Here is a 72,089-nt window from a genome sequence, read left to right as displayed (position 1 = left end):
AGATTTTATATTCTTGGGCTCAAAGATCACTGCAGATGACGATGACAGCCATGAAATTAAAAGACACTTGCTCCTTGGAAGGAAAGCTATAGAAATCTGGACAGCATACTAAAAAGCAGAGGCATCACCTTGCCAACAAAAGTCCATAGAGGCAAAACTATGGTTTTTCCAGTAGCAATATATGGCTGTGAAAGTTGGACTATAAGGAAAGCTGAGTGCTGCAGAGTCAATGCTTTCACATTGTGGTGCTGGAGAAGACTTTTGAAAGTCCCTCAGACAGCAAGGAGATAAAATCAGTCAATACTTTAAAAATTAATTCAGGTTATTCTCTAGAAGGTCAAATACTGAAGCTGAAGCTGAAGCTTAAATACATTGGCTGCATAATGAGAAAATAAGACACATTGGAAAAGACCCTGATATTGGGAAAGATTGAAGGCAAAAAGAAAAGGGGACAATGGAGGATGAGATGGATAGATAGTACCAAGGAAACAATGAACATGAACTGGGACAGACTTTGAGAGATAATGAAAGATAGAAGGGCCTAGTGCTATGGTCCATAGGTCACAAAGAGTTAGACATGATGAATGAGCAACAAGCTGCTGACTGATTGCTGAAAGGAATCTGATTTCTCGTATGGCCCTTCCAAACTCACAAGGTTGTAACTTGGCTGATTCCATTTTCAGATACTCCACCTCTTATCAGGAAAGAATAAGCACCAAATTGATAAGAGAAATGATGGTGCCATGTGTTCATGGACACATGGAAGCAAGCAGTCCTCCTCATTTGAAAGCTTCTGGAAACACAAAAGGTTCAAGAAGGCAATTGCTCTCTCTCTCTCTCTTTCTCTCCCTCTCCCTCCCTCCCTCTCTTCTGTTAGAGACATTCATTTCATCAGCTTTTTTTTCGGTTGTCATATCACACTGCTTTCTTTTATTGAATCTAGAGATTCCTAAAACTCCAAGATGTCTTTTGTGTGGAATTTTGTCCTCCTTTATTTGTACTTGTGAAATCGAATTTTTGGACCCAAGTATAGACTTCACACTGATGTCTATTAAATTTGAACCTGTAAGCTGTAGCTTACTTCTAGCCTGTCAGCAAGTTTTTTGATCTTGGCTCTATCATCCAACAAGTTAGCTATGTCTCTCAACTTCATGTCATCTGGTGGCTTCTATAAAGTTCCTCATAAAAATGTTGAAAAACACAGGGCAAAGGGCAGCTACCTGGATCGTGCCATTAGCAATCTCCCTCTAAGTTGCTGTAAACTCAGTAATGACTGCTTTTTGTGTCTGGTCATTGAACAAGTCCTGAATCCACCGAAATGTGCTATCTCCTAGCCTACAGCTCTCCATATTCTCTGCAAGGATAACATGAGAAAATTTTCCAGATGATTTGCTAAGATCTAGATTAATTATAACATATATGTATATACATATGTATATATATATATACACACACCACATACATATACATATATATGTATATATGTATATATACATATATACATGTATATATGTATGTATATATACATACACATATAAATACATACATATATATATATATATATATATATAATTTTTTTTTTTTTGGTAAGGCAATTGGGGTTAAGTGACTTGCCCAGAGTCACAGAGCTAGTGTTATGTGTCCAAGGTGGGACCTGAACTCAGGTCCTCCTGACTCCAGGGCTGGTACTCTCTCCACTGCACCACCTAGCTGCCCCCTATAACTTATAATTATATAAACTTATAATAAATATAAATTACAAGCATTCTTTTGATCCACCAGACTGTCAAAAAAGGGTATTAACCGAGTCTGGAATCACCTGTTTTTCATGAAACCATGCTGACCTTTGGCCAACTTCCTCTTCTAGTTCACAAACTAGTCTCTTAACAATAAGTTCTAGATTTTTCTGGGAGTCACAAACTCATTTTTCCACAGGCTACAAACTCTACTCTTTTCATTATTATTTCTTTAATTGAGAGGATATTTGACTTTTTATAATCCTATGACACTTCTCTCTTTCCCTAATCTTTCAAAGGTCATTGAGTTACAGTAAAGTCAAGTAAAAAGTAAAGTAAAAGTGAAACATTCAAATATACCATTTTCCTTACCCAGGGAAATCATTTATCCAGGCCTTAGAAAAGAAGATCTTTATGCTCCACTTCATCTCTAAAGTTCTTTGTTTCTATGAATAAGAATTCTGGAAAATAAACTAAACCTGATAAGAAAAACTCTTTAATTCTGTACCACAAGTCGTTTCATTCAATTCAGTGAAAAGGGCAAAGTTAGAATGATTTGGGAAGTGCCTGACTTCACTTTACTTAATTTCACTAAATGGAGCTTTTAATGTAATGCAAATGAAATTGAGCACCTTTTGGACTCCCTGACCTCACTTTTATGCTAATCATTAAATAAATGATTTGACAATTATGTATTCAGGGTTTCCAAAATAAATGATTTTTATTCCTACCACTTGGCACATATAATCCTTCTCTCCAACTCCAGAATCACCTAGGAAGGGCTGGCAAGGAAGGGGACACCTCCAGATGAATGGAGGAATTCTTCTACACATTCTTTGGGACTGATTGGTGCTAAAGAGGGCAAAGGGAAAATGTGATCATGTCTTTGAAGGAGCTTAAAAGTGAAAATGCTAAGTCAGACAAAGAAAGCAAAAAGGCAGAAATATGCCACACATCATTACATTGGTTTCCATTCTCAGTGTAAATTCCCAGAATCAGAGAAGGATGAGAACTTGTGTTTGACATATAAAAGAGGACTTTACTCAGGGGTTCTTAGACTTCTACCCTTTTTCTCATTTTAAGCTACAATGTTTGCTTCCACCAAGGCCCTGCTCTGGTGCCTCATTGTGGCATAAGTGGAGTGACTCTGGTTTATTGAAATCTTTAATTTCTGCTTTCTGGCAGCCTTAGGGGGAGCTGTTGGTACAGTGGATAAAGCACTGGAAGACCTGGGTTCAAATCTGCCCTCAGAAGCTTGCTAGCTATGTGTCCTTGGGCAAGCGTAACCTCTGTTTGCCTCAGTTTCCTCATCTGTAAAATGGGGATAAATAATAGCATCCACCTCTGAGGGTTGTTGTGAGGATCAAATGAGATAATACTTTGTAAAAGTGCTTAGCATAGTGCCTGGGACATAGTAGGCACTAGATAAATACTTATTCCCTTCTACCATGCCAGACTGGTTTTGAATTTGGACCCACATTGATTGTATCTTGTCTCCATTTAAGGAGAAAGCTCAGCTCGGACATCTCCTCATTTCTCACCTGGCTTATTTACTTTGATACTTCTCAGATTGACTTCTCTGCCATGTCCCAGGAAGGTCATTATTGGGATAACCTCCTCATCCTGTAAGATCTCATGAGCCTTGGTACTCTACCTCCTCACATGACCAAGTTGGTACCTCCTCTGTCCTTTCCAGCTTTATTTACTATTTTTTCCTCTCCGATTAGACTGTAAGCTCCCTAAGGGCAAAAACTGTTTCCTTTTTTTCCCTTTTTTAATTTGTATCCCTAGTGCTTAGCACAATGCCTGGCACATAGTAGGCACTTAATAAGTGTTTACTGATTATTGATTATTATCTGGGGACCAACCAGCTGATTGATTGCTAAGTGAAGGATCTTTGACTACTATGAACTAAGGAACAACAACAACAGAAATGAAACTGTTCTCAGTCTTGAGCAGCTTCCTGGTTCTGAAGAAAAAAGGACAGTGGTTGCTCAGAATCACTCAGTTCTTCTATCACATGCCAACATTAATTTAACTGCTGATAACTTACAAATCTTTGTCTAATGGCCCATTTTAGTCAGAAAAATGAGTTGATATTCTGCTGCTGGAGATAGTAAACCAGATCAATATCGATATTCTCATTATAAATTAAACCAGAAGACATAATGAAACTATACTCAGTGGAAAGACAGCTCTCAGGTTCTTGGAACAGACAGTGAATGGGTACAGAGGGAAGGAGTGGGTAGAGTAAGTTTCATTATGTACTTTACAGCAACAAGAAGTACCCCTTGCTCACTTAACCTTTTAGTGCTCAAAATGAGTCAGCAAAAGAATTACCATGAAAAGATGTCAAAATTTATGAACTAGCATCTATTACAGAGAATGAAGTAGATAAATTAGTCAAAGAATTTAATAAGTTTCTCCAAATTAGAGTCAACATATGGCTTGATAATCAGTGATACCAATGCAAAGGTGGATGCAGAGGAAGATGTCAAAAATGATATCGAAAAAGTGATTTAGGATTAAATTATAAAGGCTTTTAAAGGCTTGTAGATTCCCCAGAAGGCTCACACCTATGGATTGTGAATTCTTCAAGAGAAGAGTTGGAAGGTATTGTATTTGTTAAGTATTAAATAACATCATAAAAATGAAATCGGCTATATATTAATAGGCAGGAAGTGACTGATTTCCATTGTGTCATTTCAGAATCACCTGTGTCTGCTCAATCAAACCAGGAACTGGTTATAGCCAACATAAAAAAAAATTAATATAATTTTTTTTAGAAAAGGGATAAAGACAAGAAGACTCTTCATGCAATTACAGTAGTTCTGAACTAAACAATTCAAACAGGCTGCTAGCTTGGAAAAAATGGGAAATGAATAAAATAAAAGACATGATTATTGCCATTTCTTATAGTTTTTACCCATGCAAAACAGTTAGTTAAAAGGAGGTCAATCAAGCCCTTAAACTAACACAACTAGAATAATACTTAATCTCTTTGTCAGGTGGAGAGGGATGATAGCCAAGGGCAGCAACCAAGATTATTTGCAAAATATTATGGAAGAGGAGAATAGAAGTTTTCAAGTACCAGTATTGCCTCATCAAACTGAGAAGCAATAGTGTGAGATACTGATAGTAATAGCTGCTTTTATAATGGGCTTTTAAAAGTTTGCAAAGCATTTCACATTTGAATCTCACAGCAATGACCCTAGTGGGTAGGTATTATAGATACTATTGGCCCCATTGCACAAATGAGGAAACTAAGTTTCAGAGAAATTAAGAGAAATTTAACCACTTACCTGTGGTTAAAAACAACTAATTAAGTGTTTCAGAAACAGGATATGAACCAAGCTATTCCTGACTCAGTCCAATTCTATACATTCTACTACTCTGCCCCTCTACCTAAAACATTCTCTAACTCAACTAAGATCAAATCAAGGAAATTTATACATGAATCTGGAAGGAAGAACACAAATAGATGGATGCCAAATGGAACAAATTTGTCAGGATTTCTGTAGAGACTCAGCATTGATTATATTGGAACATTTACATTGTAACAGTTTAGTACCTGATGTGCTTGCTATATGAAGAAGTGACAAAAATGGGGAGAACATCTAGAACTGAATTAATTGAGATTGTTGTTGTTCAGTCGTGTCTGGCTCTTTGTGACCCCATTTGGGGCTTTCTTGGCAAAGATAGAGTGGTTTACTATTTCCTTCTCCAGCTCATTTTATAGATGAGGAACTGAGACAAACAGGGTTAAGTAACTTGCCCAGGGTCACATAGCTAATAATTGTCTGAAGCCAGATTTGAACTCATGAAAATGAGTCTTCTTGAGTTCAAGCCCAGTGTTCTATCCACTGCACCATCTAGCTGATCGAGCTAATTAACCTAGGGGAAATCTGTTCCAGAGACAATGTGATTTCAAACATAGCCAGGGATCAATTTTCAAAATACTTGTGAGGGAAAGATTACAAAAGAAGGGAAAAGATCAAAGATGTTATAATCTCTGCCCTCTAAAAAAAAGTAAACAAGGAGACATGAGCAACTATTGACCTATAAATTTACTTTCTCATCTCTATAAAATATTTATGAGAATTATCTATCAGGGTATAAAGTTCTGGGTCTGGAGTCAGGAACAGCTGAGTTCAAATTTGGACTCAGATACTTACTAGCTGTGTAATGTAAGCAAGTCACTTAACCTCTGTCTTCGTCAAGTTCCTCAGCTGCAAAATGAGGATAACAACAGCACCTAACTTCTAGGTTTGTTGTGAGAATCAAATGATATGACATTTGCAAAAAGCACTTAGTACAATGGTTGGCCCATAGTAGATTTTTTATATATATATATATATATATATATATATGTATATATATATGTATATATATATGTGTGTAATATATATGTACATATATGTATGTATGTATGTATGCTAGCTATTATTATTATCTATAATATATGTGTATTGACCTTGTTGAATATTTTAGAACTATTCGTGTTGAAATACGAGAAAGGCGTAGATAGGTTTGGGAAGATTTTTTTTTTGTAGCAGACCACATCTTCAGTCACATTATTAAGTGAAAGGTGGTAAAGAAGGAAATAAGCACTAATTAAGCACCTCCTATGTGTCAGGAACTCTAACAAATATTTTCTCATTTAATCTTCACAAGAACTTTGGGAGGTAGGTACTATTATTACTCCTATTTTTATAATTAAGGAAACTGAGGCAGAGGTTAAGTGACTTGCCCAGGTCACACAGCTAGTAAATGTCTGGGGCTGGATTTGAATTCATCTCTTCCCTGACTCAAGATCCAGAGCTCTATCTACTATGCTACCTCATTCTAACTGTGCTACATCCTACTAAGTTTACTATTTATTAGTGTTTTTAAAAATAATTTGTTTTAGAAAAGAAAAAAATGCAACTATAAAAGCTTTCCACCAATAAAATGTTAGCATTAAGGGAAGCAACATGGTCACATCAGAAGACATATTGGATTTGGAATTAGAGGCATTTGACTAGAGGTATCCTAATTCTGCCACATACAGATTATTTGACTTCAGGCAAGTATCTTAACTTCTCTGAGACTAAGAGAGGTCTTTATCAATAAAATGACTGACTCCATGGTGCTTTCTGAGTCTAAACGTATACTTCGACATCATCCAGTGATTCTTTAAATGAAACATTAAAATAGGGGACATATTCTTGTCAAACAGATTTGCCAGTCATGAGGGATAACCTACACAGAGTCTAAATGGAAGGGAGATTTCTTATGGCTAATGAGGTCTTTCTGATGCAACTGTCTGTGGACAATATTGTGCTGATTTCATTAAGCCACAGGATACTATCAGATCTTATCAGTGGGAACCATTGCTACTCAAAGGAGAGGGATTTAGCAGTTCACATAGAAAAAAACAAGTGGATGATGATTGTATATTGCCCAAATTATGATGCTTAATTGGTTAAACAACCTATTGAATTAGTCTATCAGCACATACATCTTAGACAACTTCTAAAGATGGATGATGAACTGGGTCAAGTTGAATAGGAAAAAGAGCACTCTCGGTCACATCTGGAAAATTGTGCAGTATTTTTGGTTATCTTGAGCTGCTTCCTGAAACAAAAACTTCATCTTTAAAAACTAATATCTTTCCAGCAATGTTATATGGCTGTGAGTCATGGAATACAATAATCTCTGAATATGCAAAATTGCTAGTGTCCCAAAAAGTAGATGGAGAGGGGGATGGAAGTAAGCTATAGCATGCGACCAATGATTACTTATATAAAAGAACTGTCATAAATGACATCATCAATAAAATGTGTGATAAGAATAATTATATTTCAAGAGGAAGAGGAAGAGATGACAAAATATAACAAGTCCCAGTAGAAGGTCTATCCCACACTAGGTAGAGGATCCTCTTTGGTAGATTTATGAGAGTATGAGGATAAGAAGAAGCACGTAGGATGAAGCCACCTGTCTTCTCACGTTTTGCCATCTGTACCGCTGGAGAAAGTATACACATCATAGACGTCAAGGAGCCATATGAACATAGATCATATTTTGGTTAATCACTTTTTAAGAGCACAAAAGTAAATTAATTAATATAATATTTAGGAAGTGTGCTATTTGGTTTGCTTGCTGCAAAAAAAAACAGGTCTTCAGATTTCATGCACATTTGGGAAATGGGTAGTCTTACCTGAGTAGACATGCAGGCATCAGATGCTCCTCTGCCTTCGGAGTCATGTACAACTCCTTTTGCTCTTAGTTACTCATCAACTCTCTGTCTCCTGCTGTTTTAGTCTCTCTCTCTCTCTCTCTCTCTCTCTCTCTCTCTCTCTCTCTCTCTCTCTCTCTCTTTTTCTTCCTGTTTCCTATCTTTTGAAGTCAAGGCTGTGTCTGCAAATTATGTCAAGTGCATAATTTGCTGGACAACCCTGGTGGAAAAAAATTCTCAATTCATCTGGACCTTCATGGCAAAAATAAACTTTGAGCTGAAATTATCCTAATAATTTTCTTCCTTTTTTGTGGGGGCACAAATGACATCACTACAGGGCAGTTCCTTGCTTTGTGTGTCATTGTGTGTCTTTTGGCATGAAGACAATAAAAATTAGTGGTTGTAAATAATATGAATTGTGACCAAAAAGTCTGTGTCTGCACCTATATCTAGTCCAGGGTTTTGCACACAATAGGTGCTTAATAAATGGTGATGGTTCTTATATTCTTATTTCCCTTTCTATCATAAAATAATCCTGAAGTTTATTTTAAAGAGTCCAGTAGGAAACATATTAATTGTAATCTACATTTTTCTTTAATACGAAATTATCCCTTTGCAGAGTGCATGTAGTATATCATTTATGGCCCTATATACATTTGATGATCCCTGAAAATCAATAAAAAAGTAAATATAGTTAATGTTTGACCAAAGGTCTATAGGGAGAGGCTAATGAATCAGAAACCGTTCAGGAGAAACTAGTGAATCAGAAACAATTCAGAGGGAGGTGTACAGGAAGATACTGCTGGTCTCAAGTAAGCAATCTTAAGACCCTAATAGAAGAAAATACATTTTAAGGAACCTTCTGTTCTTTCCTCAATGAAAGGTAAGGCTTGACCTTTCTGGAGCTTATAGATACAATTTTAATGACTGAAAAATAAGGGTGAAATTTGCAGCGGGGTGAGGTACAGGGCCACTCACCAACCTATTGGAATTGGCCTGTGGAGAGCAAGGATAGCACTGTTGGGAAGGGTGGCTTACTTTTGTTTTACTCAATTTTACTTACTAGACAATTTTTTTCCTTCATTATGTCTTGCTGTCTAGTTCACTTTTTTATAAAGCATTTGAAGATCTAAATTCTGCTAGGTGGCAAAGTCAAGGCAGTGTTTGTGTTCTATTGGAAGTTCGGGACAAGAGTTCAGCTGATTTTTACTGTGTATCTGAAAGTTTAAAAGAATCTGGTTTTAGAGTGTGAAGGAACTCTTGCCATTTCTAAAATTTGGATACAAATCTCCTTTTCAGCATCAAGTAATTGGCACTGAGCCAGAAACCTCTGCAAAAACTGAGAACCCCAGGGCTTACCAGATAGGTGAGAGCTAGGAATGATCAGGAATTAAAATCACTGGAGGCTGAAAGGAGGACTAGAAGAGCTTCCCAATGTGAAAAAGCTTTGTATAGGAGAATGAAAATGCAAGGAGAAAAGACATATATGCATTGGAGGGAAAAAAGGACACCAAGAAATCAATGATAATCTAGTACTTCAAATATCTACTCTTTGGTTTGGGGTCTAGGCTATAGTTAGAGGAAATGCAGTTTGCCAGTGGTTTCCTGAGGTTTGAAATTAGGTATGATTCCATAGGTTCTCAAATCCCCAGAACAACTTCCTCCTCTTCGTCCTTCCCCTTCTTCTCCTCCCCCTCCTCTTCCTCCTTTCTTCTTCCTCTCTACTTTCTCTTCTTCCTCTTTCTCTTCCTCCTGAACTGCCACCTCCTCCTCCTCCTCCTCTTCCTTTTCCCTTTCTTTATTCTCTTTGTTTTTATCAGAAGATCTGGACTCTGATCCTGGCTCTTCTTCTACCTGGCTTCATAACCTTGGGAAGGTCACTTCACTGGTCTGGGTCTTGGTAGTCTTATCTGTAAAATAAAGGTTAGATTGGATTACCTCTAAGCTCCCTTCCAGTCCTAACAGTCTATAATTTTACAAAAAAAGTTCTTTCTCATGCCAGGAAACACAAAATATCCTTCATTAAATAGAGACGTCCCATTAAAAAATTTAAGCAGATAGCTCAGGTTTTGAGCCCTTTTCCTGACAGTTAAGTCATGTGACATCAGCTACATCCTCCTCCATCAGGAAACACAATCTCTCAAAAATATATTTATTAAAGCATTCATTATATTTATATCATAATGCATATACACAGTGGAAGTACACACCCAGAGCCAGGGCACATAGCTCAAAAGTTTCTAACACATGAGTGGAAAGGAATGTTCATGGCATCACTCCACCCCAGCTAGGCCACTTTTCTTCCCAAAGGAGAATTAAATAAATGTTTGATGCCCTTTCTTTCTGATTTCAATGCCAAAGTCAATTTCCAGAAAGCACAGTAGTAATTCACTTTTCTATTACGGTGAGAGAGAATATATTAGGAAGGAGCCAAGAAGTGATCCCACTCGTTTCTTCAGAGATTCACCTATTCATTCACTTATTCAACACATATTTATTTAGCACCTGTTGTTTTCAGAACACTGTGCAAGTTACTGGGGGAAATAAAAAATTTAGGTAAAACATAGTTCCTATGCTCATAGAGTCTTCGCTTTAGTCAGGGAATAAGACACAAGCACAATTAATGATGATAAACAATATTATAAGTTCTGTGGAAAGTTAAAAACAAATTTTTATTATCTGCATGATACAAGGGGGAAAGTTGTCCCTACCTCATGATAAGAATCATTCATTCATGGATTAGGAGCCTTTAAGGTAAGGTAAGGAATTTAATAGGAGAAAAAAGGGAAGCAAGGTGTTACAGGAATTAGGGAACAGCATGACCAATGTCATGGAGGTGGAGATGGCAGAGCTTATTTGGGAGCAGAAAGTAGTCTATTTTAACTGGAACACAGACTACTTGGGTTTTTTGGATCAGATCTGGGATATCATTCACATGCACTCCTCTGTCAGTCAAAAAATTCTCACAATTTAAGAGATCAGTTTTAACCCAATTGCTACCTATTGACTTGAGTTTCTGTGAAGCAAGAAGAAACCTGGCTGTTACCCAGCCACAATGAATGAAACCTTGCTGTGTTCAGAGTTCAAGTCACAATGACACTTTGTAGATTAAAAAAGCTTTTTTTTTATATAAACTATTCCACCCTGCCCCCAACACACCCCTAGATGGGATGTAAGTTGGACATCCTTTATTTTGAATTTTATTTTCAGCAAATGTGTCATAATGAAATACAATGCATTATTGAGAGTTTATGACCTTGACAAAATCCTCTTAAGCACATTCGAGAGGGAATAAAGAAAGATCTGTAAGAATTTGTGTACAATGAACACAATGAATAACAAACTATAAATGAATATTTAAATCAATCAAAAAATTATAAACTTCATTTTACACAAGGAAACAGTGATTCTAAACTGCTTCTTTGGTCACTGGTATTATTGGGCTTCCGAGGCTGGAATAGAGAAAATCCCGTTTCCCCTCGGGAATTTCTCAGGCCTTCTTAGAGATTGCTTAAATCTTTATTCTGAGATCATCATCATCATCATCATCAGTCCATAGGCTTTACCAGACTACCAAAGTTGGGGGGAGGTGTCCATGACACAAAGAAGGTTAAGTACCCTGGTACAGAAAATACAAAGCTGTGTTGTGAGTCCTGAACACCTGGGTTCAAATCCCATTTACCCAACACTTACCTGTGACCATAGGCAAATTACTTACCCTCTCTGAGTCTCAGGGCCCTCATCTGAGAAATCAGTACAATAATTCCTGTAGCACTATCCCCATAGAGCTACTTGAGGACCAAATAAGAAAATACAGAGTGGCCCAAAAGTCTTAGTGCCATTTTAAGACATTAAATCTAAAGCAATTTAATCTATTAAATTTAAAGACACTAAGAATTTGGGGCCTTAGAAATTGCCTGTATGGCAGTTCAGTTAACCAAAGTTTGAATCTTCTAAAAATTTTCCCCAGCAGAACTGCTATTTAGAGGAAACTTGTGAATTCTTCTGCAAATTGTATAACCACACCCCATTTTATTTTTTATGTAATTCCAAATTTTTAAACATTGAGATTACTTTCATATCTTATTTTATGAAATTTAGCACACACTCCCAAAGTGTATGTATCTCCCTCTTCCCCTTTTCTTTCCCTCACTCATCCCCCTTTCTTCCTCTTCTTCTCCTCTTTCCCCCCTCTATTTCTCTGTCTCTCTTCCTCTCCCTTTTACTTCCTCTTCTTCTCCCTCTCTCTCTTTTTATCCTACCACTTAATAAATAGCCCATAGTATATAAACTACTCAGTTCCATTCCCTTCTCTTCACTTGAGATAATTTGCCTGCTGTAAGGCAGTAGTGTTGGTCTTCCTTCCTTCCTTCCTTCCTTCTTTCCTTCCTTCCTTCCTTCCTTCCTTCCTTCCTTCCTTCCTTCCTTCCTTCCTTCCTTCCTTCCTTCTTTCCTTCCTCTCTCTTTCTCTCCCTCTTTTTCTCTCTCTCTTTCTTTCTTTGATTAGGTCTCTCAGTCAAGAGGCCTTCTCTGTCTTAATAATCTTTAAATAATGTAATTGGTACTGAAAGCTTCTAGCCAAACTAAAAAAGAAAAAATGTGCATGTTTTATCTGAAAACCATTTAACAAGAAATGCTACAAGCAGGGTTTTAATTTGATCTTCATTCATATCTGACCATGATTCCTAACTTATGCTTGCTGTGCCAAATTAGTGTTATCCAAAATGGTGCTAGGATAATTAATGCACAGGACACCTGGAGCTGTTTCATCCTGGTGAGGTTATGCATTCAAGGTTATGTCCTGCCTGGGTGTGCTCCCCAGCTCCCCAGCTCCCATAGTGTTTTAAAATAGCCACTCAGTCATTCACTTCTGGGATTTATCAGCTCCTTGGCCATGGAAGGATCTTTAGCAGAGCTGACTCTGCCACAGTAGTAGGCACTAAGTTCAAAGCACTCAGAAATTTCTAGAGAAGGGGTTTAAAAGATGTGATGGGGGATTCTCAGCTTCTTATAATTCACCCATGTGTCAGCTTCTTGTTGCAGGAGAAAAGTACTTGTCTGTTGAGTGATTCACAGACTTGGAGATCTGGAGCCTAGAGATTTTATTGAGATAAAGGAGGATATGACAAAAACTCGCTTAAAGAGAACTTGTAAAGAGTTCCCATTGTTAAGATGTTTGCTCTACTCTGAACATTTTTTAAATCCTTTTAAAGTGCATTGAAGCCCATGTAGAGAATGAATTATCCTCCGTGAGTGGTTTCTCTGGGATGGTTTCTGTCTTGCATAATTACACTACAAAGAGTCCAATAGAAAGAGACTCCGAACTCGGAGTGTACTGGCTTGGCGAACTGATAACTTTTCATTGTGAGCATTTAATCAGGGCTTGATTTCTTGTTCTGTTGATTCTCTAGACTTAAGAAAGTAAGAAAGAAAATGTTAAGAATACACTTAAGAGTGTGTCCTGTCTATACTTCCCACCGCCCCAGGCTGGTTGTTAGGTATTTACTAGCATACATTGCCCCAATCTCTAGGTTGCTAGCCTCTCCTGTAGCTTAATTTAAATATTAGAAGACAGATGTAAAGAATAGAAGATGAGGAGAGGAAAATGGGCTCTCTTTTCCTGAAATACATCCTGTTTGGAAAACTCAAAATGGCTACTGAAGGAAGAAGGATTATTTCAGTGCCAGAAGTTGACTTTGAGAAAGTGAAGTGTAATATTACTTCCTTGAATAGAGACAGTAGATATTAAGTGAAGTGCACTTTTTTGAACAAAAGAAAAACCATAGAATGGACTAAACTTAAAATGTGATGAAGTATAGTGGTTCATGATGTCTCTGCTATATGGAAAAACCTCATATGAACCCAGAACTTTAAGAAAAAAAAGTCTCAGTATGAGGATGGATGTCAGTGTTGTCACTAGTTACATAGCTTTCTTCCTGATGATGTCTGAGTTATTCTCAGGAAAAACACTATTTGTGAATGACTGTTTGAAACAAGATTGCCAGTAGGAAAAGTTTCTGGAGCTAAAGAGGTCTTGTTTTCATTCAAACAACATGGAGCACTGAAGACTTACCACTGGTGAATATTGGCTTTAGAACCTATGCCCTGTGTCGTCAGGGTTTCCCAGACAGTTGCCATGGAGAATATTTGGTGTTTATAAGTGTGTATATATATAAAATATACATAATGACTACATTTAAAAAAGATATACGAGAGACTTAAAATTTCACTTCATAAAAAAGAGAAAATAGTAGCTTAACAAAAATTGACAGTTTCACTCTTCATTGTACTAATGTCCAGAGGGAACCTGGCAAAAGGTGGAAAACACAAGCATTTGGTTTGGATAATTTAGACAAAAAGATCACTGAAATTACCTAGAAGTCTGCTTCAATCCTCTTCTAAATATTGACTGGGGGAAACTCAAACTATATACCCTGGTCAGCCTTTATAGAAAGCAATTTAAAACATGGCATACTCTAAGTATCATTAAAGACTTTATGACTCAGATTCAGAGACCTGTTTATGACAATGTTCAATGTAACTGATTACCATGCAGGGAAAAAGTATGACAAAGCCCTGCTGAAGAGGTCGAAGTTCATTTTTTTAAAAAAATTTAATCCTGGTACAAGTGGGTTTTTTCCCCCCTTCAATGAACTATGTAACTCTGTGCTTCATTTGACTATATGAGATGCCTCTGTGGAGACAAGAACCCTGTTCATGAAGGGGTTTTAAAAATTGTAAATTATGAAAGGCAGAGTGGTATTGTTCTCTTTGAAGAGGTCTCAGCTGAGCATAATAGAGTGGCAAGACAAATTAGGATCATAGGAACACAGATTTAGTACTTCAAGAGGCTTTTTTCATTTAACAGTTGAGGAAAGTGAGGCACAGAGAAGGTTATATGACTTGCCCAAGTTACTCAGATTGCAAGTATCATAGATGGGATTTAAACTCAGTTCCACCTTGATTTCAGGAGCAGAACTCTATCCACTAAATCATACTGCTCCCCCACTTCTCCCCAAAAGAAGGCCCACAGAGTGCCTGAATTCAGAGCTCAGATATATTGATGTTAGCAATGAAAGATCAATGGATAGATTGAAAGGAACATTGAGCTAAAGCCAGAGCCCAAGTTAGTCTGTTCTTAAAGTAAATGATAGAAGGCTGGTAGTGACAATGGAAAAATATTCATTCCCACCCCTTCCTGGCAAGTCTTCTATAATGGAAGAGAACAAGTGTGACAGAAAACATGCATCATGAACTCATCTCTGTCTTTACTTTCTAGCTTACAAAAATAGGCGATGACTTCCCTGAACATCAATCTAAAATAAAAATACTTTTTTTGGTTGCCTATTTAGCATTTTGCTTTGTCTCTTGCCCTTTTGAGTTCCATTTCTGTGGGAGATCAGAAATGCCACTGATGCCACTTAAAGTGAGGTGGTTAGCATCTTCCTGTCCAACACTACCCTGTCTACTGAGAAGTGGAACTGTTTGTTGGTTTGAAATAACACCCTTTGCCAACAATACAAGTTTAATTATATCTAAATTTAATTCAAAAGGGTTGTTTTTAGATTATTTGTACATTCTAATGCTTTGAGGATTAAAACATGTCAACCTATTTATAGCATGTCAATTTTAAACACTTGTGAATGTCTGGCAATAATCAAGTTCTATTCATGAAATGGAAATATTTAAATCTCAGAAACTCAATTTATGTGTTTCATTCTATAGTATGACGCAACTAATATGTATTTCTCAAAGTAACACTCCTAAAGCACAAGTCTAGTTATGTCATTTCCCTTCTCACCAGTGGCTTCTTGGCACTACTAAGTCAATGGTGTACTTGTTTGTTGTTTAGTTTTTTTTTTTAGCCATGGTCAACTCTTCATGACCCAATCTGGAGTTTTCTTGGCAAAGATACTGGAGTGGTTTGCCATTTTCTTCTCCAGCTCAGCTCCAGCTCCAGGGGAAACTCAGGCAAACAGGATTAAGTGACTTGCCCAGGACTGCACAGTTAGTAAATGTCTGAGGCAGGATTTCAACTCAGGTGTTCCTGACTCCAGAACTGGTGCTCTACTCACTGTGTCATCTAGCTGCCCCAATGGTGTGCTGGTAAATGTTTAATAACCAGCTCTCCAAACTGTATGCAAGGCATATTTTAAAGTTTAATCTGCATTATTAATGTTTGCTCCATCATTTTCTTAGGTCTAGACAACCAACAAAGCAATAAATTCATCTGTGATTTGTAGGGTTTGCTGATTTCCTCACACAACTAATTTGAGTTAGCTTATCTAATTGAAACCAAAAAAAGCCCATTCAAAGCCTGCCTCCTACCTCTCTTTTCAACTTCATTATATTAGTCCCTCTTATCTATGGTCCAGGCAGCTGGCCTTCTTCCTCCCTAATTGCTTTGTATTTATGCTGTATATATCTTATACATCTATATAAATATGTCATATCTATGTCTCTTTCTCTTTATAGATATCTATCATATCTATATCTATACTTCTATTTTTCTGCCTTCTATCGTTCTACTTTCTCTATTTTCTCTCTATTCTTTCTCTCTTTCTACTCTGTCTGTCTGTCTGTCTATCTATCTATTTATCTATCTGTCTATCATCTCTCACTTAATAGTATATAAGCTTCTTGAGGGCAGGGACTGTTTCATTTTGTTGGTCCATCTCCATCATCTAATGTAATACCTGACACATAGTAGGTATTTAATAAATACTTGTGGATTGATCAGTTAATACGGATATTGAATTTTGTAGGTACTAGTGTGCACTGGGTATTTATACTTAGCTTGAAAGGCATAGAGACATGGTACGGTAGATAGAATGCTGGACTGTAGAGTCAGGAAACCTTGATTTTAATCCCATCTCTGACATTTGCAGACTCTGGCACCCTGGCCAAATCATCTAACCTCCCAGAGCCTCCATTTTCTCATTTATAGAATGTACCTAAGAATATTTGCCCTACTTGCCCCATAATTTTTTTTTGTGACCAAAGTGCTTTGTAAACCTTGAAAGACTGCAGAAATGTGAATTGTTAACTAATGTTATTAAAAACACCAAACAAAAATAGGATGATTCACAGAAAAAGTTCTCAGTTTTGTTTAACACAAAAATAAACCAATCTCTACTAATGTATTTTTCCATTGTCTCAGTGAGCTATGGCTTCTTGATGGCTAAGCCAACAGGTTATAAGCTCTGTCAGTTTTCTGCTAGGCTGAAAGGGAGTCTTGCAGTATCATCTTAGTGATGGATGGTATCTATCGTCTGGGGACCTGCTTAATTAACAGTATGTAAAGGATGCTCACCAAAAGAGTGGCTATAAGGTAGTTTCATTTTTTTTTTTTAAATTAAAGCAGCTGGAAAAGCCATCTGCTAAAGCAAGAAGAGATTTTGGTTTGCATTGATGGTGGAGGTACTCAAACTAATGAAGTAATTGATCTTTCAAAAGGAGAAAATAAACTGGTTTAAATGTGATGTCTCGATGCATTAGTCAAACTGATTCCAATGGGAATTTTTAACATTTGAATGTTGGTAATGGCAGGCAGGAGACTTGGATTTGTTGGCCCCAGGTGGCATTAAAAAATCTCTTTATCATTCTAGACCCTTTGTGTCTAGATCTGCAAAACAATGTACTGTATGGCACAGTAGATAGTTCAAATCCAGCCTCAGACACCTATTAAGTGTGTGACCTTGGTAATTCACTTAATCTCTGCCTGCCTCCCTTTCCTCACCTGTAAAATGGGGATATAATAGCACCTGACTCCTAGAGATGTTGTGATATGATGTAATATAAGATAACGTAATGTAAAGTAACGTAACATAACGTAATATAATGTAATGTAATGTATTGTAATATAACATAATACTCTTAAATAATATATTATATTAAATCATATAGTTCAATTATATAATATTCCTAAAGCATTGTTGTTATTGTTGTATTATTGTTGTTGTTGTCTGACATGCCTTCTGAAATGCCTTCCAGCTCTTAATTTCTATGATTCTCTGATTTTCCATGCATAAGAATTCTCAATACAGAGGCTAGGGCTAGGGCTAGGGCTAGGGCTGGGGTGAGCCAACCTAGATTCTGATCCTGGGTTTGCCACTTAGCTAAGTTCTGTGCTTCATTTCCTTTGTCTGACAAATGGGTATTAATAATCCTTGCCTCAGCAGCCGTACAAGGCTGTGTAAAGATAATGTGATTGCATCATGAAATCTTTGGCTTTTGCAGTGGAATGGACCTGAGAGGGTCATAGAGGTGAAGATATTTTGAGTGGCTGATAGCATTATACGCTCTTATCATAAAAATGATTTAGGGGACTTGACTCTAAATAGTGTTGCATCTAAGCAATAATCTCCCTTTTCAGATAACATGGAACATTTTTCTCAGACCTTAAGAGCAATTATGAATTGCCCAGAATTTCACTAAAGAATCCAAGCTCTCAAGCTGGAAGGGATTTCAGAGGCCATCTAGTCCAACCCCTTTCTTTGACAGACAAAAAAACCGAGGACCATGAAGGTTAATTAATGGACCAAAAGTCACATGGGTAGTAAGCGTCAGAGGCAGGATTTGGTGCAGTAAGGAATAAGAGACAAAGCAAAGACTGGGCTTAATTTCCCATTTGTACACTTATAGCATTAATTAAGACTAATTTCTTTTTCTCCTGTAGGCTTTAATGTTTGCAAAGCACTTTATATACACATCCTCAGCTCAACAGGGGAGAAGGAAAGGGCAAGTAGAAGGACTGGGCATAGATTCAGCTAATCAGACAGTAGAGAATCCATCTCTGTAAAAGACTGTCCTGGAAAGGAAGAAAGAATGAAAGAAAGAAAGAAAGAAAGAAAGAAAGAAAGAAAGAAAGAAAGAAAGAAAGAAAGAAAGAAAGAAAGGAAGGAAGGAAGGAAGGAAGGAAGGAAGGAAGGAAGGAAGGAAGGAAGGAAGGAAGGAAAGAAAGAAGGAAAGAAAGAAGGGAGAAAGAGAAAAAGAGAGGGAGGAAGAAAGGAAGGGGGAGAAAGAGAAAGAAGAAAGGGAAGGAAGGAGGGAAGAAGGGAGGGAAGGAAAAAAGAAAAGGACAGAAGGAAAAAGGAAAGGAGAAAGGAGGAGGAGGAGGAGGAGAAGGAGGAGAGAGAGAGAGAGAGAGACAGAGAGAGACAGAGAGAGAATTCTTTAGGAAAATCTCATTTGAGTCTCACAACAACCTTGTGAGGTAGGTTATTTTCCCCATTTTACAGATGAGGATTTTGAAGCTGAGAGAGGTTAATTAACTTGCCTGTAGTCACTATGCAAGTAAATGTTGAAGACAGGATTCAAACCTATGTCTGCCTGACTCCAAATCAAGTCCTCTATCCTTTTATCCTGGCCTTAGAACATGAAATAAAACATTGATCTTTCATAAGTGGAAAGACTGATGGTTTGAACAGTCATTAATTATTCTTATCTCTGTTTTGTCCACAGGAGTTTGAATCAAAGAAAACATGCTGACCCGAGCCTCCTTTCAGTCACTGTTACTCCTTTTACTTTATTTGGTAAGATCAGAGTTTTCCTTTCTGTTTTTCACTAGACAATGTGCTGACAACTTAGGTATTTTGCATCCCTTTGCTGCTCCTCCGTTGCCCTTATTTTTCCTCCCCTCTCCCTCAGGGGATTTCCCAAATTTCCTTTCCCTCTTCTCTGGGCCTTCAGCAGGGGGATGTTGTCACAGAGAGCCCTCCTTCTCCGCCCCAGCTTAGTAGGAGGCTGGGGCAGGATAAAGGATGGGGTGTGGGCTCAGCAAATCAGAGTGGAACATCCATCCTTGTTAACAACCTTCCTACAAAACGAATGCAAACCCAAAATCCAGGTCAATAGATGGAGAGGATGTATAGTTTATATTGGTTTCATTCCCAGAATTAGGTAGTTGTGAATCGCATGCTCTTCTGCCTTAATTAAAATGTCCAGAATGAATGTTCTTCAGCTAGGAGATGGAAATGCCTCCCTATCCCACCTTCAACCCCTAAAAACCACCACCACCACCACCTGGGTTAGGTTTAAAAATGAAAAGAAGAAAAAAAAATTCAGCTTTTCAAATTTCTTATGTGATCCAATGAGCTTGATCAAAGAACCATGAGTGATAGTTGGACTTTCCCCATGTCTTTTGCTGAATTCTTTATTTTTTTTAAAAATCATTTTGACTAAGGAATGTTGTCCCTGTATCACTAAGAAATGAAGTTGTTTCTTTTGTTTCTAGTTCCTGCTTTAGGTTTAATTTAGGCCTATTTTTGTCTGTTTTGTTGGGGAGGGAGGAGGAGGAGAATCAGTAACATTCCTTTTCTCTATTAAATTCACTTTCAGTAATTCTCTGGATTTAATTTTGTGAAAGCATGAGGCAGGGTTTTTGTGTCTTTTTTTTTTTTTGGAATGCAAAATGAAGGCAAGAAGAGATTGAAGACATGAAAATCTCAGAATGCTAACAGGTCCCTGGTTTCTTAGTGCCTTTACTCTGGAGGAGACACTGGAGATTGCCGGCTCCTGCTAGCCCACCAGAGTCAATACAATTGTGAAGTTTTTATGGCTAACTTCTCTGAGTTTAAAGTTCCTCATTTGCAAAATGGGAATAATGTACTACCTAGCCTTCAGGGTTGCTTTAAGAAAAATACTTTGTAAACTCTAAAGTATAATACAAAATGGGAGCTATCCTCAAATGAGGAAGTGGAGAATTTTAGTTGGCTGTGCATGTACTCACCCATCTGGAGTCCATAGTATCCAGAGGAGGGCAATTCTCTGCCTTGGATCCAGGAGGTTGCATTTGAATTCTTTTTCCAGGGTTTAGAGTGAGGGTGAATTTCCATCTACTCTACTCTTATTTACACCTTTTGGTGCTACCGTAGGGTAGATGAGAACATGCCCAGACCACCATCTACTGCAATTGGCCTGAGTTCAGGAAGCTAGTAGACTTTCAAAGGCAGCACTACCATCACCTCCTTCATTGCGCCATCCCCATCTCCGTTATATCTCCTGATGATGGCTAATATTGTTATTATTGTTGCATGGTTGTTAATAGTTACTAAAATAGATATTTTTGTAATAATATAAAGCTTACAAAGTACTTTTCACCCATTATTTCATCTTTTAGAAAAGCACTGCATTAAGAGTCTGAGAATCTGGATTCAAACCCTATCTCTATCACTTTCTAATTGTGTGACTTCACCAAGTCATTAAACTTCCTTGGGCCTCAGTTTCTTTACCTGTAAAATAAGGGGGTTGGACTAAATGACATCTGAGATCCTTTCTAGCTCTAGAATTATGACCCTTACAGCAGTCCCATGAGGAAAATGGTTATTTTAACCAGACTTGTGATATCATCAGTGTAGAGAACTGGTTGACAACTTCATCTACCAGTAGAGATGATCTGCACCTTAGAGAGCTCCCTAGGACCCTAACAGGGTAAATGATTTGCCTCGGTTGTGCAGCCAACATGTGTCAGAAGTGAGCCTTAAACCTCCATCCTCCTGATCCAGTTCCATGCACTCCTTCTCCACTGAATCATGCTTTGCTAAGTCAGAACCTGGGGGCCCATGCCAGTGGTCTCACAGCAACAATTCTGCCACTCTTGTGTCTGCACCCTTCAGTTTTCTTATACTGAAGCCATCCCCATTTACAAGGTGAGGACTGAGGTTAATATAAGAGACATTGAATGACTTACCGATGGTCCTTTGGAGGCAGGACTCAAACCCAGGTCTTTACAGACTCCAACTCTAGCCCTCATTCCATCATATCATACTGCTTTGTCTGTGTGGCTGATGTTTGAAGTGGCCCATCATTCTTCTCCAGACTGGCTTTTTTTTTTCCGCTGTTTCTCATACACGACTCTCATTTCCTCTGGCCTTGCCTTTGTTTTGGCTTGTGCACTCTCTCCTAACTCCATCTCTTGAAACCCTTGTCTTTCTTCAAGATTCAAGTTCCTATCCCCCAGATGTATCAGGGCCCCCCCTCTCCAACTTTGTATCTGCTTTGTGTGTGTTTTGAACATACCTATGCATGCACATGTTGTCTCTCTTGTCAGAACGTAGGAGTTTGTTTGCTTTTGTCTTTGTGACCCCAAGACCTAACACAATGCCTGGCATATAACACATGCTTAATCAACGTTTATTGATTGACTGATTGATTCTTTGAGTTTAAGGATTTGCTAATCTGTCAAAATGCAGGGGAAATACTGAAGTCTTACAGCGGAAGGCATTATTAGTCATTTGTACTCTATCAGTTTTCCAGATCCTTTCCCAGGAGCAAGATTAGAAAAGAAATGAGAGAATCTGAGGTCACTGGGCCTTGTAGACAATGAAGGAGGCTGTGGATGTTGAGATAAGCAGGGTAAAGGGTGTGGTATGGGCACTCTTGTGGTACCAAGGGCAAATTTCACTTCCTTCACAGCTTTTCCTCACGTTGTTATACAATTCAGTATGATACAACTCTGAGGAGCTTTCATTGGGTTTTGCCACAGGTTTGCCACAAGGCTGCTGTTGGCATTTGGTCACCATGTTCTAGCTGTCCTCCATTTTCAGGCTCCTTTGGCCCCATACAGATCAACAGAGATATGCATGCATAGATTTGGGGGAGGTTCCCAAGCATTGCTGAAGAAACCCACCCCCAGCATCTTATTACGCATTTATGACAGTCTGCCTGTTCCTCCCAGCCCTGGCCATATTAACTTTAGTGACTCATAGAGTGCATGGGAGTTTTGAAACTTTTATAGCTCTCATAGTAGTTGTAATGCACAGGAAGAGGGGTTAATGGTTATGATATAAAACCTGAACTTTGGGCCCTGAAGTCAAACACCATCCTTCAGTAATTATTTCTTTATAATGAAGCCACCCTCTAGGTTCTGCGAAAGAGCTGCTATTATTGGTGGAACAGTGATAATGGTATAATGGGGCATGGTCATGGGATGACACTGGGTGGAGAATCAAGAGAAACTTAGGCATGAATCCTGGCCCTGATCCTTATTAGCTGTGAAATCCTGAATAAGTAGTTTTACCTCTTTGAATCTTAATTTCAAAATCTGTAAAATGGGGATAATCAATCAATCAACAAACATTTGTTAAGTAATCACTGTGTGCTAGGTACAGGAGATATAAAGAAAAAAAAATTAACAGTCCATGCCATAAGAGAGCTTACATTTTATTAAGGAAAGTACACGCATAATAGTTGATAATAGCTAGCATTTACATCCCCCTTTAAGGATTTATGATGTGCTTTGCTTGTGTTATTCTGAGATAGCTGCTACCTTTATCCCCATTTCAGAGAGAGATTAAGGGACTTGGCCAAGGTCACAAACTTATCTGGGACGGGATTTTAAAGTAGGTTTTTTTGGTCCCACCTCCAGCCCCAACTCCTGGCATCAGCAGTTATGGGAATCACGAAAGGCTCATACCAGAGGTGGTGTTTGAACATTAGTTTTGAAGGAAAATAGAAATTCTGAGAGACCAAGATAAGGAAGAGGTGAAGGTTTAGAGTGCCTACCTAAAAGCAGCTAGGTGGTATAGTGGATAGAATGCTGGCCTTGGAGTTAGAAAGACCTGAGTTCAAATCCAGTCTCAGACTCTTACCACCTGTGTGAGAACCCTGGGCAAGTCACTTAATCTTTGTCTACTTCTATTTTTTCACCTGTAAAATGGGGGTAACAATAGCATCTACTTCCCAGTGATTCCAATTGTAAAGTAGTTAGCAGTGCCTGTTACATGGTAGGTGCTTAATAAATGCTTGCTTCCTTCTTCCCTTACCTTACAAGATTGTGTGGGCACACAAATTAAGCCTTCAAATACTATCTCAACATGAATTATTTTTATCATGATGTTTTCATTTATCTGAAAAATGGAATAAATACTGAGAGAAGCATCAGGATCTGCTTCTTAGAATTCTTACCTCCCTTCAGGGTTCAGTTTGGGTGCCACCTCCTACATGAAGGATTTCCTGATCCCTTCCCCACTCTGCCCCATCCTACTCCCTTAGTGCTTGCTTCTGAAATTTGAATTACTTTAGATGCCCATTCTATTATCTATTTGCGTAAAATCAACAAGGATACATGATGTCACCCTCATTGGAATGTAAGTTCCTGGAGGGGAGAGATGGTTCCATTTTTTTCTTTAGCTCACATTTGTTGTTGTTTAGTCATTTCTGTTGTGTCTGACTCTTTGTGACCCCATTTGGGGTTTTCTTGGCAAAGATGCTGGAGATGTTTGCCATTTCCTTCTCCAGGTCATTTTGTAGATGGACGCACATTTATTTGCCATTAAAAATTTTGCAGAGTTCTTTCTAGACATCTCATTTGAACTTCCCAAACCCCATGAATAGGTGTGTTGATTATCCCCATTTTGCAGATATGGAAACTGAAATTGAGAGAAGTTACACGACTTGCCCAATGTCACAAAGTTAGCATGAGCCTGAAAAAGGATTTGATCTAGGTTCTTCCTGATTCCAAGTCTATTTACTCCATCAGCTGTCACATACAAGGTACTTAATGAATTCTTCCTGAATTGAAGAGATCCAAGGCTACTGGACCACTATTTATCCACTGTACCATCTAGCTGTCTCCACTTGAATACATTAAGGAGCTGAACATCCACTGGGGGGAGGAATTCCTTTCAAATCATAGCTTCTCCACATCTTTGTGGTTGGTTGTCATGAGTTGCAGTAGTTAAGACTCCCCTGGAACTCAGTACTCTGGAGAGGAGCCTCCAGAATTTAGCTAGTATGGTCTTGCCATGTTACTAGGTCTGTATGAAAAGACTTTTCAAATTACTAGGACTCATATACTTCCTTGACATACCTTTCTAGAACCTCAGATGGGGCAGCTAGGTGGTGCAGTGGATAGAGCACTGTTCTTGGAGTCAGGAGGACCTGAGTTCAACTCTGGTCTCAGACATATAACACTCACTAGCTGTGTGATGGTGGGCAAGTCACTTAACCCCAATTGCCCCACCAAAAAAAAATTAAAAATAAAAAGACCCTCAGATTACTCCTGCATTACAATCAGAGAAGGTCTTTAGTGGACAATGTATATCAAACTTCTAAAAAAAAAGTTTAGGAGGATAAAAGTTGTGAGGGAAGATAATTAAAGTCACTAAGGGTATAGGCATAGGATAAATATCCCATTCTAGAAGACTAGAATACTAAGGATGTGCCTGCTGAGATTTGGAAGAGGCTTTTTTGATTGTTTTAAAAAGGAAGTGCTACTTTACAGAAAAAAAACACTTTTTTTTTGGTTTTAGGCAATTGGGGTTAAGTGACTTGCCCAGGGTCACACAGCTAGTAAGTGTCTGAGGCCCGATTTGAACCCAGGTCCTCCTGACTTCAGGGCCCACACTCTATCCACTGCACCATCTAGCTGCCCCACAACAAAAAATAAACTTTAGCAGCTGGTTATCTTAAATAGAGGGATAGGCTAAAAATATAAATAGGCTCATAAAAATTGGAGACAAATTAATGGATGATAGATTCATCATTGGTTAATAACTGGAAACTAGGGATAGTGGAAGGCAGAAGTAGGAAACAATCTGATCCAAGTGGGTTACTAATAAACTGAGGGGAGCAGTCCATGGTCTCCTTCTGATGGAGTCCTAGAGCATGGTAATTATGCCTACTGGCCATCCTCAGGAATCCTCAGGAGAGAAGCTGGAATGCTGAACTTGTCCCTCATCAAACATGCCAGAGTCAATACCCGGGGCAGAACAGAGCATCAAGCAGCCTGGGTGCCACAAGGCATTTCCTGTCTCCTCTTGTGCTCTTGAAAACATGCTTCAACACACTCTTCATTGCTTCTTTAGAGCAGCTTGATTTAGTGGAGCAGAGATCAGGCCTTGAATTCATGAGTGACTACAAAGGAGGCTGTTATGTCTTCATGGAAAGTGGGCAGGACTTTGGGTAAGGTAGACCTAAGTTCAAGTCCTGCCTCAGATACTTATTAGCTTTGTGATCTAGGACAAGTCTTTTAACCTCTATGAACCTCTTTCCTTATTGGTAAAATCGGGATAAAATATAAAATATAATATTGTAAACCTCAAATGAAGTAAAGTATATATAAACACTTTGAGAACAATATCTATATCACTATATATGTATATATATTTGTATAGAATTTATATTTTATATACACATGTATTATATATATGTGTGTATGTATGTATCTCTGTGTGTGTGTGTGTATATATATATGGGGACAGAGAGAGAGACAGAGAGACAGAGACAGAGAGAGGCTGAACCTGTAATTTCACTGGTCTAGGAAAGTTCCTCTACCAATTCAGGTTGGTACCTTCTAACAGGTGACTTGTCCAGGGTCATGTAGTCAGGATATATAAGTAGTGGAATTTGTACCAGGTCTTCCTGGCTTTGATGGTCAATTCTCTATTCACTTCATTTAGCTGCCTTTCATTAATTAGTTATAAAGGGTTTGAAAGTGCTTTAATGACTTTAGCTCCACAATATGAAATACTATGAACTACAGCTTGAAAATAGCAAGTGTATCAGGAGTAAGACATATGGCCCATTCCCTGCCAGGGCAGACCTCAGTTTCCTCATTCATAAGATTATAGACTTATAGAATCTTAGAGTCAAGAAGGAATCTCAGAGACTATCTTGTCAAACTCATACTTGAAAAAGAATCCATTCTACAACATAGCCAACAACTGAGCAACCAACAAGCATTAATTAAGCACCTACTATATACCAGGCACTGTGGTAGGCACTGGGGATAGATACAAAGATGAAAATCAAACTGTTTTTCCTCAAGAGCTACATGTGTGTGCATGTGCGTGTGTGCACGTGTGTGTGTATAAAATGTTTCTCCTTTAAAATAAAAGATAATTTTTATCTAAGATAAAAACAAAGCAACCTTAATCTGACATTGGATGGAGTGTTCTTTAGTTCTTATAAAATGCTCTGTCTTGTGCTGTTGCTATTGGGCTTTAATTAATGAAAGTTCAAGACGCTTCATGTAATCACATTCATTTACTTAATTAGAATCAATACTTAGGCATTCAGAAGTTAGCCATGTGGCTTCCCCCATGAGTATCCAGCACTCACATTCTTTCATGTGTGCAGTGTCAGTCTCTTAAAAGTATTAAAAGAAAGATCTTCCCTAAATGTCCTGGGTTTATGAAATGTCAAATGTGAATTTAAAGTCTGCTTTACAAAGCTAGATTTGTCCTTCAGTTTTAAAAACAGCTTTGGGAAATAGTCTGGGAGGGAAGGAAAGTCTTCAGACAGCTTGTTTATTGTCAGATTATCTGTAATTCCCAAGGGGTTTTGACTTGATCACAATGAATCTTCTGAAAGTGCAGAATGTTAGAGCTGGAAGGGACCTTTTAGTCAAACCACTTTCTTTAGTGGATGGAAAAACCAAGGCTCAGAGAAACCTAAGTTCACACAGTAAGAACCAAGGTCTCTTGAATCCTGGTCAACCTGCTAGCTGTGTGACCCTGGGCAAATCACTTAACTGAGCTGAGGCTCAGTTTATTGTTGGTGTCCTTAATAATTATTTGCATAGTACTGCATTAGGTATAGGGGAGAAAAAGAGTCTATCTAAAACATAAAGGCGTCCCCTCCATCCACCAAGAAACTTACAGTCTAATTAGAAAAAAAAAAGAAACAATTATAGATAACCATAATGAGAGTTTTTCTGGTTAATGTTTAACAACTACCTCTCTTTGAAAAAAATGCAAGCAGGATGTACTTTTAAGTTTAACCTGCATTATTATTACTTTCTCCATCATTTTCTTCAGTCTAGACAATCAACAAAACAATAAATCCAGAACTGATTTGTAGCATGTGCCAGCTCCTGAGGTGTAAATGCTCACTCTGAAATTTTAACAATTGGGTCTCTCAAACTGGTATGAGCTGGCTCAGCAAATTCTTGAATGATACAAAATAATACATCATCAGTGAAATCTGAAGGGGAAAGTTGATACCAAAAGAGAAGATTGGAGAATGCTTCATGGGGGAGTTTATGTTTGATTTAGACTTTAAAGTATGGGTTGGCATTCAGTAGGCAAAAGGGGAAAGGGAGGACATTCGTGTCATAAGGGAGAGATGGAACAAAGACACAGAAGGCAAAATGCAGGGCATGTTGATGGGGGTAGAGAATAATCTAGTTTGGAGAGAGCTCAGAGTATGTATGGAGGTAAGTAATAATGAAACAAGACTAAAAACGTAGGTGGAATGGCACAAGGTTGGAAAAGTAGGGTAGTTAAAAAGCTTTGAATAGCAGAAAAAGGGATTAGGATATTATTTAAATAGCACTAAGTAGTCTGGAAGATTTCCAAAGGTAGCTATGGCATGACTAAATCTGTACATGAGGCAGATTATTCTCTCAAAAGAATGGTTTGAACTGAGAAGTAACAAAGAGGAGGAAGCCTGGTAGGAAGCTGGTAAATAGTCCAGATGGGTAGTTATAAGGATTTTACCAGGGTGGTGATTATGAGAGGGATGAGAGATGGTACAGAAGTGAAATTGACAGGACGTGGTAATTGATTGCATATGAGAAAGGAGGCAAAGAAAAACATCATAGGTCATAGGACTGTAAGCTTGAAGCTAGAAGGGACCTACCTTAAAGGACCTCTAATCTAACCCCTCTCATTTCAAAGATGAGGCAACTGAAGCCCAGAGAAGTTACATGGTTTTCCTGTGGTTGTACAGGTAACATGACAGAGTCAGAATTCAAACCCAGGTCCACTGACCAAAAATCCAGCACTTTTCCCACTTTGCTGTGGAAAAATACACTGTAATACTTACAAGGTTTTGAACATATGGCTCCTTTGAATATTTTAAAAAATTTTCTAGTATTAAAAATATTCAATTCAGGAAAATAGATATTAAAAGAATAGGATATTAAAATCAAGAGGAGAAGAAAGTTTTTGTGGAAAGAGAATAAACCTAATTAAGGGCACTTTTAATTCAGGCTTCATCTAGCTAGGTCATGCCAAACTAACCTTATTTCATTTTTCGACAGGATTACTAGATCAGTAGGTCAGTGGAAAGCCATAGATACAGTTTAGCTAGATTTTAGTGGCGTCTGATAAAGTATCTCATGATAATCTTGTGGAAAAGATGGATCCATGGTTTAAACCAGTGGTGTCAAACTCAAATAGAAAGGGAGGCACTAAATCATACATAAGGATCCCTGGGGGGCAGATTGACTTAAAAGGCCACAAAATCACATTATCTACGTTTTGTTGTATTTTTACTTATCTTGTTAAATATTTCCCAATTACATTTTAATCTAGTTCAGCTGCACTCCAAAGTATCTGTTCGACACCTTTGGTCTAAATGATTGAACAGCTAGATGGAAACGGTTGAATGACTAGATCTAAAAAAAAAACCAAAATAAAACAAAATGATTAAAATACTAAGGGAAGCCTAAAGGGAGGTTTCTAGTGGAGTTTTCCCACAGTATATTATGTTCTATTTCACAGTGTTTACCAATAACTTGGATAAAGGTATAGATAGCATACTTTTAAAATTTGAAGATAGCAGAAAATTTGGAGGGCTAGCTAGTGTGCTGAATGACAGTCAGTTTTTAAAAAAAAATTTCAACAGGCTAGAATGTTGTTCCTTAATCAAATATGGTGAAATTTAAATTTGCAATAATAACAAAATTGCCCTGTGTGTCTGTGTTCCTTTTTATTCTCTCCTGCGTATTTCAAAATGTTTCATTGATGTTCTTTTTTCTTTTATTTCTTTTTTTTTTGCATCACTACTAGTACCTACTAACTACTCTCCTCCCCTTCCTTTGTAACCAATAAGAAAATACCCACACAGTAACGTGTCTGAGAATGTTGTATCTCTAGCATCCATCACCTCTTTACCGAGAGGTGGGGTGGCAAGCTTTAACATTAGCTTTCTGAAGTAATAATTGGTCACTATCTTGATCCAACTTCTGAATTCTTTCAAAGTTATTTTCTTGTAAGTTATTGTGGTCATTGTGCAAATTCTTCTCCAGATTCTCACTTCATTCAGCATCTATTCATAGAGGCCTTCTGAGATTTTTCTTGTAGCACTTCCATCTGGGCTTACTCCCTCAACTTTTACTTGCATTGCCAGATTGGGTACCTAGAGGGTCAGTTGCTACCTGAAGTTCTAGGGATAACCCTATATGTAGATATCCTTCTAACAATAGTTCACAAGCCCCCACCAGTATGCTTCACAATAACAATCAGACAACAATCTCAATTAGCTTTTGGAGAAAGGCTTTTTACTAAAATACTATGGCAAAAAGAGTAGTTACAAAGTATCCTCTTTCCACCCCCCTAAAAAACAACAACCACCACCTGGGGCATACTTTCACACAAAGAAACATAGAGTATGGGGAAGGGTGGGAGTGTGGACATGAAATTAAAGTACAATGGTAATGAGGGTTATATATAAGGGACACACATGGCCAAGGCAACTCACAACTCTAGAATGGCAGGTCTTTGATATTCTTTCTTTCTCTGAAGAGTCCTCTCAAAGTTCACTGTGAGGTGGGACATCAGTGATGGATGAGTCACTCTAGACCAGGCTGGCTCTTCATAGAGTATGCCATTTCAGCTGGACAGATTGCCAAGCTGCCTTCTCACTGGGCTAGGCTACTGCTGACCTGGATTGGGCAGGATTCTCAGCTATTGGACTACTCCTTGCAGACTAAGCTAGGTAATTCATTTGGATTCTGTGCAATGGCTGCTGCTGGACTGAGCCAGTCAGGTTGCTGGACCACTGGGATCTTCACAAGTCTCACACAAATGACTTGTGCATCACCCCATAGTCTCTTTCTTTCTGGTTTCTCTTTATATGTTATCCGTCCTCTTCAGAATGCAAGCAGGAATGGTTTTATTTGCTTCTATTCGTAGCCTCAGTGCTTGGCAGAGAGTTTTGTCATTATCATCTTTCCAACAAAGAAAATGAAAGTAGGAGAAATTAAGTGCACTCAATGTTCCATAGATAGTTATTTATCAGAACTGGCCCTAGAACCCAAATCTCATAGAATAGTGGCTTTTTATTCTTTGCTAATAGCCTTCCTTTCTACACAATGTTCAAATTACAGGGCTCAGTTCTTCAAACCAATATGAGCCAGACTGTCATTCTTAACTCAACAAATGAACAAAAACAATATTTTTGTGTTTAAAAAAAGTGTTGATAAACTGGGTAATGAAGTTAGCCTTTCAAAACATGCTTGCAAGATTAGGAGCAATATACTGCTCAGGTTTCCAATAAGTATGGGCTTTCTCAGTGAGGATTTATTTGCCCTTATCCTTTACTTAATAGTTGACAGCAGGTTAGTCAAGACTAGATATGTCTAAAGATATGTTTGTTGGATTTATCTTTCTTTTTCACATGTTATTTGAAGGTCTGTCTATCTATCTATCTATCTATCTCTATCTATCTATCTATCTATCTATCTATCTATCTGTCTGTCTGTCTGTCTGTCTGTCTATCTATCTATCTATCTATCTATCTATCTATCTACCTATCTATCATCTATCTACATATGCATATATATGTGTGTATATGCATGTATGTATTTTTTGGCCACTATCGAATGGCTTTCATGTCCATGAATATACACCTTCTGGAGTGGGGAAAAACTCTCTCTATTGCACATGACCTTGATTTTATCCTTTTACAAGTTTGTAGCTTTTTGCTCATTTCCAGAAAAGCACTCAGCAGCTATTGATGTTCTTCTGGTTATAGTGACACCCTTCTTGTTTCTGTTCTTTCCCACCCTTGACCTCATCCCAAATAGTACCATATTCAGAACTCCTCCATTGACAAAAAAGTTGTATTGATAGCCTTTTCTTTGTATAACATCTCTGTTTTTCCTATGGACTCTACCTTTGCGAGCCCCACCCCCCAAAGAACCACAACTGTAACAAATATATAAGATATGTTTAGAGTTAAGCAAAACAAAACATGTTGGCCACGTCCAGAAATGTATACCTTATTCTGGACCTCTAGTCCATAAGGTTGGAGGCAAGTGTCACCATCAACCTTCCACAGGACGGATGGACCTGAAATTAGGAAGACCTGAGTTCAAATACTACCTCAGATACTTACTAGCTGTATGACCTTTGGCAAGTCATTTAACTTCTATCTGTCTCAATTTGCCCACCTATAAAATGGGGAGAACATTAGGGGTTGTTGTAAGGATTAAGTGAGATAACATTTCTAGAGCACTTCGCAAATATTGAATTGTTACATAAGCGCTAGCGATCATTATTCTGGTCATGATTGTTTACCACACCGATCAGATTTCAGAAGTTGTCAATGTTGTTCTCTTTTAAATTGTTCTGAATCTTTCATCTTTACTCCAAATGAAAGAAAGATACCTTCCATTTTTAAATAACCCCAGAGAAAGCTTCCTTAAATAAATATACTTCAATTTGTCTTCATTGGAAAGGTTAGAGAATCATAACTATGGAGCTGGACAAGTTCTGGAGGGCAGACACTGTCTTTTGCCTCTTTTTGTATCTCCAACACTTAGCAGAGTGCCTGGCACATAGTAGACATTTAATAAATGTTTATAGATTGATTAGAGCTCATCTAGTGCAGCCCCCTTATTTTACAGATGAGAAAACGCCTTTCACTCTCACCTATTGCTCCCAGGAGAGAATAATGCTTGGAAATCATCCTCATTGTCATCATCATCACCATCATCTCTTTTATCTTTATCTGTTTTGGGGAAGTGGTCATTGAGGAACATTCTTCATATAGACCAGGGGAGAAGGCAGGTAGTGGGCATTTCCTTTAGTCTATCATTTGCCATACTGTGCCCTACCTTAGTGGCCATCCATTGGAAGCTGGTTGACAGAAAACCGCTAGACTTTGACATTCAGGATCTTCATGCCCTAGAGATGTTACATGAGAGTGTTTGAAATAACTGCTTTACCCTTGCATATGTTTTTATAGGAATGTCCATCTCAACTCTCTTCTACAAGGAAATGTAGACTTTTCCAGATTTTACACAACTCTTATGTGCCATTGTTGTGATCATATCATGCTAATCACTTAGTTATATGGGATTTGTTTCCTTGTAAGAAATATTCAGGTCACATGGAGCCTTTCTAAACAATATAAAAAACATGGAAGAATTTGTGACAGAGGTCAACTTTATACTGATAATCAATACATGATTTTAATCCATGGTAGATCAACTCTGTTTAAAGTTCTGTCCCTGAACACCATTAAAAAGACAGATTAAAAAAAGAATGGATTTGCAGAAAAGATGATCAGTATGATTTCTATTCTTTTTCTCTCTTAACAGATGACTGGATATGGTCAAGATGGGGTATTCAGTGGACCTTTGAAACCCATGACATTTTCTGTATCTGAAGGTGAAGAAAAAAATAATCAAGTTATATTTCAGGTAATGACTATTATTAAGTATTGGGTATTAAGGTGTCTCATTTTAGTGAGCCCTGTGACACAGTGGACCTTGATTTCCTTTATCTAACTAAGAGCATAGCCATGCCTGTCTTCTGTCGTTCTTCAATTTATCCTAAAGGACTTGCACTGTTACGTATTGATGATAGAAAGACAAAAACAATGGAGTATTTGCCCTCAAAGAGCTTATATCAGTTTACATTTTAAATGTATTCCTGGGTGCAGCCTATGGAACTCTTCATAAGTTTCCATAAAACCAACAAATTGATTTATATTTACTAATTTTGTTTTTCTTTCCTTCACAGTTTAAGACTGATGCTACCAATGTGAAATTTCAGTTAAGTGGTGAGACAGATGACATTTTTTACATCATCCAGATGGAATACTGTATTATAATGGACTCCTGGATAGAGAAAAGAAAGCTGTCTATGTACTCCAGGTGAGCAGAAACCGTGCCTTGGGCCATATCCTCATCCTTACCACTTGAAGCATTATAAGCAATTCAAGGGGCAGCTAGGTGGCACAGTGGATAGAGCACGGGCCCTGAAGTCAGGAGGACCTGAGTTCAAATTTGGCCTCGGACCAAAAACTTGACACTTACTAGATGTGTGACCCTGAGCAAGTCACTTAACCCCAATTGCTTAAAATAAAAAAAAATAGAAAAAAAATCAACTCAATCATTGGTAAAGAGTTCCTTCCTATTAAACACCAGCTCTTCTGGCCCTGATGGAGTGGTCTGTTAAGACTGATTTCATTTTAAACATATGCAGCCATGTTGTATGTGCCCTACTGTGGAAAAACAGAAGTACCCTCTGTCTCAGACTTTCTGACAAAGAGACTCCTATTCTCGTGATAAAGTCCTTTACTCAGGAATGCTCATCCAAGTGCAGCCATTTTAGTTACCCTGAGAAATCATCTCATACTCCCAGACAAAATCAGTCTATTCTTCCCGTAACCCAATCCTTTCTCATGCCCCACCTTGGTACAATACCATACCTGTCTAGGTATAGCTCTTGAATACGCCAAGGGAGAGTCAGTGTTGGGAGAAGAAGAGTGCTCAGCAATGTAAGGGGTAGAAAGTACAAGCGAAGTGATGTGGGCAAAACCCACATTTTATCCCTTCTCTCCCTTTACTGAAAACTAGGGTAAAAGGTGACACGTGAAACTAACCTATGATGGGAGTATGATACAGGGTGAGACAGGGAGAATTTCAAGCCGGGGCTCAAAGAACTTCATCTTCTCTTCTCTTTTCTTTCCTTCTCTTTTCTTCCTCCCTCCCTCCTTCTTCCTTCCTTCCTTCCTTCCTTCCTTCCTTCCTTCCTTCCTTCCTTCCTTCCTTCCTTCCTTCCTTCCTTCCTCCCTCCCTCCCTTGCTCTTTCTTTCTTTCTTTCTTTCTTTCTTTCTTTCTTTCTTTCTTTCTTTCTTTCTTTCTGTCTGTCTGTCTGTCTCTCTCTCTCTCTCTCTTTCTTTCTTTCTTCTTCTCTTGGCTAACCTAGCTGTCCAGGTCACTTAGCATTTTTGGCATATTGCAAAGAACATGAAAAAGAGAAACTCTGTATATCAACCCCATACTTAATTAGCTGTGTCAGGCCTCTCCTGCATCTCAGTGTACAGAATAAAGAAAGACAATTCAGACTTTACCTACTTCTTAGGGTTGCTGTGAGGACCAAATGAGACAAAATATATCAAGCACCGTACGCTTTGATGCTTCTGTGTATCCGTGATTGCATTGTTGGGCATAGTCCTTCCAATGTAGACAGCTACCTTTTCATGTCTTCTCATTCTGGCTGTTTCTTGTCCATTTTCTTCTATATAACCTCAAATGAGGAGATGTTGAAAATCCGCAGAGACCAGGGCAGCATTCAAATTGACTACCTGCAATTTAAATTGTTCTTATAGTTCAAAGTCCGGGTGAAACATGTTGCCATATTACTGCTGCTGCTACTACTATTGTTACCACTGTTGCTATTACTACTAATATTGTTATTAGTGCTATTGCTGCTGCTACTGTTCCTACTACTGCCGCTCCCACTACCATTACTGTTGCTGTTACTATTACTCCTACTCTCTGTTTTTAGAGAAAACTCCCATAATACCATGCTCCAAGTGCTACCAGTTGCAATAATCCTGGCCAATAAAAATTGTTAAATAGCATTATTTATTTTTATTTTGCAGATTCCATTAGAGTCAGCCTATCACAGTAGTAGTCAATCCCATAACGAATAATGAGATCTCTACTGCCATAGAAGTTGTAGTTATTTTGATGGAATCCTCAGATTTTCTGCTATTTCACTAGTTCCAACCTCTTTCCTATGATTTCTAGGCATATCACCCCAGCTCAAAGGTTTCTTACCAACCTTCCACAGTCATTGAGAAGCTCAAATGAGGCAGCATGTAAAATTCTTTGCAAGCCCTAAAGTGCTATATAAATGCTATCATCATCATGATCATTATTGTTAATGTTATTTTAAACATTTCCTTTCAATGTCAGGTAGAAGTCTTGGATGCTGGAGGGAACCAAGTAGAAGGCCCAGTTCCTATCACAATTGAAGTTCAAGATATTAATGACAACCGTCCTGTCTTTCTCCAGACACAATACAATGGAACTGTAAGGCAGAATTCACGCCCAGGTAATAGATAGGGACGATGTGAGGCCTGGGAAGCCACAAAAATGGAAAAGAGGGGGAGGAAAATTCATTTCAATCCAATTCAGGTCCTGGCCACCATGATGGGTACTGAGAGACAAAAACAAAAAAGAGAGAAGTCTCTGCCCTCAAAGAGCTTACCTTCTCTTAGATAGTAGGGGATGGAGTGAGGAACAACGCATTCATTAATAAGTAAATGCAAAATGTATGCAAGATTAGTACAAAATAATTTCAGAGGTGAAGGGCCCCTAAAAACTGGAGGAATCAGAGCTGGCATCCTATAGAAAGAGGCCCTTGAGCTGAATCTTAGAGGCAGCTGGGGATTATAAGCAGTAGAGGCAAGGAGGCTTGGGCCAAAGAGGATCTTTAGGTTTGGCATTGTGAATTGCTCAAGCAAACAGTACTCTACTAATTCAGTGATAATTTTCCTCTTCTGGATGATATTCAAAACACACCAGCAATATTATACTTCTATAAGGTGTTGCACTAGCTTCCTGCCTCCTTCAGAGCAGCCATTTAGGAAACTCTTGTCAGATGAATGAATGAACCAGATTCTCAACCGGAGGCTGATGACGTTACATATTTTCTTGTTGGTTTCGCTACACAGGAAAGCCCTTTGTGTATGTCAATGCTACAGACCGGGATGATCCCACCACTCTCCATGCCCAGCTTTTTTATCGAATTGCTGTCCAGCTTCCCAAGATAAATGATGTGATGTATTTTCAGATAAACAACAAAACAGGTGGAATCTCCCTTACCCAAGCAGGTATGTAAAGGATGCAAGCTGTCTTTTCCCCATGCCTCAAAAAAATTGAAGTGTGAATACTATATAATTATCCCCCTCCCCCAGGGGTCACACAAAATCAGCAAAGTGGACACAGTGACACCCTCTTGTTGTTTCTCCCCTTCCCTCTTTTCCAGGGTCACAGGAATTAGATCCATTTAAGAATGCACGTTATGACCTCGTGGTTTCTGTGATGGACATGGGAGGTCAGACAGAAAATTCTTTCAGTGATACTGTACCTGTGAATATTGTTGTGGAAGAGAACATTTGGAAGTCACCAGAGACTATCATTGTTAAGGAAAACTCTACTGAGCCTCATCCTATCAAAATCACTCAGGTAATAGTAGTGGTAGCTAACATTTATATAGCTCTTACTATGTGAAAGATACCATGCTAGGTGCTTTACAAACTTCATCACATTTGATCCTTACAACAACCCTGGGAGGTAGGTGTTTTAATTATCCCTATTTTATAGAAGAGGAGTTAGAGGTTGTGACTTGCCTAGGGTCACATGGCTAGTAAGTGTCTGAGAACAGATTTAAACTCAGGCCTTCCAGACTCCAGGCCCAGCACTCTATTCACTATGTCACCCAATCGTTGCAAATATACCATTAGTTCCCTCTTCTGTTTTTTTTTTGAGGGGGGGGATTGGCAATAGGGTTAAGTGACTTGCACAGGGTCACATAGCTAGTTAAGTGTCAAGTGTCTCAGGCTGGATTTGAACGCAGGTCCTCCTGACTCCAGGGCCAGCACTCTATCCATTGTGCCACCTAGCTGCCATGAGTTTCTTCTTCTCCATATACAGAGGCTTAATCTCCTTGTCACCTTCAATGAAACAACATGAATTGAATATACTTTTGTGCATAGAAAAAGAAAGAAAAAGAAAGAAAGAAAGAAAGAAAGAAAGAAAGAAAGAAAGAAAGAAAGAAGAGAGAGAAAGAAAGAAAGAAAGAAAGAAAGAAAGAAAGAAAGAAAGAAAGAAAGAAAGAAAGAAAGAAAGAAAGAAAGAAAGAAAGAAAGAAAGAAAACAGGCAAAACATCAAAGTAAATGAACCACATATTGTCTTTGCCCTTTTGGATATTTATACACTATAGCACAGGTAAGCTCTGAGGTCCTGATCCCAACTCTCACTCCCCCTGATAAGTCAGGTCTGCAGGACTTCTGAGTTCTAGGGAGTACTCCTGAAGAGTTTGGAGGAGGGGATAATTCTCTAATGCCATTGGCTCAAGGCCTGACTGGTGTGCTTTTCCCCAAGATTACTGAGAATCAATTGAGTCAGCCAGACTTTTAGAGTAGATTTTAGGAAGTCAAGTAGTTTTTAGAGATAGGTATTTGCTAATATGATGTAGTAATAATAGCTGGAACAAAACATCATCTCCACTACCCCTAATGTCTGAGATGTACTTCCCCAAGATTCCAGAGCCCAAGAAAAAGTGAGCTTAAGCTTAAAGAGCACATGTGGCAAAATGGATGGCTTATAGCTCTTGGTTAATGGAAGTTACTTTCTCCCATTCGTGGAGTGCTCAGGAAGCTCTCTCATGATATATTGAGTTTGCTCTTGGTTCCCAATGCAGCTATTTCCATGATCTGATCCAGTGATATTGTTAGGATATTAATGGGAGGATAGAGAATCTAGCATCTGTTGCCCTTTTGAAGCTCAAAAGGTCCTCCTCTTACCATAGAGGAATAGAGAATGAGACTTGACTAAGACCTCTGTCTCTCTACTTTTCTCTCCTTACTTCTTCCCCTTGTGATGCCTCTTCAGAGTGTGCTGGAAAGCCATACTTGCTCCAATTTTCTGTAATTCCTGGAACTTGATATTCCAGAGGGTAATGAAACCTCCTAGTCAGACTTCTTATCTGATGTCATTTGACTTGATCAGATGGCTTTCCAAGACTTTCATATTTAGCCTAAAGGGCTATGATTGAGAGGGACTGATCACTTGCTTCAAGTAGGATGCAATTTGATTGAGTAAATAGCACATTGCTGAGCTTTATACTCTAACATGGTACCATTATCTGCGTGAGAGCATGTCCATTTCACACAATACGTACCTGCTGATGATGCTTTGATTTTTTTTACCTCAATTTCAGATTAGAATTATGTTTATTTTAAGCCCATTGTCTTTGTTTTGGACATGGCACCCTGAATATGACTCTGATCTTGTCAAGGGATAAGGTCTATAGATAAGACTGACTGAGAGTAGAATTGTGAAATGAGCATTTTTTCAAAGTTCTCTCACTTGGTTTTTTGTAAGTCTCTCCATGTTCTAGGTACCAGCATCTACTCTACCTGTCTCGTGTCTTCATGCTGCCCCTGAAGTTATCCAGGATCCCATTATGTGATCCCTCTCCCAGATTTGCCTCCCTTTGGAAGTGATTCCTAGTCTCCAAGCTTCAGTCAATGAACTCAGAGGGAGGGGTTGAGATAAGCCAAATAAATCACCAACAATTTGAGTATTAATGTGTTACTTGTCTCAGTGGAATTTGCCAGGTAATTGGAGAGAATAAGTTGGTAACAATGACAGAAAGAACAATAATTAGTCCAGCAACTCTTTTGAGTAGATGACACATTTCAAGTCTCATGGCTAACAGAGCAGCCTTGCTATTGAATTTTCTTGACCACTTCAAAAAACCTCCAGAATTTGGCATGCACCTTATCCCTAATGTTCTCAAGACTAAACATCTTGGGGAGGGATTTACATTATTTACAGATCCATTAGCTTCCTTAAACATCTCCCAGGAGAACAGTTCAAAGTGTCCTCTGGTTTTTTTTTTTATTCGTCTTCTGTGGTGAATTTTGGAAGCTTGTAGTAAGTCAATGCTTCAATCCTTAAATTTTGCCTGTCACAAAGAACATTTTGTCTCTTATATGGATATCAAATGAATATGAATCCTTGAACATCAGTTAGAGTTCCAAGAGAAAGGAGTGAGGTGGAGGGGAGACAGGGCAAATATTACATGTTTTAGATAGGTCAGATAGTAATGTTTTGCAAGGGGAAAATGCTTCTGAAAATGCATCCATCCCTGCTTTTGTAACAATTCAACCTTGAAAGGTGAAAACTTTTCTTAAGTCAGCCAACTAACATTTATTAAGTGCCTACTACGCACCAGGCAACTGAGCTTAGCGCCAGAACGTCTTCGGTTGGAAGTTAAATGCTCGATTGTACACATGTATAGACATATATGCATGAGTTGTTACATACACACAAAGCCATAAGTATACCACAGCTGTTCAATTTTTGAAGAAGCTAAATAATTTAGGCAATAAAGAAGTATTTGTTACTAGTGTCTGTTATGGGCTAAGCAATGTTCTAGATGCTTGGGGACACAAAAACAAAGATGAAAACAGTCCCTGCCCTCATGGAGCTTACACTCCATAGGAAGGGACATCACATTCAAATATTCATGTGCACAAAATAAAATACAAAGTAAATACAAGGTAGTTCAAGAGGGAGGGCACCAGCAGTTGAAGGGATCAGGAAAACCTGTGGGTAGAAAAATACTTGACACAACAAAGCTGTAGCTTTTCAGATTTAAGAGGTGAGATAGTGTGATGGAAACAGTGCTTTATTTGGATTGAGTCAGGGAGTTTGGCATTGAATCCTGCCTGTGCTGTTTGATACCTATGCTACCTTAAACAAGTCACAAGCCCTGCCTGGGCCTCAGCCTTGGGCTAGATGGCCTTTAAGATCTCATACATCTGTAAACTGATGAACTTTTGCTTGCACTTCACAAACTATCTCTTGTTATTTGGGGGACTCTAGGTGCAGTGGAATGATCCAGGTGCCCACTACTCCTTATTTGAAAAGGAGGCACTACCTCAATTCCCATTTTCAATTGACCATGAAGGAATTATCTATGTGACACAACCCTTGGATAGAGAAGAAAAGGACTCGGTAAGTAACCCTGAAATGGCCATCAGTGGCAAGACATGGTCTTAGCCAGGTGCACAGATGATAACAACAGTAATTTTTATTAAAAAAAAAATCTATTTCCAATAAACAACTAAGTGACCCATTGGGTGGAGTTTTGGACTTGGAATCAGGAAGATATGATTTCAATTGTCTGACTTCAAACCTTAAATGATTACAACCTATGTGACCCTGGGAAAGTCACTTAATTTTTCTTAGCCTCAGTTTCTTCATCTGTCAAATGAAGACAGTGCCATTGTTGTAAGACTCATCAAGGAAAACATAGGTAAAGTGCTTTGCAAACCTTAAAGTACTGTATAAATGCAAGTCCTCCTCCTCTTCTTCCTCCTCCTTCTTCTCTTTCTTCCTATTCTTTTTTCCTCCTTCTCTTTTTCCTCCTTCTCTGCCTCCTTTTTCCTTCTTAACCTCATTCTTCCTCCTCCTCCTCATAGCATGATATCTACTTTCAACAAGCATGTTTCTTTTCTTCAAAACCCAACATTTTCATTTCCCCTCCCTGTTCTCCATGTCTAAGAAAACAGCACCCAAATGGATAAAAAGAAATAGTCGTTTACTTTGCTTTTCAGGGTGAGATGTAGGAATGAATTTTGGATAAATTTTATCCTGACTGTAACTTTCCTGTTTCAGTATGTCTTCTATGCAACTGCAAAGGATGACAACGGACAACCCCTAGCAAGACCATTAGAAATTCATGTTGAAGTTACAGACATTAATGATAATCCCCCTGTTTGCCCTGCTTCAGAGACAGTATTTGAGGTCCAGGAGAAAGAGAAAATAGGTAAGGAATGACTATGTTATTTTCAAAAGGAAAATCTAATTCCGTGGTCCCTGCTGAGCTATTTGCTGTTTCCATTTACAGTTTCACATCTATGGGGAAAACAGAGTAGTAGAAATGTACTTGTAGTAGAAGATGGAGTAAGATTCTGGTCTTTTTAAAATATAGTTGGTCTTTCAGTAACTCTAAAATATTTAAATATTTTAAAATGCTTTTATTGATATCTTTTGACTTTACATCAGCTTGTATTATTTTTTGCATTATGATGTTCAGGTTTTTTGACTTGTCATATTCTTCTGGGAGACCTGTAATCCTTAAGTTGTTTCTGTGCATTCTGTCTTTGAGATCAATGTATTTTACTTCTATGGAGAACGTGCTTTCTTTTAATCTTATTACTTTTTGCTTCTCTTTTTCCAATCATTCAACCAACCAATGTTTATTAAGCTATGTGCAAGGTATTGTGCGAAGTGCTGGGAATACAAAAAAAGACTATATACAGGGTAAATAGGAAATAATTAATGAAGGAAGATACTAGAATTAAGGTCATCCTTCTAGATTGTCCTTAACTTGCACGTCTCACTTCCTTTGTATTCTCAATCAGTTATCCTCTCTTTTGCATCTTTGGTGAGATTTGCCACCACAGATTCAAATTTTTCTATTCTGCCAATTATTCCTGCTATGCAGGACATAAATTCTATTCTCATAATTATTATTTCTCTTTTAAACCATTTAGGAATATCATTCTGTGGTTCTTTGCTTTCTTCAGAATTGACAGGGTCTTCTGCCTCATCAGGTGTTGAATCATTTTCCTTATCTTGCAAGATTTATTCATAGAAGCCTAAAATCTCTTATTAGCTCCAGAGGCCACCTTTCCTACTGCTGTTAATGTCTTCCCTATTGGTTCAACTGCTTTTGTTCAAGGTCTTTAAATTGTCTTCCTACCGAGATCTTTGGCAATTTCAGCCATTTCATTTATTTTCCCCTGTTGCTCACTTTCTGATTCAGTCTCCTCTTGTGGCAGTTTCCCTAGAGGCTGGATCTCAAAGCATCTCAGCCTCCTTGCACACTGGTTCACAGTTCAGTAGCCTAGGTCTCTGCTCCAAATAACTTCTGGAGTGACCAAACTGGCCCCAGCTGAATGCTGGGCTCTTTCTGTCAGGTTTAGTGGAATGTCACACAGCCTTTTTCCCTCTCCCTCCCATGTATTCTACCCCGATTCCTTTTATTCTTTGACCCAATGATGCCGATCACTTTCATGCACTATTACAGCCTGAGAAAATTTCTACCATTTGGAATTTAGATCTCTATGGCACTAGAGGTGTGAGTCAGCACGTAGAATTGTGTTTTATTATAAGATTGGACACATACCCTGCCTTGTTCCCTCTCTTCTTCCATTCAGGATGAGCTCTGTTGCAGCACAGAATGTTACCACTGGGGCTATCACAGCCTGAGAAAATTTTTGCCACTTAAAGTTTGGCTCTCTGAGGCCCTGGGAATCTGCATCTGGGACGGAACAGGGTATAGAGTTGAATCCTGCTGTGGATCAGCTTGTGTGGACTTCCTGCTGGGATTGTGGTGGAAAGTGGGGAAAGAAGTGCTGAGTCAGTCCTCATTAGGGGTTAGGACATAATCCCTAATGTCTCATGCCTTCTCTGCTGTTAATTCATTGAATTTTTACCTTGTTTTTTCTTAGTGTCCTTGACTATGGCAACCGCTTGAAGTTGATTTATTTCTGTTGCAAATTCCTATTTTGTGGAGGTATGAGAGGATTAGAGAAAATGTCTAATCTTCCATCTTGTTGGTCACTTGATTTGGAAGTCCCAAGCTAATTTTCAATATTTTTCAAATACATATTGGTTCAACTCAGTTTCACATTTTCTTTGGTATCCAGCATTTTTATAGGTAAAGTAGATTGGTTTTCTGCCCAAGAGACACTCCAACTGACTCATTCCATCTTTTCTTCTCCACAGGCAGCAATATTGGAGTTTTCCAGGCCTATGACATGGATCAGAAAGACACCGTTAACAGTTTTTTATATTATTCAATTGTGGAACAGAGTCCCTTGCTTCCAAGTGATGGTCTCTTCTATATTCAAAATGTTGATGGAATTATCCAGTTAGCTAAAGGATCCTTAAAAAAGCAAGACCAACCTCAGTATCATCTGAAAGTGCAAGTGGCAGATCTAGGTTAGTGCCTTCTGACCCATAAATCCAGAAGAGAATTCAGAGGGTGTTTCCTGTGTTGACTTCTGGTTGGGGTTGGTTTGTATTCCTTGTCACATTTGCTCTGTGACTTTTTTTTTAATCACTGAAGGGCTCACAACATAAATGCTATCCTCAGGGCCCAGGAGAGAACGTGAGCAAAAAGTCAATCACTTCCCCTTCTGGTGTAGGAAGTCCTTCCTTTGTGAAGAAAGAGGAAAGTTAGGCTTCTCTTTGCTGACCTATTCTCTTTTTGCAGACCAGTACCAAACTTTAGTGGAGAATTCCCTGGCTTAAATATAGCAGCAGAGAAATTCTTCTCTCCTCAGCATAAACAAGAAGAGGGTTCTCCTCTCTATGTTTACTACTGCTGTCTCACCATTTCCTGAATCCAATTCTCCTCCTTATGCCATTAAATTCAAATTGTATAAATGGGAAATGTGTATTTATTATAGACCTCCCCCAGGTATTGAGTGGAATCTGTTCTGACTATGCCCAACATTCAGAAAACCTGAGAGCCAATCAGTTTGTCAATCACCCCAAACACTTTTGCATTTAAAGAGAACTTACAGAAAGTTAACAGTGTGCTAGACACCAGAGGAACACAAAATAAGTAAGGGTAAGACAGGCCACCTGAATGCCTGTTGGCAGTGGAGTTCTGTTAGTTTCTGTACCTTTGCAGTCTGGATGTTCCTTAATGATTTGGGCAAAGGGATTTTCAGCAGAGGTTTTAGTTGACATTGCTTTGTTTGATTTTCAGCTTTCAAGACAATCTGTAACGTGACAATAAACATTATTGATATCAATGATCAAATCCCCATTTTTGAAAAAAATGATGTGAGTATTTGCTGGACCCTATCTTTTTCCTTACTGGCTGACAATGATTTTTGGAACAAAATGTGGCATGAAGAAACATTCTGAAGCCACACACACATGCACACACACACACACACACACACACACACACACACACACACACACACGAGAGAGAACCCAGATATAGAGGCGAACTGTAGTAAAAACATCAGGAATACATGCATTCCTTTCAGTGGAAAAATCTAGTGATCATTCTTTTTTGATAAACAGTACAAGTACAAGCTCAAACCGGGCATGGTGGTACATCCTTTTAATCCCAGCTGTTGGAGAGGTTGAGGCTAGAAAATCTCTTCAGTTCAAGAGCTGTGAATGGTAGTGGGCAATGACTATTGGGCATCTGCACTAAGTTTAGCATCAATATGATGAGCCCCCAGGAGTGGGGAACTACCAGGTCATCTGGAGAGAGGTAAACCAACTCAAGTTAGAAACAGCAGATCAAAATTCCAATGGCATTGGGCCTTCTAATTCCAGCCTAGTGGAGATGGGGAAACTTAGTCCTAAAAAACTAAACTGAACTAAACTCAAATACATTCAAGTAGAATCCCATTCTGCTAAATACTATTGTGTCACGCAAGGAAAGATTCTAGTCACTATACTAGAATTTTGATCCAGTTATTGCACAGACTACTTGATAATACAAAAATCTACCATAATTAAAGGACAAGAATAATCACTTGAAGTTTGTTATAGATTTTTGGTGTATATTGAAATATGTAATTTGTCAACATGTTTTGAACAAGCATGTTTAATGCAAATTAAAATAAGTGGAATAGTCTTGATTGAATTGATTGATCTTTTAGAGACCTTGATTGCAAGAATAGCATCTATACAATGGTAAATAAGTGCATTTGGCTTTGAGAATCACTGTAAATTGTGGTAAAAAAATAATTCTTCCTATAGAACATTGGCAGTTTAAGCCCTTTTGCCAACAACAATTATAGGAGAGAGGAAAAAATAAAGGAAAACAATAATCTTATGGCTTAAGATAAAATAAACTATCCATAAAACAAAGAAGGGAAAACAAATTTAATGCTTCTAGAAAAATATAGATGATCATTTTTATTGTTAGTAGATTTGAAACTCGCTAGTGGTTTTATTCAACATTTCATTGAAATGAATTGTTGAAACATTACTTAAGAAAACTGTTTAGGAGCTCATTTGGCTAGATTCTGGGGTTATATTTGAACATAATTCTTTAATAAATGACTGGAAGATCAATCAAACAATTCAACTTATTAATAACTAAAAGTAGTTTTAAGTTTTTGAGAAGTTTGGGAGTGTTTAGAGATATAACAGAGTTGATTGTAGACTAGGCACAGAGGATATACAAATACAAAATAAATAGAACTTTCAGTCTCATTGAGTGTCCAACCATTTGAGTTCTTTGTTCCTTTTTCTAGCAAATGACAGACCTAGGATTTGGATTGAGATTCTTAGACTGGATATGTAGCATTTTTATTTTTATTGTTCTACCTTACCATCAGTTATGTTTCTTGTCTTCTGAAACTAGTGAGGCAAGTTTTTCACTTGGGAATTAGTAGACTTGTTATAATCCAAACTTCAGCTAAACTGAACTCCCCATCACCTGATATTTTTATGCTTTTTGGGCCTTTGCTCTTGCTGTTCTCTATGTCTAGAATTCTCCATCACCATCTCTGCCGATTGAAACCCTACCCAACCCAGCTCAAATAATATCTCATTCCTGATCCTCCCTGTCAGAAATGATACTTCCTTCCTAACTTATATCACAGCTAGCACTTTGTTTCTCTCATGAACCTATAGTATTGTTTGCTTCATAGTTACTGCAGAGTTGTTACATATTCATTGATGTACTATATTTCCCCTAACAGAGTGTAAGCTCTATATATATTGTGATCATATCAATCATATTTCTGTTTCTCCCAGGACCTAGGACACTGCTGTGTAAAATTTGGTGCATAATAAATGGTTGTGGAATGACTGAATTAGTGAATGAATATAGTATCTTCTCTCATGTTTACTATGAGCATTCTTATATCTTTGTCTTTCTTTTTCATCTAGTATGGCAATCTGACTATTGATGAAAGTGTTGCTGTTGGAACAACAATTCTCACCATCCAGGCTACAGATGGGGATGAACCATTTACTGGGAGCTCCAAAATCCTGTATAATATTGTCGAGGGGGACCCTGATAGAAAATTTGTGATCGACACTGATCCCTTGACTAATGCAGGATATGTCAAGATAGATAAGGTGAATGACCCATTTTAACAAGATCCATTGTTGTTTATGACTAAATAGGTCCATTTGTTTATTGTACTAAGAGGAAATATAGTGTCATGTGAAGAATGGAGGATTTGGCTTTAGCAGGCCTGAGTTCACAGAGTTTACAGTTCACGGTATGTGATCACATACGACCAAATCCAAATTACTTACCTTCTCTGAGCCTCAGTTTCCTCATCTTTCAAATAGGGATATTAATACTTGCGTAGCCTACCTTTGCTACAGTGTATTACAGATCTTATGGTACTAGATACGTGAGTTGTGATTGTGAAGAACTGTGATTCACAGAAGACCTGCATCATGGGGATGTCTTCATTGCAAATCAGTATTGCAAAGTCTGAATGCAGATATGAATAATTTTAAGTGTGTGCATAGTAGTGTCCACAGAATCCAAATTTAGATGTTGTCTGCAGTGCTATGCATGAAAAAGGATAGGCCTTACCATTAGTTCTGGGTATGACTTCTCTAACTAGCTGAAGAATGCTGGTAGCTAAGGGGAAATTTCAGAACATTCTCTCCAAGACAGGATAGACTAGCCTGATGGTCAACTCTCATTGTAAGCCACTGATCTACCAGGGGATCAGATAGTCAAGGACCAAGTTCTGATTGCCTTTGTTAAAGTATCTGTAAATTGGCAGAACCCCACAAGGTAACCTTATTCTTCAGGGCATACAGAAGACATGACATAACTATATTGGACCAGTGACAACGATCCAAATTGAGACATACAATTCAGAAAACCAGGAATGAGGGCCAGGCTCCTAGACACTAAAGGGATAGGAAGCCTCAGTGACCTAAATCCTATATTTATTTTCAGTCAACTGGTCCAGAGACGCAGTGCACACCAAGAGTGGGTTGCTAGTTCCCAAAGCAATAACCACTCATTGGTGGACTGTTCTTTTGAGAAGTCTTCTTGTGCTGCCACAAGGCCCAGGCACTGGGATGACTAATGAGCCAACCCTTTCAGCACCATAGTTAGCAAGCTTGATCAGAACTATGGACTTTCTATAGTTGCTGTCACTGTTGTGATAAACAAGTCTCCTGACTTCTCTTGAATTTTGTTTCCTCATCTGCAAAATTACTGTTGTTGTTTGTCCCTTGTTTTCGAAGAAGACCAATGACATCATGGGCGATGTCTTGACTTGCATGTGAATTGGATTTAAGCGAGGCAGAGTTGCACAAGGTTGTCAACCTCACTCTTTCTTCCAGAATCATAGACATCCAGTGGCAGGACAAAAGTCAAGATGTCTGACAGTGGCCTAGGATGCAAAAGATGATCTTGGCATCTTTGATGTCTAACCAAGCTTTAAGCGCTCCACAGCGCCTGCTTCAGTCACCTTCGTGGCCAATAGAACAAACTGTTCTCATCCACCCCTTCCACTGGGGAAATTTTCACATGCTTGGGGTAGACATCCTCCTAATTCATCCAACCTGGTTTAGTGAGATAGTTTACCAGGGTGTGGCTATTGTGCATGCTACAGCTTCTTAAAGCCACAGGTCAGAGTTGAGTGAATCAGGTAGACAACAAAGGTGGATGAGCAGCCCTGCAAAGGACTGGCAAGCCCTCACACCACCAGAAGTGTGAACACCTCATATACTCCACCAACCAACCAATACAGAAAAAAGATGACAGTACTAGAAATCATCAATCCACTGAGAGCCAGGGGGCTTACCGAATAGGCATCAGGAGCAGGAAGATGTTATGATCCTTGTGAGTTTGCCCACAAACCTCTTGAAATTTCCCTCTCCCACTAAACCTGCAGAACTATCAATAAGGCCATATCAGGATGCAGTGTGTGGTACAGAATGATGCATTTAGTTTCTATACTTATTAGCTAATAACAGATTGCTTAACCTCTCTGAAAACTCAATTTCCTCACCTAAATGGAGGTGATAATAATGTTCAATTTCCCCATTAGTAAAGTGGGAACAATAATTGCCTATTTCACAGGTTATATTATGCTTTGGGCTTTCACTCATTCATTCAATGGGGCAGCTAAGTGGTACAGTGGATAGAGCTCCAGACCTGGAGTTGGGAAGACCTGAATTTCAAATTTGGGCTCAGACACTTACTAGCTGTGTGACCCTGGGCAAGTCACTGAACCCTGTTTGTCTCAGTTTACTCATCTGTAAAATGAACTGGAAATGGAAATAGCAAACCACTCTAGTATCTCTGCCAAGAAAACCCCAAATGGCATCATGAAGAACCAGACAAAACTGAAACAACTGAACAACAACAACAAACACCCACTATGAGCCAGGCACTCTGCTAGGTGCTGAAAATATGAAGAAAACCACAACAAAATAGTCCCTGACCTCAAGGAGCTTACATTCTATGGGAGTGGGTGGGGTAGATGGGAAAAACATGTTCAGATAACCAAATACAAAATACTTACTAGAAAAGAAATAATTTTGGGGGCAGCTAGGTGGCACAGTGGATAAAGTACTGGCCCTGGAGTCAGGAGGACCTGAGTTCAAATCCAGCCTCTGACACATAACACTCTCAACCCGTGGGACTCTGGGCAGCTCACCTAACCCCAATTGCCTCAAAAAAAAAAGAAAGAAATAATTTTGGAGAAGAGGCACTAGCCACTGAGAGATCAGGATAGGTTTCCTACAGGTGGTGAAGCTCATAAAATTTTAAAGTGAAACATAAATGTGTTGCAATTATTATTATAATAATTATCAGTAATCATTTTTCCAATATATTTGATTCCTTTTGAGTTTTCATTGTATTTCTTAGGATCGTGGGATTTTAAAGTTGGGTGAAATTTTTTTAAAAGCAATTTTTTTTTGTTTTTTGTTTTGGTTAGGCAATGGGGTTAAGTGACTTGCCCAGGGTCACACAGCTAGTAAGTATTATGTGTCTGAGGCTGGATTTGAACTTAGGTCCTCCTAAATCCAGGGCCGGTGCTCTATCCACTGCACCACCTATGTGCCCCTAAAAGCAATTTTTGGATGAGATTTGAGAGGTCTTTCAGTCCAGTGCCTGCCTATTTTCAGCCAGCTATGTCTATAAAAGCAGTGATCATGCTTTTCATTTTGTCACTTCTCAATCGTGGGAAAAGGTTGACAAATGGCAGAGTACCAGAATCAGAGCAAATTCCTGGAGGACATTGTTTGTCACACCTCAGGTGACTCTGGGCCATTAATTATAATGACTGAATTGGCCTTTCAAACACCTGGGTTCAGGGCAGGAACAAGACCATAATTTTGCTTTTTACGCAGAACTGAAAACAAAGTCTTCCTACAAGGTCAGGATAGATTGTCTCTCTAGGCCGCCTTGCCCAGGCCTGTTCTTCACAAAGTCATGCTGATTGTCCCTTGGTGCCTTAACCTCTCAAACTCCAATGTGTTTTGTGTTACGTGTGTATGTGACTTGTTCCAGAATTTTTCCAGGTGTGCAAGTTAAGCTGACAAGTTCATCCATTCCAGGACTGGTGTTTTTTTTTTCTGTTTTAAAAACACAAATCATAGGTCATGTAACCCTTACCAGAGTTTCTCCTACTCTGATAAGTCTCAAATACAAATTTTATGATTTGCCACATTGTTTTCACATGTGGACCTGTACCCACTATCTTCTCTATTTGATCCCAAAAGAAATTCAAAGTACTTTAATTGGCAACCTTTGACAGAGTGGTTCAGAGACAGAAAGGCAAAAAGGACCTGTGATTTCATTACCAAGAGAGAAGTACTGGTATGGCAGCTACACTTGCTTTCGGTCACACAGCCAGTATGTGCAGGAAGCCAAGCCCAGAACCCTATCCACCATGACTTACTGTCTCTTGACTTGAATGCTGGTAATTAAATCTTATTAAATTAGAACTTTGTTTCATGGACTTCATTTTCCCTTTAAAATAATTTAAAAAGTTAATTGTGGCTTCTTTACCTCAGTTTCCTCATCTATAAAATGAGAGGCTTAAATTGGGTGACCTCTAAGTTCTCTTCCAACCCTAGGTTCTCAAAGGTTATTTCAACAAAACACAATCTCTACTAGGTCCTAATAAGTTGTAAAGGTTTCCATTACTGCCGTAGAGATGAACTGTAGAGGGGCCATCCAATGGCAAGGCTAGCTAAGTTCAGAGAGATGCAGGGTCATGAATTTTTTGGCAACTCCAAAAGACCATCTAACCAATGTATAGAGGGGTTGCAATCTGTGTTGGTAGGGGGTATACCTATGTCCATGAAATTATAGGTCCCTGAAGTTCACTGTGAGTACCTCTTAATATAGGTGGTGTTTTTTTTTTTAAGTAAGCATGATGTGACCAATCCTGATTGTTACAGTGGGACATGGTATACTATCAATGAACTTTTCCCATTTTTCATCTCCTCAACAGTCCCTCATGAGTTCTCAGAAATGACATGACACGGTTCCTGCTTATTAAGTAGTGTCCTAAGGAAATGAATCCCCGAATAACTTGAGAATCTTATATGATAAGTATACTGTTGTGTGATATTTTTGAAGGGAGCAAGGAGATTACGAATCTTTCTAAGGGTAGTCAACTGGCAGAAAATATGAATTAACTTTTTTTTTGTTGCTTGTTTCCCAACAGCCTCTTGATTTTGAAACAGTGCCAATATACTATCTTGTGATCAAGGCTGAAAATCCCGAGCCACTTGTGGATAATGTGCAGTACAATTCAAGCTCCTATGCAAGATTTATTCTTCGGGTGTCAGATGTGAATGAGCCTCCTCTATTCTCCCAGGCATTGTATGAAGCACAAATATCTGAAGATGCTGAGATAAACAACAAATTGATTACAGTGAATGCCACTGATCCCGAGGGAGAGGCAATAAGGTAACAAATAGCCCTCCTTACTCTAGGTCACATTCATTCATTTTAGCGGAAGAGACCAAAGAACAGTTTGGGACAGGAACAAGTCTTCCCACACAAAATAAATAGGCAGAACATATTCTTTTCGATCTGATCAGATATACTGTGACTAGTTTGATCCATTTTTAAGGAAATTAAATTAGCTGATTGTTTATCACCTAGCAGGTACCTAGATCATGTAGAAAGTAGATTGCTAGACTTGCAATCAGGAAGATCTGAGTTCAAATATGGCTTCATAAAATTACTGGCCAGATAACCCTGGACAAATCACTTCACTTTAAAATGTCTCAGTTTCCTCATTATTCCTCATAATATGAGACTCTATTTCCCAGGATTGTTGTGAAGATTAAAAATGAGATAATATTTGTAAAGCAGTTTACAAATCTTAAGGTGCCATGTAATTTCTGACTTATTATATCTGCATAAGATAGTAGCTTACACTTTTATAGAATTTTCACACGGATGATCTCATTTATGCCTTACACTATTCCTATCTAGCGAGCATGATTGCCCCTGTTATATAGATGAGAACTCATTGGCTAAATCACTTTCCCAAGATCACTCGGGTATGAAGTGGTAGGGCTGGTTCTAAAACCCAGGTCCTAATTTCTAAGTGGCCTTCCCATTATTGCTTATTGCTTCTGACTGTAGTACCAAGGAACTTCTATGATGCTCCTATTCTCTGGCCTATCTTCTGCTAATAAGCCCTGGGGTTCACGGGCTCTGTCTCTTGATTTGTTATGTTCACTGTCCCATTCTCTCATCCTGGATTCCTGTTGTAAAGGCGTTTTCTTTCTCAAATGTAGTAACGATGGAATGATGTTAACAGCCTTGGAATCTGCCAGTTAATCTTGACTAGGTTGTGAATATTTTCCACCTCTTTTTGAACCTGTTTCTCACCCTGTCTCCAGGTTTGGGTCCTCCTGACTTCTGGAAGGCATTTTTGCCTTGGCTGAACTTCTAAAAGTTCCTCCCACAGATTTTAGACTAACAACAATCTTTCTTCACCGTGTCCTAAAAGAGTAAATGTCTCTCGGCCCCTTTGCTTTGGCTTTTTAGATGATAAAGACTCTTTTAGATGAGAAGGTTCCCCTTTCCTTATGTATAAAATAAGAGGCTTGAATTGAATGATTGCTGAAGCTCCTCCTGGCTTGAAATCCAGTGATCCTAAATATTACCATATACATGGAAGATAATCTGGGGTAAAGGGAAGCTAGGTGGCACACTGGAGTTGGAGTCAGCAAGACTCAACTTCATGAATTCAAGTCTGGTCTCAGGCACTTACTTACTATCTGTGTAACTTGGGCAAGTCACTGAAAACCCTGTCTGCCTCAGTTTCCTCCTATGTAAAATTAGCTGGAGAGGGAAATGGAAAACTACTCCAGCATCTCTGACAAGAAAACCCCAAATGAGGTCACAAAGAGTCAGATATGACTGAAACAACACAACAACAAAAACACCAAACTTGGGAAAGGCCTTGAAGATTATTTCCTTTATTCACACTCTGCCTAATCTCATAGGATATTCTGAGAATCAAGAGAAGAGAATGGAATAAGAAATTGTTTATTGCATGTTTGGAGAATTGAAATATATGTTTTGGGGAACTGATAGAATCATATGTATATGTGTGTGTTTGTGTGTGTGTGTGTGTGTGTGTGTGTGTGTGTGTGTATGTTGGGTTAGGGAAGGATTGAAAATACATACATTCTTTTTTGATAAGAAAATCAAATTGGGTAAATCTCTAGTAATTGGGGATGATGTCTGTAAACAATTTTGACCTTTTGGATACATGGTGTAAAGTTATGAGCACTGAGCTTAGAACAAGAAGATCTGGGTTCAAAGATCTGGGATTTGGACACTTATAGCCACGTGACTTTGTCTAAATGTGTTTCCTCATCTGTAAAATGGGGATTGGTTATGATATTTGCATTCACACCATTGTGGAGAAAGTACCTTGTAAATAAAAACAATTTTAAAATGTGAGCAGTTATCTGGAGATATTGTTAGATGATGTGCCTTTAAATTCAGAGTCTAAAGTAGACTTTGGGGCCTGGGGCAAGTAATGGAAATTATTCCAGGAGCTCGAAGTTTACTTTCATTTAGTAGAGGAGAGGGAAGGAAAGGGGGAAGGAAATAGAGACTCTGGGACATTGGCATAAGACAACTGCTGGGGTGAATGGAGGGGGTGAGGAGTAGAGATTTAGGGAGGAGATGAGGAGCTCACTCTAGCTGGCCACCTTGTACCTTCCTATTTTAACTCCTTAATATTGCTAACTAGGTGCTTCATTCTGTTTTTTTTTTTTCCAATACATTGCAGGGACTGCCAGTGCTGTCATGCCCTCTAAAGTCAGCACCCTGGGCAAAGTCCTAGTTGCCTAGCCCTAGTTAGAGTTCTATTTAAATTGTAAATAGTTTAATAGTAAATGACATATAAATGATAGTATCATTTAAAAATTAATTTCTTTTATATAAAGTAACTTAATGTTTCTTTTACTCCATTTCCTTTGTGAAGTTACTCCCTGAGTGAAGACACCCAAGGCTGGCTGAGAATTGATGGAGTCACTGGTGAGATCTTTACCATGGGACACTTGGATAGGGAAACTGCAAAGAATTATCGAGTGAAAGTAATAGCCACTGAGAAAGGTGAGCAATTAAAATATAATAATGCTTTCCAGATATAGATAAAAAGCTAGTGGTAAAATGGGCCAACAGAGGCAGAAAGAGTAATTTATTAGCTATTTGGATTAAACATGAATGAATGAAAAAGTATTTATTAAATGCTTATTTAAATACCAGGCACTGAGCTAACCACTGTGGAAGCAAATACGAAGAAACATGATAATCCCTGTCCTCAAGGAGCTTACAATCTAATAGGGAGAGAGAGGTGGCTTTGGTCAGGGAAGTCACAGGTCTGGTGAGTAGAATCATAGGGAAGTTGATTAACATATCCTTTCTAGGAATGATTGCTTTTCTCAGAGCTAGAGGTTCAAAGGAGGTGAGGGGAAGATTATCTGTTGGCAGAGTATAAAGTTGACCAGCCATGGAGCATCTTGGTGGAAGTGGATTAGGGCTAGATAGAGTAAATAGTCACTAATCAAAAGCCTAGGGTCACAAGGCAGGAGCTGAGTGCTGGGTAGAAGCTGGAAGTTGGAGCATAGCAAGAGGGTATGAAGATGTCCAGGGATCAAAACTATCTGAGGGGAAGCCATTCCAATATTATATAAGTACTTATTTTATCTTCAACCCAGATCTACCTTAGTGTAGTGAGAGAGGAGGGAGTTAAAAAAAAAAAAGAAAAAGAAAATTTTGGTCTAGGCTCATCTCTTTCTGGGGCTCTCTGTATTTTTTTTTGGTCCTGCTAGAGTGAGAGTGGCTTTGGAAATACCTGTACTCCCAGCAAATGCTCCCACTAGGGTGGAACACGTGTGGAGATTAGCTAGGCTCTGTGATATTACTCTCGTTCTCTTCCCCTCATCATATTTGACATGCCCTAGAGTTTCTCTCAGGAGGAAGGATGATCTGCCACCAATATCACTTCCAGAGACTACCACATTTGGCAGCTGAGGAATGCCATTGTAGATTTATTTGAACCTCAGTAACACCTTATTCCTTTGCCCTATCTCCTGAGGCTTCAATCTTTTATCATCGAAACATTTGAAAAGAAAATGAAAATTTCAACAATTCAACCTGAAGGTTCTTTTTGATATATTGTATAAGAGGTACCCAATATGTCTATATTTCAGAAAGAAAGAGAAATAAGAACAAAAGAAAAGACTGTGAGGAAATTCCACTGTTGTCCCCCAATCAAATGTTAGCAGCAAGAGAAGGACCCAACCACATTTTCTGCCTCAGTTCCCTTGATCTCTCGGGTCAGTAGTCTTATCCGTAAAATGAGAAGATTAGAATTAAAGACCTCCAAGGTCCCTTCTAATTCTAGACCTAAGAGCCTGTGAGATATAGAGTACATTAGTCAAGCTGAGTCAAAGTTCGCATAAGCTAAGTTGTAAATGGCATAACATACATGTATGCTAAAAATGGACCTCATACTCATGAAAAGTAATGGACCCTTCAAGAACACCACCATGGGCAGCTGGATAGAGCACTGGCCCTGGAGTCAGGAGGACCTGAGTTCAAATATGGCCTCTGACACATAACATTTACTAGTTGTGTGACCCTGGGCAAGTCATTTAATTCCATTGCCTAGCCAAAAAACAAACAAACAAAAACCTGCTACTATCCTCAAACCTTTCAATAGAGCAAAATTCCCTTCCCCTGCTACAAACCACATACACAAAAAGCCCTTTGAATTGCTCATCACCATTAAAAGAAACACTTTCCAATATATTCAACCTGTCTATTCCTTCATTTCAACCTCAGGTTATGTTTCCTTGAAGCTCAAACTAATTTTGAATGAATTATTGGTAAAAAGATAATTGGGGAATAAGAATTTTCAAGAAATTTTGAAAGCTGTTTCTTTTTTTTACCCTTCCTAATACATAAACACATTGCACACATCTCATCCTTGGGATCAAAAAGAATCTTAGGTTAAAATAAATAAAGCAGGCACATATTTAAGGGAATGAAAACTGTGGCTACAGAGGGCCTGGGATGCCCCAAATGCTCAAGATAAATTGAACTACACAACAACTTCCTTCTTAAAGGCTTGGTGTGAGTCACCAGTGACTCCTTTTCTTACATATCAACAGTGACTCCAAAACTTCACAATGGCACAATGGTGATGAGAGAGAGAGAAATAGACATAGAGAGAGAGACAGAGAGAGAAAGAGAGAGTGAGAGAGAGACAGAGACAGAGAAAGATCAGGAATCCTAACTCTCAGTCTAGCTACTGAAAATACTAATCACCTTATCCTCTCAGAGGTATTAGACAATGTTCATTAGGTTAAATCAGAAATCCATTGTATCTTTAAGTTAGAATGATCCTTAGTAGACATTTACTCTCATTTCCCCCCAAATCATAAATCGCCTTTATAACATTCATGACAAGGGCTGAACAAACCTTTCCTTGTAGATCTCCTACAATGGGAGGTCACTACCCAGAGGCAGCACAAGACAGCATTATGCTTTGGTTAGGCAATGGGAGGGCTCTAAGTGATTATCAAGATAAATAGATGAAGTGGATATTTTGCTGGAATTTCACAAGTTGAGATTATTCACATATTTAAATGGCTTTGTGATCTCATTATTTCAGAAGTTCCATACTTTGATCAGACTGCAACTCATTCATACCTGAGCAACTCTTAGTCCATGGCCTCCCATGGGTTCATCACAGAAGGTTCATCCAATGTGTTGGTCTTTTTTGCCTTCGCCCGACATACAAAGAACAGTTCAGTTAATGATTTAAAGTCTATAGGGTACAGCTAAATTGGCACAAATGTTTATTATACCTACCCACAGCACAACATAGGGATTAACACTCAACTTTGGTCATATTTTTAATTGCTACCATTGGTGGAAGTGTTGTGAATCTCACCCAAGGTTCAGAAATCCGGTCAAAAATGGCTAATATCAGCCTTTGCCACTTCAGAGGAGCATAAGAATAAAAGAATAAGGAAAATCTTGTTGTTATTGTTGTCTTTGTTAAAGTAGAGTGTTTGCTTGGTTGCTGTCCTTCGTTCTCCAAGAGGACCAAAATGGCATCACTATGCTAGAATCAAGTTACAATGCCAACAACTGTGGCTGATCAGACCCATACAAGCTCGGAATGCTCTACCATAGGTTGGGCACAAATAATCCATGTGAACATTTGGAGTGGGTTCTCTAAATTTGCACATCTCATATTTCTTTTGAGCTATGTCAATTCTTCTTTGCTCATAAAACACAGCCCCTTCTCTGATGAGGCCATGCCATGCTGGGTGAGCCTATGCCAGTGTCTCCTGTGTCACACAATCAGTTCCAAAGTTCTTGTATTACTTCTTCTGACCATCATGCGAGTGCTTGCCCTGTCTGATTTCTCCATAAAGTAATCTTTAGGCAAGCATATGTTTGGCATTCAAACAACATGGTCAGCTGATTGTAGTTGTGAAGGTAAAGTATAGACAAGGAACAACAGAACAAAGGTAGGGAAATCCAGCAGGGAGGCCAATACACATTTGTTGAATTACGGTGTGCCACATACTATGCTGAGTGATGGGGCAATGGAGAAGTATAAGAAATCTAGGCTTACTCCACTAGAATCAGGCAGACATCAGGTAGAAAAATAAGCAGAAAAAAAATAACTGTGGTCAATTTTTTAGAAAGGAAGGAGCCTTCATTCATTCACTTATTCATTCATTTTTGTCATGAGGGAAAATGTAGAAATATCACATTGACTGCAAATGTTCTTCATTTCTGTAGGTGGATCCTATCTGACTTCATCAGCATATTTCCAATTAACCCTCCTGGATGTGAATGACAACCCTCCTCGGCTAAAGAAAGACTATACTGGCTTCTTCTTCTGCCATCCACTTACTGCACTGGGAAGTGTCATTTTTCAAGCCACTGATGATGACCAGCAACCACCTTGGGGTCCACAGTTTGATTTCTCCCTTGGGAATGATGGGTTGCAGAATGATTGGGAACTTTCCAAAATCAATGGTGAGTTGTCAAAATTCCACTGATAAGGAGACCTAGTTTATGGACTGCATTTAGAACTTGGTGAAACATTTGATTGGGTTTTTGCAAGCTTGTAGAAATCAATTAAGACTCACTTTCTGCCTGCTGATGGGATGTTAGGTTGTTTTGAACTTAAATCAACAAGCTCCCACCAGGAGAATGCCTTGAATGTTAGAAAAATGAAGAATTTTTGAGACAAAAGATATTCTTACATATGTAACTTTCTTGACCTTGGATAAAGAGTGAAATGAGCTCACAGAATAGCATCGCATCATTGACTACAGTTAGATTGGAGGTTGGTAGTTGTGAAAATCATTTTCATTGACTATTCGCTAAAACTTTACCTTATCTTTATTGATACCTTTTGTTTTAAATCATTCATTTCTGAATATTTCCACTCAGTGAGCTTTTCCATGTAGCACATTGGCTGTTTTCTATGCCATATCTGTGAGTCAAGGTAGAGTACTTCTAGAGACATTCAAAAATTCTAGGCAGACAAACTAAAGGGAAAGAATGGGAAGTGAGTTGCCATTACATCAAGATAGCTCTAAGTAGCAAGTATGACTTTTGGAAACCTGTTAATTTTATTAAATAATATAAAGAGAAAAGATTAAAAAGAGAAACTAGAGATGTACATTTATGCTTGATCTATTCTAGGAGAGGGGCTTTGTGGCACAGTGGAAAGAGCACTGTGTTTGGGATCAGAGATCTTGGATTCAAATCCTGTCTCTGATACTCAATACCTGTGTTACTTAACTTCTGTAGCATACTTAAAAAAAAAGGTGATCGGGTTGAACTATGAGGGTTTCTTAACCTGAGGTCTGTGAGGTGGTTTTTTCTTTAAAGTATTTTCATAACTTTTTCAGTGAAATTAGTTTCCTTTGTAATCCTATATACAAGGAATGCCCAAAGTCTTAGTGCAGTCTTAGTCTATTAAATTTTAATAACTTCAAGCTATTGTTAGTATTTTATAGTATAATTATTATACAATCATACAATTAATGATATTTAATCAACACATTTGATTATATAATGTTTGAATTATCAATAATAAAATTAATTTAATTAATGCATTAAATTAATGCATTTAAAAACATTATTCTGGAAAGGCATCCATAGGCTCTACCATGTTGCCAAAGGGGTTTAAAGAGTTAAGAACCCTAAGATTCCTTCTAATTCTAGATCTATGATCTTAAATAGAAGGATAGTGTTAACAGTGAAGTGCTTTAGTCATTTTCTGACCATGAGAATATAGGGGTAACATTTCCCTTTCTGCTTTGGATAATCTAACTCCCATTACATGTGTGACCACTTACATCCTCAGTATACAAGCAAAGCTGCAAAAGACTTTGAAACCACATCCCCTGATCAGGTTGTTCACTGATTTGGATCCTACTTCAAAGGTGGGAGAAGTGTTCCCAGAACAGAGAGAGTTTAAGGTATTTCTTCATTTAAATCTTTGTCTAATCTGCCCCCTTTGACAGGCACCCATGCTAAACTTTCCATGAAACACACAAATTTCGAAGAGAAGGTGTACGAAGTTTCAGTTAAAATAAATGATAGGGGAATACCACCTTTAGAAAACACTGTCTCTTTCCCAGGTGAGTTATATCTCAGTTTTTTTTTTTAACATTTTGGGGTAATGTTTACTGGTTAGGAATAGCTGCCTGGGAGCTGTGTCTACTCTGTCTTCATTTCTCTTTTATAGAATTAGTCAGTCAATAAATATTTATTAAGCACCTGCTAGGTGGTAGGCACTAGGCTGAGAGCTGGGGATACAAAGAAAGGCAAAAGACAGTTCTTACCCTCAAGAAGCTTACAGACCAGTGGTCTAAAGGGGAAGACAACATGCAAAAGGAAGCTGAAAAGCAAAGGAGGGGAGAGAAGGTACTTGGGCATGATATGGTGCAGGAGATAAGAGAACTGACCTCAGAGACAGAAAGTCCTGAGTTGGAGACATGCCTCTAACAGGTGTGGACTGTTAGACTCTGGGTGAGTTGATTAACCTCTGAATGCCCCAGGCAACTCCCTATGACCATAAGTTACTTAGTAGTTCTAGATCTACATTGATGAATAGACTTTCTTCATTGGGTGTTCTCTACTCCATGGAATCCTCAGGTCAGGACAGAAATGAACAAAAGTAGTACCTTTGTGGGATAGAGGAACAGATAAGGTGAACTCTTTCTAAATAACATTTGATTTGCTTTTCAGTCACTATGTGCAAGTGTGCTACTGATGGATGGTGCTTCCAGCCAGTGGATTCTCTTCCTGGGTTACCCACAACAGGCATGGCAATTGGCATATTCCTAACTGTTTTTTTGATCGTTGGTGAGTGTCCAGTCTTAGTCCTTAGTCTAAGAAGCAGGGGTGACTTGAACTGACATCTAGACCTATATTCCATTAGCTATGGTGGTAGCAACTAGAGCAATAGGAAAGATAAAGCTTTGGCTAATTGTCATGCATAAGGCATGTTAGTAATAATAGCAGCTAAAGTTTATGTCACATCTTATTATGTTATCTCATTCCATCTCCCAAACAATCTTGTGCATTGTGTGTGTCTGGAATATATTGTTATCCCCATTTTACATATGAGGAAACTGAGGCTGGAAGAAGTTGAACCAATTGACCAAGATCACGCAATGAATATGTGGTGACATTCGAACCCAGGTCTTTTGACCCTAAGGCTAATGCTCTTTCAGAATACTGAGCCATGATGCCTTACATTGACGTGGGTCATAGTACCTAGCTTATTACCTTCTGGTGGCAGATAAACTCAATATGTTCCAAACAGAATTTGCTTTCTTCCCACCTTGCCCAATCCACCATTTTCCAAACTTCACTATTTCTGACCAGGGCAAGGCTAGCCTTCTAGTCTCCCAGGTTCATAACCTTGGCATTATCCTTAACTGCACATGCTCCCTCACTCTTCACGGCCAGTCATTTGTCTTACCTTGACATTTCTGTTTCCACATCTCTTGTATCCAAGGTCTTCTCACTAGTCACTACTCATATCGTCTTATTCAAGGCACTTGTTACCTCTCACCTGGGATTCCTAATTCCTCAATGGCTTCCTAATTGGTCTCCTTGCCTCAAATCTCTTTCCACTCCAATTCATCCTCCGCACAGTGGCTAAAGTGTTTTTTTTCTTAAACATAGGTCTGACCATATCACTTCCCTACTCAATAAACTGCAGTGGTTCCCTATCATCTCTAGGATAAAATATAAACACCTCTCTTTTTAAAGCCTTTCACAACCTGGTTCCCACTTAACTTTCTAGCCTCATTTTAATTACTCCTCTTCCCGTATTCTAAAGTCTAGCCAAATGGGCTAGACTCCTTATACATGACAATCCATCTCCCATCTCTGTACCTTACCACCATCCATTCTCCATACCTGTAATGTATTTCCTTCTTATTTCCATCTTTTAGAATTCCTTGTTTTCTTCAAGAGTACATGAAGCCTTTCTCCTGATACTTCCTGTTGCTTGTGTCTTCCCTCTCCAAAACACTATATATTTTTCTGCATATTCTATGTGTGTGTACATATGTGTATAAACACATATATGTTAGTTTGTTGTTGTTGTTGTTGTTTTTCAGTTGTGTCCAACTCTTGTGGTCCCTTTTGGGGTTTTCTTGGCAAAGATACTGGAATGGTTTGCCATTTCCTTCTCCAGTTCATTTGACAGATGAGGAAACTGAGGCAAACAGGTTCAGTAACTTGCCCAGGGTCACACAGCTAGTAAGTGCCTGGGGCCAGATTTGAATTCAGGAAGAGGAATTTTTCTGACTCCAGGCCTGGCACTCTATCCACTGTACCACCTAGATGCCCTACAGGTACAGATGTATACATATATATCCATGTTGTCTTCCTTCATAGAATATAAGTTCCTTGAGGGCAAGGACTACTTTTTTCATTATATCCCCAGCTCCTAGAACTATGCTTGGCATATAGCAGGTACTTTAAAAATGCTTGATGTGGCATAAAGCAGTTTCATAAAACAAAGAGACAGCACTTTGATGTCTAGTATCAAGTAAAGCTTCCAGAATAGAAGCAGATGGTACAGGCAGTAGTCATATTACCACTGTTAGAATATTCAGCTGCCCCATGGAAATGCCAGTGTCTCTTGGGTAATTCCCTCTATGAGGGTGGTTGTATCCTCAGTCAGTACCTGGCACATAATAGCTGCTGAGCAAATATTTGTTGATTATTAGATTTTATTGTTGTTTAGAGAAGAGAGGAATTATACATCTTTTCTTGGTCTTCTTCCAAGGTTGTGGACCCCCCAAACTCTATATTGTCTCAGATAAGCTCTGTTATATTTCCTAAAGAACCCTTTTTGAGCTTATTTTTCATAGTAGATGACAGGTCCTACTATTTTAATTCTTTTACAGGTTCCCTGGTTCCCAGAAGTTTTTCGTAGATAGCTAAATGATGTTTTAGCAGTTCCTTTTTAAAGTTAGGTAAATTAAAGCCTGGAGAAGAATAATCTTTCTCTGAATGTAAGCCAGATAAAACAGATATTCTAGGAAATGCAGGTACTGATTTAGATATGGATTTGGTAAAATCTCAGATTTATTCCTTTCAAAGTGATTATAGAGAAGAAGAGGGGCTTAGGTTTCTGCAACAGAATACTAATCAGTATTTCTATTTCTCTCCTTGCAATCCATACATTCTTCACTTTATAAATAGTGTTGAGGATCTGGACCTCTGATTTTACTGGTAGAGAGCATGGAAACTCCCTTCACTGTTACAGATTGGCAACTTGTGTAAACTGTATTCTTAGAGAGTTTCCTGGGGTACTAAGAGATTAAATGACATATAGAATCACATAGGCAGGACTTTGTCTTCAACTTAATGCTACATGCATCTCTTTGTTTTTTACATACTGGTTTACATGCTGTCTCCCCAATTAGACTATGAGCTCCTTGAGGGGAAGGAATGTTTATTCTTCTCTTTGAATCTCCAAGTTCTTAACAAGTGCCCAACATCTAGTATGTACTTATATTTATTGACCCTCTGACCCAAAGGTTCACCCTCTAGCCATTATGATTCGCTATTCCTCTGTCACATCATGCTGTCTCTCTTCTGCTCAATGATCTATAACAGCTACTTATTAATGATGGCATCAAGTCCAAGCAGTTCATTCTGCTTTTCTGTAAGACCCTACATAAGGGGATCCCACCTTACCTTACCTTCCAACCACATAATAAATGCCATTTCTCCCAAGAAAACACTCGTTTCTCATAGAAACCCTCTGTCCTTGTCAGACTGTTCTCCTTAGAACTGTTATCATTGCATCAAGAAGCTCCCTATTACAAGTGACATCAATTTCAAACTTCTCATCTGGTAATTGCATCTGTTTTATTTCACCAATTAGACTCTAAACTCTTTGAGCAGAGAAACCATGTTACCATACCTGGAGCCTAAATTTGGCAAGTAGGTGGTACAACGAACAGAGCACTGAACTTTGGAGTTGGGAAGACTGAGATTGAATTCTGCCTCAAAGGACTTACCAGTTGGGTGATCTTGAGCAAATCACTTGATTTCCCTGAGTCCTGAGCAAGTCAGTTACCCTCTCTGAGCCTCAGTTTCATCTTCTGCAAAATGAGAATACTAATAGCGCCTACCTCACATAGTTCTTAGGACCCTCAAATAAAATAACACATGAGAAGGGCTTTGCAAACCTTAAAATACTATGTAATGCTAGCTACAATCATTGCCTTAGATAGGGGTGGGGAACCTGTGGCCTCAAGGCCACATATGGCCCTCTAGGTCCTTACGTGAGTCCCTTTGATAGAATCCAACCTTCACAGAACAAATCCCCTTGATAAAAGGATTTATTTTGTAAAACTTAGGCTTAGTCAAAAGGCTGCATCCAAGGACCTAGAAGGTCACATGTGGCTTCGAGGCTTCAGGTTCCCCATCCCCTGGCTTAGTCTAAAAGGTTCAAGGGCAGCTAGGTGGTGCAGTGGATAGAGCACTGGGTCTGACATCAGGAAGACTCTCTTCCTGAGTTCAAATCTAGCTTCAGACACTTACTAGCTGTGTGACCCTGGGTAAGTCACTTAACCTTCCTTGCCTCCATTTCTTCACTTGTCAAATGATCTGGAGGCAGAAATGGCAAATCGCTCTAGAATCTTTGCCAAGAAAATCCCAAATGGAGTCATGAAGAGTAGGATGTGACTGAAAAAACAACAACAAAAAGCAGGTTCAAGAGTTTTTTTCTTTTTTTAAAAATGAAATAAGCACTCATGAATCATAAAATCCAACTAAAGCCACATCAATAATTACAGTTTAAAAAACACATAATATATGAGAATAAAAGAAGGATAAAACACAACTTCCCTTCAGTTGTCAGAGTCAAGAACTGAAGGAAGCATGATGTGCCTACAGTTCAAACTCGGGAAAATATTTCAAACCACTGTGTCTTCCCCAAGTCTAATTCTTTGCCATTCAAACCACCAGATGTGCAATGCACTTGATGGCGCTGAGCAGCTAATGGCTGCAACAGCCCCTAGAACAAGCCCAGGATCCCAAAACTTCCATTCCTTAAGCTATTTTTTCCTCATTAAAACCCATGTTTATTTAATACGAATGGTTCATCATATTATAAAAAGGCAGGATGGTCTATTGGATAGAGAGCCTACCTTGAAGTCAGGAGCCTGGGTTCAAGTCTTATCTCTGACCCTTACTGGCTCTATGACCCTGGATAAACCTTTTAACCTCTCAGTGCTCTAAGTAACTCTCAACAGAGATGTTAAATGTGTGGTCAGCTGGCAATATTCATGAGTGTGGCCCGAACCCAGTGAAAATGTAATTGGGAAATACTTAACAAAATATTTCAAAATAAATTAAAATAAATAAATACATTAAAGCATAGATCATATCACATTTTAAAACTAAGTCAATATGTCCCAAAAGGGATTCTTATGTGTGGATTAGTGGCCTCATACCAAAATCACAAGACTATCCTTTGTTGTTGTTCGGTTATTTCGCTCGTGTCCAACTCTTTGTGACCCCATTTAGGGTTTTCTTGGCAGAGATACTGGAGTGATTTGCCCTTGCTTTCTCCAGCTCATTTTGCAGCTGAGGAAACTGAGGCAAACAGGGTTAAGTGACTTAGCCAGGGTCACACATTAGTATGTGTCTGAGGCCAGATTTGAATGCAGGAAGATGAGTCTTCCTGACTTCAGGCCCTGCACTCTGTATACTGTGCCACCCAACTGTCCTTTGGTCCCTATCCTACAGTTGATTAATATGAACCTTTTGCAAACTCATTAAATGACTGTGTACTTTTTTTTTATTAGCATCTATTTTACAATGGATTTTTCTCTTTCAGGTGTGACTTTAACAGCTACATTTATCCATTTGAAGAAAAAGAAGAATCAAAATGAAACCAATTTAGAAAGTGCTCAGTCACCTGAAAATGTACCTCTAAGGACATGATTATCAAGGGCAGTTTTTGAGTTTAACTACCACATGCATATTTGCCAGTGTGACCTTTTGTTCCATCATTATGCTTTTTGAAAAATGTAAAAACATCAACCAATATCTGCTCTTTCAGATTTTTGACAGAAAGTTCCTCTCACCCAATCTTTAGTTACTTTTAAATGTTATACAGGCACATACTTTCCATTCTTCCATGGCATGTTTCTTCTACGTCACCCTTGGTTATTTATCCAAGAGTTTGAATGAGCATTGAGACCCAGGAGGCCTGGTACTATAGTGGAAAGAGTACAAGGCTAGGAGTCAGAAAGCGATGGATTCAAATTCTGTCCCCAGCACAAACTAGGCTGTGTGACAATGGGCAATGCAATTCCCATCCTGACAAAATCACAGATCCTCAAGTATTTATAGTCAGGACATGGAAACTGCCGTTTGTTTAGTACCATTGCAGAAGGGAAGACAGTATCTCTCTCTCTCTTGGTACAAGTTCTGCTACAGTATTTCACTGCATAATCGTCACAGATTTTATGCCAATTTTTGTTTTTGCAAAAAAGTGGGGTTCAACCATTACGTGAAACTTTTCTAAAAAAATTACACTGTGATTGCTTAAAAATCATTTATTACTAAACTGTATCACTGGTAGACAAACAGTACAGTTTAGAGGAAGATGCAAGTCTTACCATGTCACATGACTTTCTCATGGCAGCTTTTCCTGACCATTCGCTCCCCTTGCACCTAAGGCTCTTCATTAGCTTGAATGACAATACCTTAATACTAAACAAACCACACAGTCCACTTTTGGAAATATACTGACAATGTCAGTGCACTGAGAATTCTAGGCTGTGACTTGCAATGTGCAAGAGAAAGGCATATCCATATGCCATTGGTGAATACACTGTTGCTCTGTTTACCTTCTAAGGGGCATGACAAATAGAATTATACCATAAAATGATTCTGTGATGAAAGGTTGTAAATCAATTTTGGGACTGAAAAAAATACCATCAGGTGCAACAATTATGAAGTGAAACATGGTGTTCTGATATTTCCCATCCACATTTTCTCCATTATGCTTGATGTGGTATAAAGTATCCACATCCAGGAATTTTCAAGTTTCGCTCTACCAAAACGTCCTGGCCCTCTGCTTCAGAAGTCTTGGGTATTACTTATCCTCTTTTTTCTCTGTATGTCTTTTAAAAATGAGTTCTTTTGATACTTTTTTTAAAAGCATGGAATGGAATGCGATGGAAAAGCATTTATTAAGTGCTTACAATGGGAATGCATTTATTAAGTGCTTACTGTGTGCCAAGCAGGGAGTTAAGTGGTGGGGATATTACTAAAAAATTGAGAAGGGTCTTGTTTTCGAGAAGCTCAAATTCCATCTGGGGTGGGTGAGGACAACAAATCTTCATCATGTCCCAAGACTCCCACCCCAACGATAGAACCTCTCCTTATAATAAAGGTGTACAGTTAAGCAAAACAACCAACAAATTAGCCATAGCTGACACCATATAGCCCATTTCACATCAGTACTTTACCAGGAAGAAGAAGGTACTTCTCAGTATCCGCCTTCTAGTCTGTATATAACCACCTGTATCTCAATATTATCTCATTTGTATGGAAAGTTTATAATAGAAGGAAAAGAATAAAATTGGGCCTTAATTGGGGTGGGTGGAGGAGATTAATCTACCCGAATAACAACAAGAAATTCAGCATCATTAGTTTTTCTTCCCTCAGCATGGCTTGCTGGATTTCCCAGTTTTTAAATGGCCTGAACCAGGCATCCTTAACCAGCAACTTTGCTATATTTTAGCCATGGTGCATGGTGCAGAAGCCTAACAATTAACATGCCTTTTACAAGCACAGCATTACCCTCATGGGCTGCTGCTTTCCAACTTTGGATGCTTTTTGTATGTGTATTTTAATAGAGTTTTAGTCTTTTTTTTTTTTTTGCATTTTTACTATGTAAGAAAATAAAAAGAAGTGTTGATGTGAAATAAAAGTAAAATTTGACTTTTATAAATTTGTTTCTTTTCTCTTCTACTTCCATTCTTAGATCTTTGCATTAGTTGTGGAGAGAGAGGTACTTGGAGAGAAAGATGGTCAAGATGGTTAATGAATTGACTCTCTATGAACTATCAGTCTCAATTTTTTTTTTCAGAGCAGAAGGAGCCTGGAAGGAAAAAAATTTTGAAGTGCCATGAATCCTAGCTAACACAGCCACTAGGCTGCAACTTCCAAGGACAGATTACCTAAAATTTTTATTTTTAAAAAGAGTAAAAACCTCAACTCCCCACGTCCACAGTTCTTTCACCCCCTGCACACAATCCCTGCCACTTGGCCCCATGTTTTAGAGGATCAAAAGTCTAAGAGCAAGCTGCTTATGAGGTCTGGCTTCCAGTGGTGGGATGCAGGCAGCAAGATGCTACAAAAACTGTAACAGACATGTTAAAATGCTGGGGCTCTCTAGGGAGGAATCCAATTCAAACCAATAAATATTTATTAAGCCCCTGCTATATGCAGACAGGTAGGTGGCTCAGTGGATAGTACTGGGCCTGGCATCAGGAAGCCCTGAGTCCAAATCCAGCCTCAGATACTTATTAACTGTGTGACCCTGGGCAAATCACTTAACCTCTGTTTGCCTTAATCCACTAGAAAAGAAAATGGCAAGCCATTCCAGTGTCTTTGCTATGTATCTATCCCATGGGTAGTACGGTCCACAAGATCACAAAGAATAGGACATGACTGAACAGTAGCAGCAACATGCAGGCAGCTAGGTAGCTCAATGGATAGAGTGCTAGGCCTGGAGTCAGGAAGACCTGAGTTCAGATCTGGACTCAGACTCTTACTACAGTATGACCTTGAGCAAGTCACTGAACTTCTGTTAAGTTGCCTTAATTCACTGGAGAAGGAAATGGCAAAGCACTCTATCTTTGCCAAGAAAACTCCATGTACAGTGCGGTCCACAGGGTCTCAAAGAGTCAGACACAACTGAATGACTGAACAACACATGCTAAGCACTGGAAATACAATTAATTAATAGAGAAAGACAGTCCCTGCCCTCAAGAAGCTTACAATCTAATGGGAAGAGAAAAACATACTAAAGGAGGCAGGAAAGGGAGAGGGGATGGATACCACAGGGTGTCTGGTACATGGGACCATCTCATTTGCTGGAGCTGAAACCAGGCAGAGCTGCAGATACAGATTAAAGTAAGCGAAAGTCCAGTTTCTGCCTTCCATAAAGGAAGATACTGAGAGGAGTTCAGTACTCGACCCTCCAGCCATCCAGTCAGAGGGGAGAAGAGGCAAAGGGAGGTAGAGTCAATCAAGGCTTGAGTTAACAGCGTGGTGATGAGATTAGAGGTGATGAGCTTAACCTGAGAGGGGCATCTTATTGCAAGAGTTGAAAACAGGCATATCAGCAGATGCAGAGTGGGGTAGTTTATGTGGAGAAGAGTACCAAGAGCATGTTGTTGGTGTCCAGGGCGGGGAACCTGCGGGCCTTTTGACTGCATCCAAGTTTTACAGAACGAATCCTTTTATTAAGTGGATTTATTCTGTGAAGTTTGGATTCATTCAAAGAGCCTCACCTGAAGACCTAGAGGGCCACAAGTGGCCTCAAGGCCACAGGTCCCCCACCCCTGGTGTAGAAAATCCATCTGGATAATGAAGTCCTGGAATATTAGAGATGAAAAGAAAACCCATTGAAATGTCATGTTGCTCAGTCACATCTGACTCTTTGCGATTCCATTTACTGTCTTCTTGGCAAAGATACTGGAGTGATTTGCCATTTCCTTCTCCAGCTAACATGGAAACTGAGGCAAATGGGGTTAAGTGACTTACCCAAGGTCAGACAACTCATAAGTGTCTGAGGCCAGATTTGAACTCAGGAAGATGAATCTTCCTGACTCCAGGCCTAGCACTCTATCTACTGTGCTACCTAGCTGCCTCTGGCAGCTAAACTTTCTTTTATGTGTTTTTTTCCTCAATTAGAGTATGAGCTCCACCAGAATGAAGACTTTCACTTTTTCTACTCTATCCCTAGCACTTAACACAGTACTTGGCACAAGGTAAGTACTTAATAAATATGCTTTCTTTTTCTTTGTTACTTTTTCATTCTCTCTTTTTCCTTTTCTTCCCTGTCTTTTTCTCCTTTCCTTCCTTCCTTCCTTCCTTCCTTCCTTCCTTCCTTCCTTCCTTCCTTCCTTCCTTCCTTCCTTCCTTCCTTTCTTTCTTTCTTTCTTTCTTTCTTTCTTTCTTTCTTTCTTTCTTTCTTTCTTTCTTTCTTTCTTTCTTTCTTTCCCACTTCACAATTTACAGTTTGTATCCATAGCCCATCACTCTTCCCCTCACTGTCAGCTTCACCTCCTCAAGGACTAGTTAGCCCAAGAAGGGGTAGCATCATCCTGAGTCAACCTGTTTCTGAACCTGTGTCCATCACATTCCTTCTGCTCAGTGTGCTTCTCTCTACTTCCCTTCCCATCCCTGCTCTTTGAATTCTTACCTGTCCTTAAAGGTATAGTTCCTCCATGAAGTCTTCCCTAATCCCCAACACTTACTGGTACGTTTTAAGGTAAGGGACATCTCAAAGGACTCAGGTCTTTATTTAAGACAACTGGAAATTTGAAACCAGAAAAGTCTGTTAGGAACTTTTATTGCCCATTAGGAATTCTATTATCTGGGACAATGAAATATCAAATGTTTCCACAGAATTTGTTTTTTCTAATGTTCAGTGCTAAGAAGGAAATCATATTTTAGGCCACCACATGGTAATTTTGTCCCTAGGAAATTGGTTACATTCCACCCAAAAAACTTATTTATTCATGTGATCTTCATTAGGTAGGGTGGGGAATGAGGCAGAGAAGGAAGACAGGAGGTGGAGGGAAAAGCAGAAAGAGGTAGAATGCATACTCATTTGGTGCTTTCTCATTTTTTCCACTGCTCAGAAAGGATGCTGACATGAAGGCCCAAGATTTGAAAATCTAGTTTTGGAGAAGTTGGAGGAGGAGGCATATGGGCATGTGGAAGAAAGAAATAAAAATAGTTGGTGTGTTTACACAGCATTTTTTAGTTACTCTTGAATATAGTACAGGGCTTAGACGAAACAGAACATTTTTTGGTCACAAGCCCCTACAACCAGGCCTGCCTGGCTCTCTGCCAGTGGAAGCTCTCTGAAACAGTCCTGCCTGGGGATGTGCCCCAGGCACTGTCAAAACCAGAGGCATTTCCTCAGTTTCATGAAGGATGGAACCATCATATGCCTAGGGAAAAGTTCCATAAGACACCAAATTAGGGGGTGGAGGAGAAAGCCACACCCCTTCACCCCTCACCCATAGCACTGCCCACAGGGTTTTCCATGGCCTCTTGCACAATGAGTGTTCAAACTCCTCCCAAAGGGAAACAGGGAAGTACAGTGGGTTCACTTTCTTTGCCCTTAGGATCTAGTTGGCCCTGCATATACCCTCTGACATTTCAGTACAGCTCATGCCACAGCCTGGGGACAGGATGGAACTCCCACTGTGTTTGACTTCCTCTGGGATGGCCCTGCATTTTATTAGCTCATTTTACTCTTCTTACTTAATTTTGTAGGCCTTTGTTTTTTTGGGAAGAAAGGTGGCATAACATCCCTTTGGGTACAATTTGGTAGAATGGGGAAAGTCAAAATTTTCTGGCATGGATGCAGTCAATCTAGCCCCTTTATAAGCCATTATCTATATCTTTAAATGAGAAAAATCATGTGTACTTGTCCAGTACTTGTTTTCACCAACAATATCTTGTAACATCCCCTTGCAAAGGACAAGGCATCTATTATTATCTTTATTTTACATATAAAGAAACTGAAATTCGGAGAGTTTAGGTGGTTTGTCCAGAGTCACACAGAAACTAAGTCTCAAGTCAGAAATTTGACCCTAGAGTCTCCCAGACTCCAACTCTGTCCCTCTTTTTACTGTACCTCTATACCATACTGAGTTTGGGATGAGAGAATATGATTATTATTGTATCTATCACCCGACTAGTGAATGCCTAATGGATAAGGAAGAGACTGAGGGTCTGACACTATCAATTTATGCAACCAGCCACTCACAATAACACTTTTAAGCCTTAAATATAACCACTTAACAATAAGACAAAGAAGTAATAATACTATGGATACTAGTATATTGAAGAAAATGCCAAAAAGTAATAAAGTATATCATAATATTGGTGTTGTTTGCCCTTTATTTTCAAAGAGGACCAATGACATCACAGATGGTGTCTTGACTTGTGGATTAATTATATTTAAGAGAGGAAGAGTGCCTTACTGTCTCTTCCAGAATCATTGAAGTCCAGTGGCAGGACAAAAGTCATAATGACTGGCAATGGCCCAGGATGCAGTG

The 72,089-nt window shown here is 38.8% G+C and overlaps 1 protein-coding gene across 1 annotated transcript; it reads left to right on the top strand.

The window, feature by feature from the left end:
* Positions 1-36,699: 36,699 nt before the first annotated feature.
* On the top strand, positions 36,700-67,700 carry CDH17 (cadherin 17). The gene is given in 12 exon segments (XM_078151952.1): positions 36,700-36,756; positions 40,542-40,673; positions 41,337-41,487; positions 43,455-43,670; positions 44,446-44,522; positions 46,602-46,793; positions 51,377-51,621; positions 54,170-54,300; positions 58,012-58,251; positions 59,754-59,870; positions 60,481-60,597; positions 65,609-67,700. Coding segments are annotated over 12 exon segments (1,782 nt in total). The 3' UTR covers positions 65,716-67,700.
* Positions 67,701-72,089: the final 4,389 nt, after the last annotated feature.

The sequence above is a fragment of the Phascolarctos cinereus genome, unplaced genomic scaffold, assembly GCF_003287225.1.
Source record: "Phascolarctos cinereus isolate Bilbo 61053 unplaced genomic scaffold, phaCin_HiC Scaffold_4;HRSCAF=312, whole genome shotgun sequence".
Taxonomy (NCBI): domain Eukaryota; kingdom Metazoa; phylum Chordata; class Mammalia; order Diprotodontia; family Phascolarctidae; genus Phascolarctos; species Phascolarctos cinereus.
Note: the sequence above shows the minus strand (reverse complement) of the source record. Positions and strands in the feature narration are given on the sequence as shown.